The sequence below is a fragment of the Aphis gossypii genome, chromosome 1, assembly GCF_020184175.1.
Source record: "Aphis gossypii isolate Hap1 chromosome 1, ASM2018417v2, whole genome shotgun sequence".
Classification (NCBI taxonomy): domain Eukaryota; kingdom Metazoa; phylum Arthropoda; class Insecta; order Hemiptera; family Aphididae; genus Aphis; species Aphis gossypii.
Genome location: NC_065530.1, coordinates 78718661 through 78779608, shown reverse-complemented (window position 1 = coordinate 78779608; position 60948 = coordinate 78718661). Strand labels below are relative to the sequence as shown.

General features: G+C 29.3%; 1 protein-coding gene across 1 annotated transcript; it reads right to left on the bottom strand.

The window, feature by feature from the left end:
- Positions 1 to 21599: 21599 nt before the first annotated feature.
- LOC114125371 (uncharacterized) lies at positions 21600 to 31928 on the bottom strand. The gene is made up of 3 exons (XM_027988987.2): positions 31488 to 31928; positions 23052 to 23293; positions 21600 to 22296 (listed from the first exon to the last, which is right to left on the bottom strand). Exons 1-3 carry the CDS (start codon positions 31586 to 31588, stop codon positions 21947 to 21949), a joined length of 693 nt encoding a protein of 230 aa, XP_027844788.2. The 5' UTR covers positions 31589 to 31928; the 3' UTR covers positions 21600 to 21946.
- Positions 31929 to 60948: the final 29020 nt, after the last annotated feature.

Below are 60948 nucleotides of genomic sequence, written 5' to 3'. Positions count from 1 at the left end.
GTACGAATCAACCGATCTGCAAATTATTATTGTCTACACGTTGATTAATGTGCTCGTTTTTTATTTTGTCGACGCTAGTCTCCTGGGCTTACCGATGCCGTATACATAACATTATTGTGTAGGTACCTATTATATGTGTAGTATACTGACGTATGACTATTATATTACATTTTTTTACGCCACCCGTTATGGGCGTGCTTGTGGGTATTGCATATTTTTATTACTATACACAAGGCCCGTTCCCCGCGAACGTCATCAACCACTCACCGGCGATATATTCGCCAAAAGCACCGTTGACATTTCGATTTCGACGACGAACGCAGTCGGCACATGTCGTCACGGTCATTGGATTGCATAATAGATATGAGAAAAATTCATGGATGAACAAATAAATTCAATGCTCGTTTTGTTGTTATTATATACGAAAACCGCGTGCTGCACACGTGAGACGGAACCCTTTTCTTGACGCCAACGCCACCTCCTCTGCCGCCGCCGCCGTGACCGCACCGCCGGTTGCGCGCGTGCAGTACTCGAAAAGGTTCCTCTATATTACTATTATATACGCACGTAAACGGCATTTTGCCCCTTCAGTACCAAAAAAAAGACAACCGATTCGTGGAAAATATTAACGATCCGGAAAATAAAATCCAGACTTTATTATTTTTAGGAAACGGAAATAGTTGGCGTTTTTTCCATTCCTCTCTTCGGAGAGAGAGGCGGCATGATGTTTTAAGCGTTGTGAAATATGTGTTCGACGACAACGCATACAATATATTATAATGTAGACACAGCAACAGCAGAAATACATACTAGTGTAATAATATTATTATGATTATTTCGAGCGTGAAATCATTTTGAGACATTAAATTCGTAGTCGACACGATACCTATCCAATATTTAATCGTTATTTAAAAAAATTCTTAAAATACGCATAACAGCCATTGTCATAATATCATATGATCACAACGGCACCTCATTGTAGTCGTTGACGTGCGATTGCAGTTGACTTGGTTTATTAGTTTTTCCTCGAACGATTTTATTGCAAGTCGTGTTTTCACACATTGTTACGTGCGCATATCCCGTGTATAAATAAAACCGTGGCGTGTGTCATAATAAATTATCACAGCGGTGGCGACGTGTTTTATCGGCCGTCTGCTCTCGTGCATGTAAGTGCACACAACACGTAGTCGGAACTTGCGATATTATCGTGTAGTATCCCGGAAGCGCAGAAAATAAAAAACAAATCTCCGTCGTTTCCACAACCCCGCTGCGGCCAAAGACGTTTGCCAAGTATGTTTAACTAACTCGCAGTGTTTCTTTAATTGCTCGCTGTTTCCTCCCGGTCTCAGGAAATGCGCGACGTCGAGGCGATCGTCGCGTATATCATTGTATTATTATGTGCATGTACGTCATACCATACGCGTAAGACCACATAAACTTGGTGATTAATTCGCGAAGTCGGCGTCTTGGAAATCCGAATACTATAATGCTGTCGGGTCGGTGGTCCGGGTATAATCGCCGTTATTGCCGTGAGTTATATAAGCCCATAAACCCGCGGCGGACAACGGTGGTTGTCGTGTGTTTTATACAACAATATAATGTTAATAATAACAATCCGGCGACGCGCAATAACTCTGGAATAACGCGCACAGGAACCAAATACTATGTATTATTATTTATATACAACGTCTACTGAATTATTTACCAAGCATGATGCTAATTTTCGTTTTTACGTATTACAATACATTTATTCAACTTCAAATTTTTTGAATTTTTAACAATGTAGTTATATTTAAAGATCAAGTTTACAAATTTTTGGAAATTTTTCGTATAACTTACGAAGTGTCCTGTACCAGTACACATTTTTGTTTTTAAAATGAAAACTCCATACTTTTTTAAAATATTTAGTGGATTATTTTATTAAACATTTTGATGTACTTAACTTTCTCAGTCATTAATGTTTTTATTGTAAGAATAAGAATACTTAAAAATTGATTAAAAAAAAATATTAAATATATATAATATATAATGTTGGATCTTATATTTATTAGTGTTGGCCAATGATATATTTTTAATTATCGATATCGATATCAATTTGCGTATATTTATAATATTTAGTTCCGTCTTTACCCTATGGGCACGTGGGGCACGTGCCCAGGGCTCCGAATAGTCGAAATTACAATTTTAAATTGTGAACTGTAACGTATTAATATTTAATACGACCATCTATAAAAAAATAATTCTAAATTCTGTAAAATATAATTTGATTAATAAAGTAATTATATTAAATAACTTTTGATGTTTTTATTCAACTTGTGTAGGCCTACTAAAAGGGCCCTTTAAGCTCCGGGTGCCCATGTGCCTTTGCAAAACTTAAGACGGCCTTGATAATATATTTATTTATATGTATATTAATTACTACTACTATTTATTAATAATAATTTATTATGTATTATAGTGTAAATACATAAATATAAATAAATGTAAATATAATTGTAAAAAATTAGGTTATAATAAAAATGTTCGCTCATTTTGTTAAACACAAATATAAATTTAATAACAAAATAAAATGATTATGACGTATCACAACGAGCAAACAATCAAAATTGAATTTTTAATTTAGATTAAATTGCTTGGTATGATGAACTATTTTTTTGAAATTTATCACAATATGCTATCATAATTTATTATTTAGAAGATAAAAGTAATAAAAGTGAGCCCCGATGAACCATCTCGATATCGCGATATTTTCAATAATTATTTTTAGATATCGATATCGAAATTATTAAGAAAATTCCCACGATATCGGTATCGTATCGAATTATCGATATCTTTGGCCAACACTAATATTTATTATATTTAAACTTTTGAAAATTATAAGTGTTAATAATGTATGATACAATTTACAAATATTCATAGTCAAAATAGGGTTATTTCTAATAAACCCATTATCATGGACCTATTATCCTCAGACCTTATTACGAAAATTAAATAACTAAAAATACAATTAGGTAGTTCAAATTTTTATTGCGTCAATATTTTCAGAAAAATTATCTGATAAATAATTTATAGTGTACAAGAGGGGTTCTCATATAAGAATGAAGACATTTGAATCTCCATAGGATGCTTTTTAAGTAGGTAGTTTAAAGTATCTTAAGAATTATAAAATACGGTTTTCATTATATTGTATTATATGTCTATAATAGTATAATATCTAAATGTAGCAGCACATTATAGTGTATTTCATACCTATGCCTATATTTTCCGTTCATCCCATCCTTAAATTTCGTGATTTCATTACTTTTAGAATAATCGATTGAAATTTATGATTTTACTTTTAACATATTTATAAACTGTGGATCGGAGTTTGCATAATATAAGAATCAATCAAGTCTGTAGTCTGTTATAAGTTATAAGTTATAATCTAATTAATTATTATCACATTATACACATTTGGTAATCAAACATTTTACAATTTATTAATATATAAAATTATTAATTAGAAGTTTAGTTAATGTACAAACAAAAAAAAAAATGAAACTTGCAAACAACTTTGGTCTCTTGAATATATTCTTGTATGTGAGTGCTCTGTGTTACAATGTGTTATTCGTTTAGTTATTTTTTTGTCGTCGACGTTTGACTCCGCGGTATTAAATCTTCGGTACGGTAATAAACCGTAATCGTTCCCTTGTTTCATTACGGTATTATTTCTCGAGCAAACTAAGCATACTTTATTGCCATCGTTCTTTATTATACCTCGGAATAGAATAGAAATTAGGCGAAAGCACACGTAGATGCAGTAATCTTTTTTTCGTATTTTTTAAACATCGTGTGCAATAAAAGTCTCTTTTTAACAGCACCGGGTAATTTTTTTATTTATTTTTTTTTTCATTAAGTTTATCACTGAGAATGTCAATAAATTTGCGTGGACTTAATTTTTCCCTTTCGTTTGTGCCGATGATACTCTACGCAAAAAAAAGAAGAAAGGCACACTTTTAGTACATGCATTTCGTGTTTTCGTTTTTTATTAGTCTGTTTTTTTTTTCAAATAAAAGCTCACGAAGTATTAAACCCTTTTTTCGTTCATTATTAAAATTTGTGCCAGCGTTAAAAAGTCTCGGGGCTCTTCACTCCCTTACTATCCACCCTTCAAATTAAAACGAAAGCAATAAAAATATCCAATGCGTTTATATTACATCCGTTTTTAAGTTTTTTTTTGTTTTAATGAAAACAGAACGATTGTTTATTTTATCACTAATCGGTTTGAAGTTGGATCACATTGACACAATATTAACTTTATTGAATTTATTTCACTATTCGTGATTAAGTACTGGTGTAGTCGTGTGTACATATATATATATTGCATATTTGTATATAAGATAATGTAGATATTATTTCTTTTTACCCAAAAGTTGATAAATGGTAAAAAACCTATAGAAAATATCATTATATATTATTTAGGCTGAAATTATGTTAACGCATACAAATTAATAATAGTGTTTCATACAACAATCGTAAATCGCAAATAAAAAAAGGCTTTTAATATTACTTTTATATATTTACATATTCGTATTGTTAAATAATTATACATGTGTTTTTATTTGATCAATTAACTTTAGAATTTCAGTCATTTTTAAAATAATATATTTTTAAAATTTTTATAAAATAAGTGGAGCTTTTATTGTAAATTAAAAAAAGAAGCTATTTTTAAGATTATTGTATATGTTTTACTAAATTCATATTGTGAAACAGTTCACTATGGTCGTTCTGAGTTGGTTAAATCTTAAAAAAAATGTGAGTTTTTTTTTTTTACTTATTTTACTTATTGTAAGCCTATCATAAACATGTCTTCAACAGGACTGAGTTTTTTTTTTCATTTCCAGAGTATTAACCGCCTTAATCCTGAATTTTAATTACGTCGCATCTACCCTAAGACTTGGGTTATTAGTGTTAATTAATTCGACTTGAGCTTGTTGGGAAGATTGGGGCGGGGGAAGGGTCGACTAATAGTCGAACTACTGGAATTACCGGGCACGTCACTCGTCTTCCCATGGGAGTTTTCCAAACATACCGGAGTGCGGGTAACCCTTTCGTTGCGTACCACTATATATACGTATATTATATAGTTGATACAAAAGCTTATTAATTGGGAATTGGCCCCCCGTAGTTCACATGTCGGCGTTTCTAAAGCTCACGATCAGACCTCGTTATGACCGTGTTCCACACACACATAATATATATATATATAAATATTATACACTACGAGTATTTAAACATGTGTGTATAATATTATGCGCATTATCGTATACATACGCGTGTTATACATATATATTTGATTTTTTTATCATTACGCTGCTAATACTGTACTGTATTTATATGAGAGAATCGTGCTGTGCGTATTTTAACCATTGTCATAATTTGTTTTGAACGCATCAACAGCTGCAACGAATCAATAATGTATCATTTTGTGTTATATATTTTATTGCACGTTTAATGTGAATATCATTTTTATATGTTTTGTGTAATAATATGTAAGTTGTTAAGTTACCTTGCAGACCATGGCTACAGAAAATACCTAGACGATTTATTAAAAAAATCTTGAATACAATTCAGCAAACGCTCATAATGTTAAATAAACGAGTTCTTCATATTTACTAGAGAATAATTTTTTCTATCTTGTTATGTAGTGACGATGAAAACGAAAAATAAACTATTATATTTTAATTTGTGTTTGAAAAGTTATAAATACGAATTGATCGAACAAAATAAACGAACCATAGTTTTTGCAGTAACAATATGTTTTTATGTTTAAAAAAATTTGAATTAAAATAATTACCATTCATCTTTATGTATACTACATAGTGGGTATAATTTTAATATTATTAAATTAAACTATACTATTTTATAATCTTCAGTCCAGACGTTTTTTTTTGTATAAAAACAAAACGCAATGTCATGCTGAAGCGTGTGTGAATAAAAAAAAAATGATATAAAATTTATCGAGCACTAACGATGTAAAACGGTGTAAAAAAAAGGGCGTATAAAATGTACATGGATGTCCATTAGCAACTATATATACACATCCACGTGACGACGACGTGACCGGAATGCGTTCTAATCGTTTCCCTCGTATCATCATTTTTCACACATATCATATTATTCAAACTGATTTTTAAAAAGCTCGTCATCCGTTGGCATCGGACGCAAAAACGCATGCAAAGTTTAAGGTGAGTCGGTGTGGGGACGTAAAGGGGTGTACAGTATGTCATGCAATGTGTATAATGTATAATATGTTATATGTTCATATAATATATATATTATGTGTATGTGTGTGTGTGTGTGTGATATGTGACGGGACGACGAGCCGGTCATGTATACAAACCATTAACCGACCGATAAAAAACGAATTTAACTTTTGAACCCGGAATTACATTGGGGAATTTCTGGGCGATGACGGAAAAAACTGTTATAAATGAAGATTGATCGTGGGGCGCCGAAAGGATGACCGCTAAGGCGTGTGCTGACCAAAATTTTCCCCCATAAACAATATATACATATATATATATATATATAGATAATATACGACGAGAGCGTTGTGGTAAAGGGTCTTGCAGTGACAGTTTAGCAATGACCTGAACTTGTTGGACCACGGTAATAAAACTGAAGAAAAGAAAAAAATAACGTCTGACCCTCCTAAGATTGTATAACATATATGTATAATATTATTATAACGGACGAGTGTTTTTCTTCAACCGTATTACATTTATATTATATTACCATATAATCCCCAGACGTTGGTCTTCTGCAGTCGTGACCTGAGATGTATGGTATAGGATAAAATATGTCTTTTATTCTATAAAACACGGAGTATACTATACACTCTAGGTTGGTCTTCTTTAAGGGTTTCAGGCCTCAGGGACAGCGATAGTTGTACCGATATCGACCTGTCCATAAATTTAATGATTGTAAATTAGATTAAGGTATTTGTAAGCATTATTTTTTAATTCGTTCAAGTATAAAAAGAAATCGATTGACTGAAAACGAATAATGGATATTATTACGATTTAAAACGTTTCCATTGCGTAAAAGAGACGTACGTTTAAATTATTTGCTTGCTAAACTCTTCATGTATTTTTGATTCACCCAAACTCGTGCTGAATAAAACATAAAATCGTCGGAGGAACGGTTCTAAACGAAGTAGAAATAAATTACAATTTATCGCCTCAACTCAACAATAAATTTATGTGTAGTATTATTAATAAGCTTTCAAATTGAAAATTTAGAAACAGTTTAATTTTAGTTCGCATAAAACGTTGAAATAATGTATGTGTATACCTAAGTGTAATAAATATGTAAATTGTTTTTAATTTCCAGACAAAACGAATAAATTATGATCGCCGTCTACCAAAATGTTACATTGTGTAAACTGTTAAGAAAATATACATCAAATAAAATGAAACAATAGTTATATGTCAGTTGTAAACTTGCAAATCTAGTTAACAAATTAATTACGATAATTCAAATAGTTATCGATGAAACGTGAACGACAGCGAATAAATTTCTGTTGGCGTGCAAATATTCATGTTATTGTTATTATTTTTTTTGAAAACCTACTCAGGACGACGGAGAAAAAATGATTGAAAAGATAACTTCGTTATACGAAACTATGGCTTCCTTTAATTCGACGTCAATATGTTTGCATATTTTATGTACGGATCCCGAGCAGGATACTCCCAGCGTGTGTGTGCTTGCTCCGAGTTTTTCGTTCTGAAACAATCATTCGAGCGATGTTTCAACGCGGCAATAAAAAAAAAAATAAATAAAAGCTCGTACGCGCGGGCGTTCAATCCTCCGGGCGATGTGTTGTGGTACGGTAGCTGCAGCAGGTATGTAAATTTTCATTTCACATTATTACATCTAATATACCATCGGGTCGCATATGAAGCGCGGAAACCTTATAACAAAAATATCATCGTATTATATTATATTATATTTTTTTTTGTCGGATGCGAGGGGGGGGGTTGGTTGTGGAACAAAAACAGAAAAATGAAAAATATGGGGGAATACGAAATTACTTGGGCAAATGAAGTCGGTGTGCGGTAGAGCTTATCTGCGCACGGCATGTATGTGTGTGTGTGTGTGTATAATACGTATAATATTATATTGTACCGCGTATGTGTGTTTTCTCGTTTTTTATTTGCGTTTCTTGCTGTATATGGCCCCCGCGCATAATAATATATAGTAAGTCCAGAACGGTTTAACTCGGACGGGAGCGATTTCGGATCCACCGTTTGACAAATGATAAACATTTATCAAATCGAATATTCCGTTGTTTATTAAAATAAAATAGCTATTTGGACCGCACCATCTCCGTTGGCGTCATCACCACCACCACCACCGCCACCATAATAACCATCATCATCATCATCATCAATCCGGTCGTATGTTATGGTATCGTCTTTGGGTATTTTTCATTTTTATGATTCAATTCGTTTTCGTTTTTCACCAACCCGTATCACTATATTATAATATTGTCTTGGATATTATATAATATTATACAGTTATACGAGAATTTCAAAACTCTTTCCGAATAATTCAAACCTACATATTATTATGCACACACTATACATAATACTATATACATTTATTTGAAAATTGCGACAACATCCATTTCAATATAGATAGGTTTTATTATAATATATATATAAACTATATTTATACACTGCAACTAGAATATTATACTGTATTATAATTTATAGGTATATGAATAATAATAATAATATTTCTAGTGAAACAATTATTGAAATAGGTATAAATGCCTATTGCACATACGCATGTTACAAAAAAAGATTCTTTTTTCGCCCACGTCCTGATTTCACGTTTTATTATACTAAAAAAAATGTTTTACAGGCGTGAATAAAATCAGAAAAATGCATTACGTGTTCGATTTGTACCTATATACGCTACGACACACGTGACATTGTTCATATTCCAATTCATCAGATTCTAAAACCTGTAAAAGTATTTAATACGTTCATATCACACACCTGTATCTGATCAAATATAATATTTATATGTATATTTTTTTAACGTTTTCTATTTCTTTTTTTTTTTTTGTATTTAATTCACAAAAATCTTTAGTAAGTAGGTAAGTATATTATATACAATTATTTAATCTTATAATAAAAAAAATATATTATTCTAACCGTCAATAGTTATTATATTTTATTACTGTTTAAGCAATACGCTCTCCGCTTAATAATAAAAACATACAATATATATTTATTCGGGATAATGATCTTGTATACATTTTTTTTTCTTGTTTTACTCAAATTACATAAACATAATATTATTATTATATTTATAGTGTGGGGGATATAATTTTAATCGTAGTACTTAAATCATTAGTAAATTACATTTTAAACGTTATATTGACAGAGTATAAAATATGTATTATTATATGCATTTGTATACGGTGGTAAAACTCACTGTTGAAATGCTCGTTTATTAAAAATAAATTATTTCGAAAAATCGTTTTTAATTTTTCATTAAATCCCAGCGATTCCATTGAATAAATTAATTAAGCGTTGACTCCACATTGAAAAATATAATCGGTTGACGAAAATAACTACCGTATTAGTATAACAAATTCAATTTTTGTTACCCTGGGTTTATATTATTATATAATTTATATGTATTGGCTAATACCCACTGAATTTTAATGCATGTATATTCACTATTTTAATTATTAAAGAGTATTTTCATGTTATTTTATATATGATAAATAAGTTACTATTTGTACATATACCTACATTGTTATTTAGAAATTTCAATAAAGCGGTTTCAAAAGTTAAACATAATATACAGTGACGTGATTTTGTAGAAATATTGTTTCGATAAATAATATAATTATTACCTATATGATTAAGATAGGTAGTACTATAGTAATATGTTTGTCTCTCGTTCGTCCATTTCTACAAACCTAGATAAGTACTTATTATTTAGTCGATAATTTTACTTTGATTTTATATACAGCTGTTGTCATATTAATTCGTGGGGGGCATAAAACAATAATTGTATTATACACCCATGTCACTGGTACAACAGTGATACTATAGGTACTGTACAGAAGATGATCTATTTAAGTCTCTACATCTATTATTTTAAAAATATACGTTTTTTATAATTTGATGACATGACAGTTTTTCTTTTTTGAATGACTACATATATTTGTCATATTTTATTTCCAAAACAATATTTTTGAATATTTTTTGAAGAGTTTTTATACCAAAACATGTTGACGAGTATGTATTAATAAAAATGCCTATTTTATGAGATGTGTAGAATATGGATAGGTACATCGCTAAATATTTGTCCACTACTTCGCTTATCCATAAGCTTTTAATTTTTAAATAATTATTATAACTTCTAAAATTACTATAGAATTTAGTATTGAAGAGCTCTGAAAAATATTTTGCTCCTAGATTAAAAATTAATATTGTTATTCAAAACACTTATTAAATGATAATGATTACAAATGTAAATATATATCACTATGTATTATGAAATGATAAACAAATAATAATTATATAAAACAAACAATATTTAAAAATAAGTTAAGACTTTTCGAAATAATGAGTGAAGACACTTGAATGGATCACCTTTTACTATAGTCATTGTATTTAATAACACGTAATAATAAGCTAAAAACGTCGGTAATAATTATCACATATTGGTCGTTGGCAGGTTTCCCGATGACTTGAGTAGCGAGAAGCTAAAATGGATTGACACTCTCCTCGCCGTCTTGTACTATGTGTATAATAATATTATGTTGCGTTAAGTGTGCATAATATCATATAGTCCGTATAGATATACATTATACCTAATACTTAATAGGTACAAGGTATTATGTACACACTAAAACACGTGTTCACTGTTTTACTAATAACAAAACACACATGCACCTTATGTAATACTTAATATTCTGTATCGTTTATCTGTGCAAATTATATATGTTCACGGATTTTCGATGTACTATAATCAATAGGAGCCGTACGGATTTAAACCTTAATTATCAATACAATTTATAAAATCTCAGGGTTCGGAATTTATAGGTTTTAAAGTAGACATAATGTGTAAACTAAAACCTTAGTTATGCAACATTTATTTTTGAAAATTTCAAAAAAAAAATTTAAATTAACATGTCTGTGTTTTTATTATCTACACTCATATTTTTCTATATTAAAAATAGTTATAATTAATAAATGCAAAATTAAAAAGAAAGATCTGAATATTTGATGCATGGAGAACTTCTACCAGCGATGAAAAATTATAATACTGTAAAATAATTTTAAGTGCCTAAAATAGTATTAACAAAAATATATTTTTTACATTTGTGAAAAATACCCAAGTCATAACATAAAATCATCAATTTTTTTTTTTAGAAAACATTTAATATGTATACAAATATTTGTTTTTCCATGATAACATAATTATTAATTATATTAAATTATATTATTTTTGATAATGCTTCAAAATTGTTTTCCATGTTTCAAAAATAAAATAAATCAAGAACATAGAGATATTAATATATGTAACATTATACTATGCATTATTATTATACGATTCGCGATAGTCTATACTATCATTATTTTAATCACAAAAAAAAATTATTTATGATTATTTTAGATTCAATATTTTTATTTATCATTTGAATTAATCGATTATCTATTCTAGTGAATTATCCACTCTGACACATTTACATGATGGTAATGTACATTATTATTATTATTTATATTTTATTATACATATATATAATTATGTTGCCAATCGGCAATCGAAATAATACACAAGTTTATAACGATGACGATGTACTATTTGCAAAAAAATCTTCTCGATTAATATGTATCACACTACTGTGTTATATAATAATAAATATGTGATACGATAATTTGACAACATTCGATGTTTTTTTCCTTTTGTTATACTAACTGCGGAACCACAGTTTTCACCCCAAATGATACATTTTCATATCGTTTTAGTTGATATTCGACCATGCGAAATGGTTACAAGCGAAAACGGTTTCACAGCCAATCTGTTTCCTTTTTTTACAATAAATATGGGGATCCTGTCCATAGACAAATCGAATAACGACCCCAGAGTATTTTTTTTTCGTACCAAAACAGATAATGACGTTCCATAGTCGTTCCTGGAGATTATATTTTATTATACTGATGGAATCGAACGATGACTCGAACGTTTTCTTTATATTTTTCCGTAAACTTTTTTGATCTCACCAATAGGGCGTGCTTGATGAACCGAGTACAAACAACCGCCCGCCTACTAATGGTGATTTGTCAAAGTCTTCGTAGACTCAGTAAACTTCCGGGTGTAATATTTAGCAGCATGATGTAATATAATATATTTTCGATGAAAATGTGACATCTTTATGTTTTCAATCTGTATGATTGTGCAAATTCTATTATTGAATTTGTGTAGATATAGTTGAATCATCGTGGAGGTTTTACAATACAGTTAATTATAATGAATATTAGAAAAATTAAATACCTACATTTCGAATAGACAAAAAACTATATTAATTAATTTTAAATTGCTAAATATTTCTAATTTATGATGCAAATTTATATAATAACATCTGTGTATAGATTATATGTATACCTATTTATGATAAAAAATATTAACATAGCGATATATTTATTGTTTAATATTTTGTATATGCATATAATTGGTTATAGCCGTTATAGGTAGACTGTGTATAATGATAATGTATTTTTTATTACATATATGTAGATACTCAAATACTTAATATTGTTTTGTTGTTATTTAATACAGTTGTTGATATTATAATATAAAATCTGCATAATATATGCCATATAATTATATAAATATATAACATATACCACTTGCCGATATTATACCAGTATAGAACGATAAGTGATAACTATTGAACATGCTACGAATGGTTTATGTCTAAGAGCGTTGAATGTATGATGAATAAGTATATAACTATTAATAATGAAGATCAAACAGTTAGAATACATAATATGAATAAAATATTTTAAAACGGGAAACCATTATGTATAACATAAAAATTAGCGTAGTGACGCTCTGAACAAATTTTAAGTTAGATGGAAGACAAAAAATTACTTTACCAAAACATGGATGTTTATGTTATCATTATTTTGCAGTAAAAACAATGATGTTATATTTATTGACATTTATCACATACCTACTCACCTAATTAAGAATTAAGGCAATTACTTAAAAAAAAAAAAATGCTTTGACACATTTGTGGCACGAGTCCAATTTGTTATAGATAATATTATTTTAAAATTCTTTTTACCTGATGGTAATATTATAATATTTAAGTTTTGTAAAATATCTATCGAAAATGTATTGAGCATAAAATGTTGACTCTCTCTCTTCGTAAACATCAAATTAAGCAACTGCAGCATAGATAAAGATAACTCACTCTGTGTTATAGGTAAAAGTTCTGAATAGTACAAGTATATAAGGTTATAAGATAGACAGACAGACAGTGTAACGTGGAGAGAGGCGGTTCACCACGACGTGCATAAAATACGTTAATATGTAGAAACGGCATGCGCGTAATAATTTAATAATAACTAATGGGATGTAATTTTTATCCGATGCGTTTTCATGTGCTCGTATATATACCAGCTATTATAGCTAATGGTTATGGATTTATGCGTGCGGTTCACGGAGAAACGCGATTTTTTCAAACGCGTTGGGAAAAAAATAACATTATTGTTGTTATTAATAATAATCGGTCGGATGACTGCACGCGGGAGGGTAGGTAATGATTATATACGGCGCGTATGTATAAAAATATATAAATGTGCTCATGATAATAATAATAATAATATATTATAATACGAGTAGACCGCCAGCCGGCTGCCGCTGCAGTGTCCGAGAACAGATTGATACGTTACGCCGCTGGTATACGCTCCGTCATCATTAACTTTATGATAATGCCCGCGGGCCGGTCCCGAAATTCGCCGCGAGACGTGTACAAAGCGCCGGGGCAAATCGAATCAATGGCTCGGAGTGGAGCAATGTAGTGCGACCGTACACATAAATATAATAATAATATATGCAGTACTCTCGTATATATATAGATGTTCGCGACGGAATAAAATATATATATATATTATACAAGTATAGTGTGTAGCCGACCGCCGCCCGTGATGGATGCGCGACTCGGAGTCCCGTCGACGGCCAGGACTGATGAAACGTGAACTGATAAATGACCTCTTCCTCTTCCTCATCCGACGTCGTTTCCCCTATATAGCTATATAATGTGCGGCTGCTCGCGCGTGTACATATACCCGAGAACAGTGATAACGGATGAACGTCGACGGCCATGTGGACATTTGTAAAAACCTAAAAAAAGTGGAAAAAAAAGAGAGTAAAAAATTGATACGGAGGGAAAAAAAGCGCATCGCGCTAACCCTCGTCCGGTCATTAACGGTACACGTGTTTATATCGCCCCCCTACCCCTAACCTAACCCCGCCGACTCTGACGTTCGCGTCTGCGAGGAGAGGGAGACATTCGTAGTCGTCGTCCGAATTGTCCTGCACCAGTTCGGAAACGACTGTCAATTTGTCTCTCTGCTGATGTTTCCCCCAGCAAACAACAACAAATTCGGACCTTTCTAATTTTTCCGATTCAGAGGACCAAATGTTTTGAGGACTTAACGACCCACGTTTACCATATACAATATACATATATATATGTTATATACATTGTATTTATCATGACACGTTTGGACATTTATCTCTCCCTTTTGAATGTCAGGACATCACTATTTTTAGTTAAATAAATAATAAATTAACATATTTAAAATGTTAAAAACTATTTTAACGTTGTTAGCGGCTTTCCATAAAAATATACTATTAGCTTTACAGTCGCTATTGCACGGTCTTATTAATCAACACGTTTAGTCATTATACGTGAACGCGTTTTAGTATAGTGCAAAAAGGACATAAATCTAAAAAATAATATATTTTACATTTTATTTCCATCCAAAGATACGAGACTATAAGTATTAAAACTTGAATTATGTTAACGAGCTATGCATAAAAATATGTAAAACATAAAATGATAAAACCTTAATTATATAGATAACTTTAATTAATTACTATAAATTGTGTCTTTTTCTATCGACGTTTCGTAACGACGTGTTGATAAAAAAACGTTACGTCTCCTTTTTATTTCTAAACGCATTTAAAATCTCATTAATATGAATAGAAATTATAGTTTTAAGTGTTACTACATCAAAAAACATTCACAAGTAAGTCAAATCCTTACAGTGATGAGTGTTACTTGTGTTTTTTTAATGTGTTTTCAGCATTCATCGTTTTTTTTTACGTGACGACAAAAAAATATCAAAGCACATCAAAATGTAATGGGAACAAAGAAAAAAATATCATGAATAATAGTATTATGATCTTATACCAGCAGATTTACATGTAGGTATACATAAAAAATTTACAGTTTTTGAATTCCAATTGTTAAATCCCGTGTTTTATCATTTTGACGATCCCGAATCACCGAGATCTCCTTTCACTAATAATCGATGATGGGGGTTAGCGAAAGATGCTTTTTAACTTTGTTAAGTTAAATAAATTATGTTTAAGTATTACAGTAAAGTACGATTGAGCACATTGATACACCTTTTGAACAACGCGATTAAGAATAGAATATTTTATGCGACATTGCTACATTCACGTTGCCGAAATTTTGTTATTCATTATTTTTACTCATTAAAATACTAATTATTATGAGCTGAGCACAGGTTTGTTGACAATGTAATCGATTAATATGGACGTTATATATTGTTATCGATGTAATATAAGGACAAATATAAGATATACGATTTCAAAATTATTAAAGAAGTAATATCAGTGTTTTATATTTTCATTTCGTATAGTTTCTATTTTTTATATGCATCTAGAGTTTAAACAATAAAACAATTATTTTATCAGAAAGAACAATCATTGGCCTTAGTGAATTTATACAAGTATAAATTATTTGGAAAATGAAAAAAATATAATCTTTTAGACGGAGGTGTACTATTAATAAATGTTCAGCAATAATTTTTCTCATATTCAGATAAACGTGGACATCATATTTTGGTTATATTATTTTCATAACTAGGTATTATCATTATTAAAATTATTTAAATAAATATTTTTGTGTAATATAGTTTAAATTGAAAATGGCAACATTGCAGAATTTTTTATTCTCAATCGTATAGGTTCTTAATCATGTTTTCTTTTGTATTTTTATTTCATTTAATACATCGACAAAATTTCCCAATTGTGTCGCAAAAAGGAATTTTATCAATCGTGTCGTTGCCAAATATTAAAAGGTTTTTACAGTGAAATTTAAGTTTGAAAAATAAAAAATGTGTAATGTACTGATGTTTTTATTATTGTTTTTTAGTTTATTTGAACAGCATTCCGTTCAGCTAAACTATGCAGCTGTTACACTAAATAACAATTATTATAAATTAATTTGCTAACGATTACTTTTTTTTTGATGTTCAAAGAAAAACTATAACCTATATACGTATTGCTATTAATATTGTATTATCCTGCATATTGTTTGTTGATATGATGAGAATCATTTCAAAAAAATCTTAATAGTTAGTTAGATTAGATATGCAAAACATATATTATTTAATATCAATGTATGTACCTATAACAGTTTATTTGTAAATTTGTAATAGGACTATTATTTCAAAAATGTACTGTACAATAGTAAAAACAATAATGATAATATAACAAACAAAATTACTCAATATTAAATTTATCGCACTTTAGCTACAGAATTCAATAGAAAACATTTTAATCGCAAACAATCAACCGTAAAGATTTCGATACCCAATAAAAAACGACCACTGGGTCGTCAGCGACGAGGGTCGAAAGTTTTTCACTTGATCGACGTGTTTGCTAAGCGAATTAAATGTGTGAACGATTAGGGAAACTATGGTTTGTGACGCGAGGCCCTCATCGACGCGTTGCGAAATCGAAAAATAATTATTAATGGCTATTACCACGCCATTCGACTAGATAATTAATATTGTTGATCGATAATGCATTTTGAAAAACAATCCGATTCCCTGTAGATTTATTCAGTGCAGTCGTCAGATAAAAACCACCGTAATATTATAATCATGAAGATAAGAGATAACATGTCTCTAATTTTCATGATTAAAACAATAAAATATGTAAAAGTATAGTTCAATTTCCATCTATGGAAGCAAGTTTTGTTATATTCTGTGGTTTTACTGTATATTTTCTAGTATTCAATCTACATAATATAGAAGATCGAACGCACAAGTACTGTCGATAAATGCAATTTGGTATGCATTAATGAGACTTGATTCGACTTCAAAATGTTTATAAAATATATTAAGTTGTATATTTTAATTTTTAGTTAATAATTTCTTTTCATACTTGTATAGCACTAAACATTTATCCTCTCCGTTAAAAAATAAAAAAATTGAAATTGCTCCTATAGCCACAATTTTATTGTAGTTTTTTCGATGAACTCTCTGCATATTACAATAATAATATTGTCGTCATCATCATTGTGTCCAAACAAGAGGTAATCGAATTAGTTCCCATTTGGTCGAATTGGTTCCTATTTGAAAAAAGTAATAATGAGTTGAGCCGAATTGGTTCCCGGTTGTGTTCAGGTCAAATAGTTACAATTTTTATTTTGTTTTTAATAATAAATTAGTTAAAAATATAAATTAAATAGTACCTACCTATAAAATATAAATCTACCGACACTCTATAATAGCAATAGATTGTTAGAGGGTTAGCAAATTATTGCTGATAACCCCGATCGATTAAGTTAACCAGTGAGATATACGTACTTATTCTCTATGGCTCTATATGGGTAAATCGTATAGATCCTATGTATTTATGACGATAATGTTAGTGAGCACTGCAGTACAGTCTCACATAACACATCGTCATTTATACTCATACCCATATAAATTTATTTTCACTTATACATCGATCTTTATTTAATTATTCTTTATTATGGAGTTTATGTTTAGTGAAAAGGGAACTAAGTTGTTGATGATTATTTTTTACAGGACTACTTTAAAGTTGATAGTCCAAAGCATATAAAACTGAGAAGAGAAATGTGCGTAATAAAACGGTAACTAATACAGCTTACTTTGATAGAATACCTTTTTCAAACGGGAACCAATTCGGCACCAGCCATCCAATTGCGTGAGCCTGAATACAGATAGACATCACTCTCTGTACATTATATATTTTATTGTTTCTCGGTAACCCAACAGAGATAGGTATAAGTCAAATGTCGCCACTGCCATTTTCATCGTTATAGTACAAGTAGGTACATACTATTATAATATTATGTATATAGTATACTTCCATAATAAATAGTATTTTCGATCACTCACAGAGTAATAACAACGCGAGCCCGAAGCGTACATTATATTATGTATATGTAGCTGTAGCGTGTGTTCTACATAATAATATTGTGTATATATGTATAATAATTTTACCGGTGGCCCTCGCACGTATTCAAATTCGTGTTTGGAGTGCCCTCCCCGTCCTACTGTTCAACAGATGACGACCGTCACCCTATTGAGGCGGTATAGCGGACAAACACACACATCTACATGTATACAGGGTGTTACTTTTATCGAACAACAACAATCATTATTTCAAAATCTATAAACATTTTTAAAAATATATTTTTTAATAATTTCCATAGTCAAAATAAAACGATATTTTTTCAATATTTTTGATCGTTATAATTTTTTGAAGTATTTTAATTTTTTTGAATGACAAAATTAATTTTTAATCTCATATCCTGCAAAAAAATATGAAGTGGAGTATTTTGATACATAACCGAAATTCGGACAAGTAGTTTTTGAGTTATAAGTATTTAAATTTTAGGTAAGTTTAGTGGATTGGTCCGGGAATATCCCGCAAAATATTTTCAACTACATCGCTCACTTAAGCTTTAAATACTTATAAATCACAAGCTATTCGCCGCTCGTCCGAATTTCGATTTTTATGTATCGGAATACTTCAAAAAATACTCTGCTTCAGAATATAAAATTAAAAATGTACGATGTTATTCAAAAAAGTAAAAATGTCAAAAATTATAACTAAAAAAAAAAAAATATTAAAATATATACCTACTTAATTTAAAAAAATATACATTTTATTTCGACTAGAAATTATTTAAGAAAAAATATTTTCAAATACGTTATTTATATAATTTGAAATAATGAGTGTTGTTTGATAAAATGATCACCCGGTGTATATAAATATAAATAGCATTTCTAAGTACACGCATATATATATATATAATATAATATATAGACCATAGAGTCAATTTATCTGTATATCGTATATTATATACACTCTCACAAACAATAAGCGAGTCGTTTCGGTGGCTGGGGCGAACGGTATGCATATCGGTGTATATAGCGTAGTAATATATATGTATACGTATTATGTATATAAATATAACATAATATGCCTTATTGACGTGACACATCGCGGAATTGAGAGGCACGACAAGAGCAGCTGTCAGTTGCCGACGGGCTGTAGCGTGTGTGCATCGCGTTTGTATATCCGCGAGTCTCGACTCTATATCGATTATAAATAATATTATATTATATACTTATTGCACAGCCTACCTAATAATATATACGATAAAATATGTATACGATGAAATTTCTGAAAATGCAAGAAAACTAAATATAATGTTCAGAATATCAAGATTTTACAGTGAAGACTGAATTTGAAAAATAAATCCTTGTTTTAATATATATTAGTATTAAAATGTCACGTATTTCTTTAAATATATATACCTATGAGTTTATTAATAAAAAAAAAAACAATTAAAACATTAATGTTTTAAAAAAAAAATTGATATAATATGTCTCATACGTGGACAATGTAGACATAAAAGCACTTAAGAACTTAATAGTCTCCATCATAATTTTACTTTGTCTATTTCGTATGTTTTTCAAATGAAATAAAAATATCCATCTGTCTAAAATATTATAAATATTACCTAATATTTCACAAAATATTAAATATTACATATTGCAATATTTTGTGCGTACGTTTTCGTAGCTGTAGTGCTTGTATACTGTATACCTGTATAATATTACTCGCAAACAATAATTATATTGATGAAAACGGGAACTTGCGTCCAAACAATTCGTCAGACGTTACAATAAGTTAATAATAGGGTTATGCGTTTGGGTTGACCCTTTCAGTCAGCTCGTGCGTACGAGTGGAATTATCAAAAATTATTTTAATTACCTATTGCATCTAAAACGAAAATTATTTTCATCATAGCAATGAGCGACCTAAATAATTTGTAAAAATAATAATAAAATGAAACGGAAACCCAATTCAAAATTCTTAACACTAATCGATAATTTAACATTACATCTTGTAAAATATATTATCAGTTAACGACTTCAGCACTGAATTTAATGCTGTAGGTAAGTGCCTGCATGTTATACTTACTCGTATTTTTATTATTATATATACAGGTAAATTATTTTTAATAAATTACATTTTTTCCGAGATTTGTTCTTATTGTTTACTTCTATATAACGTTGTTTCTGTAATTTTATACCATTTACAAAAATCTGTTGACTACTCGTTCGGTGTGTTTGATTGATGACAAATTAGTACCTAATTACAAATATTTATTTTTTTGTTCTTGACATGTAATACTGGTAACATATCTTACTTGTAGATGTAATATTGAATTTAAATTCATCTGGGACATAGAATTTCAATAGTATCATGTGCAACCGATTTTGAGGAATGCCGTAAAGTGCGTCATTCAGGGTTAACTCGAGATGCTAAAAATATTGTACCTACTAACGCTCGCAACATCGTCGTGAACATAGCGCGTGACGCGCCAGAGGTTTAAAAGTACTCTGAGAAGATGTCAACTATATTATTATATTCTTGAATTATAATCAAAAGCTATCTTCTTTAAAGCTAATCAAGAGGACGCCAAATCCACACGATGTAGCTGTTTCGCGTCTTAAAAGAGAACAAAATGAGAAATTTGTGTTCAGCAGTTTAACACGTTTTTAGGCAAGTTATGAGTAACTACTCGCATGGTAAAATATTACAATTTAATAACGCTCGTAATTCGTTTATAAATAAGAATATCATAAAATATCCAACAAGAAAACACACTTCCATAGTGTTCTTACTTCTATTACCTTTGATCAATTAATTCGAATATATTTACGTTTACAGCACAAAATTGGACGTGCTAAACACAAATTGTCTTTATGTCATACGTTTGTAAGTCAAGCAACACGTGTGGGCGTGGTCTTGTAATTTTAGTCGCTGCAGCATCGGACCGAGAATTTAGAATTTTATGACACTGTTATCGCCGCCCGCGTGTCATGGGTCGTGACGTTTATGTTTCGTAAGACGATACGACAACGTCGCGTTTATTTCTCATTTTTTCATGCATTACTTACAAATGAGGCACATAATAATAATAATATATATTATTTATGATACGAATAATTTTTTTTTATTTATCTTAGTGTCAATGAGTATTATATATATATACATATACCGAGAAAAGTGTCCCGTCCTAAAATTATTATTACGACATAATATTATAATATAGTTTTAAATTTAGTACAATAACGTATATTTACACATGCTAAACATTAACGTGAAATACCTACATACATTTTTGTAACCGAGTATTACAAACATAGGTATGCATCAGTTATAATATAATAAAATAATAATAATAATAATAATATGTTCTTTGAGGTACAAAGAATCGCGTTACGAACATAATCGATGCAGCTGCAGAGTTCTGCGACGCACCAGAACGCGAACTTCAGTCTTTATTTTTGGTTTTCAATAAATGCGATTTGGTTTTTGCAAAGAAATTGTCCATCAGCGTTTTCTGGTGCTCCAACAACTTTCTCGTGTGTTTTTCCATCAGTATGTTTTGCATTTCCCGATCTCTCCGCCAATCTTCTCTCAGGACGTTGATGGTGTTTTCCAACGCGTGCAACTTTTGCAATACGTGCTGTTCCGGCGTACCTTCCGTCTGCGTTTCTACGTCGCACGTCTGAATGATGTCGACTTGCGGTTCGGCCACTCTGTAGAAGTCTGAGTCCATTTTCATGTCATCCATGTATTCAGTCTTAATACCCTCTACGGTGTCGAGTCGTGGAGGAGAATCTACGACAAAACACACGACATATCGTGAACTCAATATTATAATAAGTATGTTATAGTTTAATACCTATAAATGATACATCACTTATAATGGCAGTTAATTTAATATGCAAAACTCGATTTAGATTATGCGATGAGATTCAACTCTTTTCGAGAAACTATACCCGAATATATTAAATTATGATTCATATCTTCCTAACAAAAAACATACTATACGCATTATTTAAAGATTGCAAAACAATTTAAAATATTAAAATATTTAATTATAAAAATAATTGAATAACACATATTATAATATACTGCAGTATAATGATAATATTTTAGTTTTTAAGTATAATTATTTATATAATACTATTTTGTTATAATATAGATAGTTTAAACCTGCAGGGTGTACTAAGGGGGTTTTGGAGATACCCATAAAAAAATTATGTTTTTATTTAAGTACGCTACTAATTTAAACTAGTATTACTTACAAACACCGTCTTAGACGAAAAACATATCTTTATGTTTTAGAAATAACAGATTAGGTAATTTATTTCAAAGAAATTGATACATTATGTTGTATTTTTTGTTAAAACTCCGGCAGTTAAATTCATTGTAGAGAGCAATATATTCTTTAAACTCGTTACATTTAAGTTTACGAAGATAAAGTGACGGTCTGTGGTTACTGTCATGGGGAGTGAAACTTAATTCATGGAATTATTTTACAAGATGTCGTAAAATTAAATAATACAGGCATATTAATTTATTAAACTTACTCGAAACAACTTCACAAAGGTAAGTCATAGCATTGCTTGGTTTGCAGCTCAATACTTCGTGAAGCAAATGAAAGTACGACATTCTTGAACTCGCAGCACCGTTTTTATCAATTCTCACCAACTCTAATTTGTAATCTTGTTTCAAGTGTTTCCATTTGGTTCTCAGTTGCGTCGCATCTCTATTGAAACCCGCAGCTGCCATTGGTTCAACTAGACTGGAATAAAGATCTGAATTTCTTTTTCTAAGCAACAAATAAAATAATAGGTAAATAAATAAATAAATCATAAAAATAATATATTATTTTGATTTAATAATAAATATACTAGGTTTAAAATGTTTGCTGTTAAAGATTTAAAACCATAAAAGATATCAATTACTAAAAATTAATAGTAATATAATTGCCAATGCAGTTAAATACTGTGATTTTTAAAAAAAAAATATTTTATTGGTAATTTTGGAAATTAAATATTTCAGTACATTTACCATGCATTAAATTTTTATTTTGTTATCGGTGCATGGTTTACTACTATGTTATCATTACTTGCATTATAGATATAAATAATTTATAAAACCTATTTATGATTAACTAATAATATGAATTTATTATCAGACATCTTGTTTGATGTATATAATGCAATAAAAAATATAATCATTTAATAAAATATGATTCGCATTTTCATTAATTAAATTGCAATTTAATTCTTAAAATAGTTAATTTGATTAGCAAATGTAGGTATATACATGTATATGATAAAAAAATGATGTAATACACACACTATTCTTATATGCGTATTATATTAGGACGTTATTAGACCTGTTCAATTATTGAATATTAGCATACTTGCATATGAAACATATCTGGAATCATTAAAATACTCTTGATACCATCGTAATATTGTATAATGGTCAGATTTAACCTCGTTTAAGTTAGAAATTATTAAATGTATTTGAGTAGTTATATATATTATTATAAAACATGTTATTTATGCTCTATCAAACAATCAGCTTAAAAATGCAAAAATAAATGGAATTTTTTTTTTTTAATAGGCATATTTTTGTTGGATGACTAAATAAGGAGGTTCAACCGGTTTAGAAGCAAATTTGATTGTGACATTCCATTTATTTATAAAAATCTACTCGTATAATGTTTAAAACAAATTCAAAACCAACTCAATACTTAAAAATTTAAATCAACTTAAAATGAAAAAAAAAATAGAATTTCTATTTTTAATATACAATAGCTTACTCATCTCATTCTAAATTACAATTTTGAATACAAATTTACATACTGTCAAACAACTTTTATAACATAAAATAGTTTTAACAGGCTCAATCATCGGCTTTCCCTTACCAATACCGATAACACTTTCACTTTATATAGGAGTATAATTATTGATTATTGCAATATTGCTTTCACGAGTAAATATTAAAACTGTTGTCTTTAAAAAAACAGTGTTTTTTTTATTATAAAACAATTCAAAAATTATTATTTAATTTTCAAATAAATAATGCAAAAAGTAATGATTAAATCAAGTATTTCGAGTATTCAGTATTAAAAATAAACCCGTCAATATTCGATACAACGAGATTTAGAAATATACAATTTGAGTATACAATATATTATATGTAAATAATCTAGCATATAAATAGAATGAAATAACTGCTGTAGTGCTGTACCAAATCGTTTATGATTAGTGGATATTAATCTTTACAAATCAAATAGGATCAATGTATTCAAAGCAAATTAAATTTGCGGTTTTTTTTAATCAATGAAATAAATAATACGAATCATTGATTATAAATAATAGTACCTATTATTATATTATTATCTATTTAGTATCTATACCTATTAGCTTGTATAATGGTACATCGTACATTTATTTCATTTTATAAGATTATTGGTATGAAGATGGTTTACAAAATTTGATTTAAAACGTGTTTATAACTAGAAATGAGCACATTGTACAGATATACGACAAGTTCTTCCCGGGATGTAGAAAAATGTAGTCCTGTCCAGTCTGAGAACGAGCAAAACGAAAAAAAATATGCCAGTCTTGCTCGAATGAGCGCTCAGATTATAACTGTATATCCGGTCCGGACTCGAAAATAACAAACCATGCAAAACTCACGAGAAATGGAAAGCGCTTACAGTGGCCGAAACAGTAGAACATAAACACAAGGACACTACAGTTTATAAAAATGTTTTGTGCAGCCATATTTTGTCAGGGAAATTCAATAAATAATGCATTGAAAAAATAGTAATATAGATACTAAAAATTTAAGCAGGACAAACATTATACAAATTGTGTGCTAATCGAGTTAATTTATAAAACACAATACGTTGGTAAGCTGAAGTAAAACTCTAAAGATAGGTAACAGTAAATTAATTACCTACTCATAATATAAATTTATTAAATACATTTTTTAATACGTGCATTAAATTAATTGTGGATTGATACATGTATTATTACATATATAGGTATAACAAATTATCTCTATAAATTGAGCTTTTCTAAATTTTTTATAAAAGATTACCTATTATGACCTAACCTTATAGACACATTAAACACTTTAAATACTAGCTATGTATTGGAGTTTTATTACTTTTAGATATTTAAACGTGTGCCTTGAATATTATGCTACCTGTATGGTATTTTTATATTGTTTCTTTTTCAAGTTGGTGTTTAAAAAAATATAATTTATGGGTACATAATATCTACTATAGTATACTACATTAGTCCAATGTATATGTATGTAATATTCACACAAACATGTAAGTATTGTATAAATTATAAATATATTTATTAAATTATTAAAAGCTTGTCAGTAATAATTTCATTTTATTATGTAGGTATTTGTGCAAAGTAAACAATACATATACTTATAGTCTAAAGATAACAATAATAGATTTTTGTTCACACGGGTAAGTAGATATTACCAATAATTTTTTTCTCTATTAGGCAGATCATATTATACTTCATAATTTATAAAAACAACTTTTTGATCTTTAAGTTTCATACAGGTACCTATGCATTTGACATTAGCATAATATGAAATTTGAATTTGCACAATTTAATTGATATAATTACAATTTATTTATTGTTGGATAATTACAGTTATTTATTGTATAAAATTCATTATTAATGTATTCAATAACGTAAATAATAAATTACATTGACTTAACAAGCAAATGGTGTTGAAATTGCACGTTCTTATCGTATCACATAATAATAATAAGTTACGTATTATACTGACTATACAAGCCATAATATTATTATCTTTAAAGTATTTCCTCTTATTAAAAGTAAATAGAACATCATTGTAACATGGCAGTCAAAATCAATTTTATACTGATATAGATATATTTAGTTAAATAATCTTATAGCCATATGGCATAATATATACATTGAGAATAGTATGTATTACCTGATTCAAATCGCTTTAATTGAGTACCTACACATACAAAATATAATATACTAAATATCGAAAAATATTATTATAGTATTATATAAATAATAGGTGTTCCTTATATGTAAATGAGATTACACACTAGGTGATTCGAACGCGTGCTCTGCGTTTTTAGTAAATATGTAATGGTAATTATTGTAAATTTGGTTAAGGATAATTGATTATAAATAATACTATAAGCTCTGTATGCATATGCTCTTGCTCTATATCAATGGTAATATGACTAATATGCAGCTTTATTCAGAGATTAATAATGAAAAACTAATCAATTATTTATGAGTATTACTGTATATTTTCTAAAGTATGTTAAATTTTCGTTCATAGCTTCTAAGTATACAAAAATTAATTTGATGGGTTATAAAGATAAAATATAAATTGTTTGATATAAAAAAAGTACTAAATAGAATTGATATTTTAAATTCTGCAAATACAATTCAAATATACAAAACAAATACCTACGATAAGTTATTATGCCATTTATATTAATATTGTTAAGTGTAATAACCTGATGAAAATTGTGTCAACAACAATCTGTAAGCCAATGCTTATTGCTTAATGTGTAGAGTTAATAAATTAACAGACGTGTACTTGGCGATTTATACATACAGTATATGTTTTGAAAGTGGTATCTTACCACGAATCAAGATACAACTGCAAATTGGTATGATCAGACCTCCTTAGATATTATATTTATCCTTAATCTGATAAAATAGTTAAAGTTTGAATAACGATATAATTATCTCTTTATGTATTTTATTCATATTATTTAGTTTACAATTTACATAATATTTGATGACTTGTAATTCTGTAATCGTTAATTTTAATTTTAAAGCCATAGTCTGTAAAAGCTCTTTAGAAAAGAAAGGTTTCGGTAGATCTTATAATATTATTTAACATTAATTCAATTAATTATCATTAAATTACCCTTTTAAATACAATAAATATTTAAAAATATAATTTGTTATAGGTATGTTTTTCTGTTTATAGCAACTTTTCTTTCATGTAAGTAAATATTACAATTAATTTATACACTATTAAAATTATACGAATTGAAAATGTTAATTAATATAGGTAATAGCAATACAATTTAATTAAATATTTATTCAAATTGACGTGATTATCCTTGGAAAAATTAGTAAGAAATTTAGGACAAATAGATTTAGACAATATAAAATTGCAAATACATTTATACCTGCTCAATAATCGGAGCTTGAATTAACTGAACTACGAAATCTGAATTTAAATATTTTGAAAAAATGTCTCCAGATATAAGATTAAGTGTCAATCGTACATACTCGTATTATAATGTCCGAGTGTTGTTGGATTGTACTTATAAATTGAAATTTTAAAATAATAAACACAATAACTTATCTTTGTAAAACCTAAACAATAAGTAATTATAAAAGTCAATAAATAAAATGAAGTTTTAATGAAACTCTATCAAATAACTATACTAAGAGAATTTATCACAGCTCAACATGTGATACCCTAGCTCCACGGCGAAACCGTAATCGATAAAGTTCGCGTGTGGACTACTGGACTGTGGATAGATGTACAAAATCGGTGTGTTTTCTTGATCGACAGTGCATAATTTATTCAATCTCACACCCGAAATCTAGTAAAAATATGTACTTACCAAATCAGATTCAAGCCCGTTACTTAAAACCCCCCCAAAATAAATTAAATTTCACTTTCTGTAGGATGTAATTACTGATCAACTGCAATATTTCAAAAATAATTGTTACACTATTTGGATTTTATCATGTATATAGGTCATGGTTTATCATATTATATCCATGCGTTATCTTCTTACGGAATTCGATGCAAATTCTTTGGTTAGTAGTTAAGGTACCCATGTGATATTACAGTGCATTAGTGGCATTATAGCAACAGATCTCGTGAATAGTGCTTTTATAGATCATATAACCATTGACCATATCATCATACTCGTATTAACCGAATCATAAATATTGATCTGCCTGTTGATAACATCGCACGCATTTTGTGTACGAAAAATATCTAAGTACCAATTCCTGTTAAACGATCGAATTTATGGTAACACGTGGTCGTAATAATATAAATACCAGCAAGAAAATCTGAAAATCTGATATCAAATACTACCAACGTTCGTGATTGGTTGCTCGTTATTAAATGATTGTCAAAACACTGAGTTAATGCATGATTTTTGTTAATAATCCCGACATAATAATAATATGTTCTTACCATTCTATCGCATTATATTGATTTTTATAAAATACATGTCGTATTGATATCGTAGTTGTATTTTGTTGACTGAAATTATTTCTTGGAATTTCGCAAATCTATGGTCCTAACAATCCAAGATTTCGGTGTTCGATTTGTGTACTACGTATTTATGCCAATATTATAAATTATAATATTATTATTATTATTATTATATTATATTAATATTTATTTTCATCATCATTATATTATAAGCTTATCATCAAATGAACTAATTAGGTATAATTTTTAATTATTTTCATCAATAATCTTATGATTTTTATGTGTACCGTGACAATAATAAATTGTATTCAAACTAAGCTTTATTCTGAAAGTTCTCATTCATCGAATGGACACAAGACGTTAATAACTAATCAGCGGCAAATATTTTAACTATTTTTAATTTTTCGGTTTTTAATCCTACTTGTAAGAAATAACAAGAAATTTAAGGATACAGAATATTTAGATATTATGTAAGACACTTGTGTTATGTTAATTCTGATGTACAAATTATAATTTACAAAAGGGAATGTGAACAGTTAAGTATGCAAGAAGTAATATGTATATTGTAAATTATATTAGACTATTAATACATTAGTTTATAATATATTCATATAATATCACAAACGATAAAGCGCTTAATATTTGCGATTTCAATCAAACCAATATTATATGGTGTACAGGATAATACGTTATTAGTAGTTAGTACGACACAGCCACCTTCACTGTTAGTTCAAGAACGAAAAAGATTTTCATAATAACTGATAAATTCTTGTCGTGTATCTTGAATAAGCATTTTTATTCATAGTCAGAATCGATATATTAATATTTAATTACTCCTTGTTGTGTTTGCTAATTTTTGTTAAATAAGTGATGAGAAAATTATTATAGGTATTTTAATTATTACAGTCAATTTTATAATTAGAGTAAGTAATAAGTATGATAAAATCAATGCCGTCATCGAAAACAATTATAAACTGACGACATGTTTTTTTAAATTCCTTGATTTGTAATAAATTTAAGTCAAAATCTAGTTTTATCCAATAACTTTGCATCATATTTAAGATGTACCTACTATTTAAGATTAATCACCAAACGAATACTTAAGTTTTCAATCGCACGTTAAGTATTTAGTAAAGATATTTAGCGCTATATCGATTAGCGATCAGTGGTATTAATAGTATTGTTTTCATGTCATTTTTCCACCGGCTTGTATTTTAATTATATTTACCCGTGTACTAAAGCGTTACATTAACATTTAACACTGCACCTAATCGGAGTGACGTAAGTATAATTTTACACAATACCTAATAATATTATGATAATGTCATACGCCACTTATTTACGTATTATACATAAGGAACTAAGCAGCTTAGCAGCATATCATATTGGCAAGTGACAAGAGTACATGAATATTCATGTATTTATAGTGCACCATTGCAGCGTACCTATATTATTATAATAATTGGTATACATTACGACTATATAATGACATACGTGTGTGTTGTTACAACTCGTATGTTTTCTATAATCTGTATTATAGTATACAATTAAATTCAAGAAACTATATTGATTATTGAACGTTAAAATCCGACTGCGCTTATCTGTAGCAAACGTATCGACTGCAGTGCGGTTCTGTGATATCTACATATGTACAAAAATATATTTATAAATAAAATTGCGGATATACATTATAATATTTACAAACGGTTTATTGCAAAACCCGTAAACATAATATTATTATGAATGAAAACGATACTTTAACACGCGGGAACAACGTTTCATTTCCTACAACACGTAACTATATCGTTTGATTCAATCGCACAGTAGCCAAACAATTTTATGTTTTATAACAATTAATACTTTAAAATGTTCAAGTATCCGGATGTGACACATTATTTTTTGTTTTTGGTGGAAAAATAATCTGATATTTCTTTTACGTCTATACAAACGATTACGGTGCATGATTTTATGGTTTTCTATCATCAAGAAAATTATTGTTTAGAAAAATAAAAACGATTGAAAACGAACTGTGCCTACTCTACGCCAATAAGTGTCAATAATAATATACTCTATACCAGTAGTAGGTTAGGTGAAACTTTCGAAAATTTTGGGGGACCCGATCGCTGCTGTACAATTAACACCGCGGCCTTCCGGCATAATCGTTTTTAAGTATTCGCTTGCACAGTGTGCGTGTAATAACAAATTATGACCGATAAACATCGACGCATAACGATCGCGTAGGAATGGGAATAATATTATACGATTACACGACATCGTTGCGAAACGCCGACGATCTACCCAAACGTCGGTTTCGTCATCCACAGCGCCACCGGATCATAATATTATAATAAGTAGGTGCCTACCTACCGACATCGTTTACCTACTGTGCGATCGAAAATTTCGTTTTTTTTTTCCCCCCCGTGTCCCGAAGTCCCGTCTACCCCGCGTCGATAACCCCGCCGTGCCAGCACCCCAATCGCCGTCCGGTGGTAACTATACCACCGCCGTTACGTTCGAATTTCCGATCCGGTGCTCGGGACGCGTTTTGCGCGTGCGCAACACGAACTGCAACGCAAATAATAACAATAACAACAACAACGACGACGACGTCGACTTACTGCAAAAACGATATAGTACGATTGCGTATTGTCGTCGTATCGTTAACGATATAATATCATATTATACAGGTACCTAAATTAAGTATAGACGTATAGTTAAGTTACCTCTTGCTGTCCAACATGTTGGTCATGCCCATGTCGATGATGAGCCTGATAAAGTGTTCGGTCTCCCGGTCGGACCATATGTACCGTTTCTTGACTTCCATGGCGGCGGCGGCGGCGGCGGGGGGTCTGCTTTTTGGCGGGCTTTTTCACCGGCCCCGGCTGGGTCCGGGGGGCTCGACGCTCAAGGAAAAACGCACGCGCTAAATAAAGAACCGCGCGGTACGTAACGCGACGCGGCGGCGGTCGTCCTCGCACTGGTTCACGCGCGTGGGGCCCACACCGACGGGCGACGGCGCGCGGTATCGAGCTGGCCGGCTCGGTCCCGGCCCCGGTCGTGTGCACGCGGAACAGCTGCCGTTCGGCGGCGGACGGTACGGGCGCGCATGCGCGAGCTCTGGTCCCGCCGCGTACGTACGACCGCCACTGCCGGCCCGCGCGCGTGCGTGCGTCGCCGTGTGCGTGTGTGTGTGCGTACCGGACGGCCGCTCGTGTCGGCCCAGTTTCGGGACAGCCACCGCCGCCGGTCCCCCCTCCACCCACCCTCTCTCTCTCATACCGCCCGTCCGGCGGCCGTCGACGACCACTCGGTTTTTTTTTTTTTAATGCTTCGGGTCACACCGTCCCCACCGCCCGTCTCCCAGCTCGCCGGCGTAGAGGTACGCAGTGACAGCGGCGGCGGTAACCGGAATCGGGACCCCAACGGACTAGGATGACGGCGGCGGCGACGGTGCGCGCGCACGAGCGTGTGTGTGAAAACGAATTCTTTCCACGCGATATTTTAAAATAATACGTTTTGTAACGAGTCGTAGCCCGTAGGTAGGCAGTGTTGTTGTTGTTGTCGTCGTCGTCGATAATTTTCGGCACAAATCCGTATCGACGATAATAATTAATCACTGACCACTGTATTGTGTAATAATTATTTTTAACGAAATTCGTACGTCGCCCGCGAGTACGATAAGTTTTGACATAATAATATTAATGTTATGCCACATGTGTGTGTGTGTGACTGCCAAGTCCACGCGGTGTCGTTTGGTATTTTTATTAGTGTTGTTCTGGTCACGAGGGGAATCGGCGACGAGGGGAGGGCTGGGGAGGTTACACCTCGCGTGTCGCCGCGGCGATTATCTGCGACGACGTGCGCGCCGCAATATCAAAATCTTTATGACGTTGTCGCAATTATTATTTTTGCATAAAACGTCAGTCGAGTATTTCACGATTAGGCGCTTCTGCCGAGGATGGCGATCGTCCAATCGACCATAGACTACACGTGTGCTGTGTAAATTCGAGTAATAATACATAATATTATTATCATTATGTTTCGTGTAGGTAACGTCGTGCAATCGGATAAAACCCGAATTCGGAATCATCAATTCAGATCAGATGATGAATCAGTCGAATCAGGACGAGGCGATACATGCGTTTTTACAAAAAAATGTATAAATAATCGACTTGAAATTTTAAAACACGTAACAACTAACAAGTACATTTAGGTATACTCGTATAAAAATTGTATCATATATTATTTAGGTTATTGGGTATAATATTAAATAAACATTTCGCGAATTCGCCTATAAAATAAAATTATAAAAAACAACGGTCTATAATGGTAGCAGTGTGATAACTATTAGAAGCTTATAGAGCCACAGTTATCAGTTATGATTTTTTTTTTTAAATCACATTCATTTTATTAATCAAAATAATCAGTAAGTTAAATCACGATATTTCGTGCATTTCAAAAGAGATCCACTTAAAGGTCTAATCTAAAATGTTTGAAAAAAAATGGTGAAAGCTGTTCCCTTGAGTCCCTCTCAAATCGATCACCGAATCTATACGTCATACATGCTTATAGTATTATAGTAGTATAATAACCTGCATTAACATGTATAGACACGATGTAGGTATTCGTATTCGTGTAATATCGCCATAAAGTATAAAACCGTCAAAATATTGTTATAGAAATAGCGCGAATAAAAAAAAATAAAATAAAATTCAGTAAACGATTTAATTGATTGTTAGGCGAAAGTTCAAATCTCTAAATACATTGTACCTACATCCTAACATATTTTAATTATTTTTCTTAATTATGTTACCTATATTTTTATATTTGATTATAGAAAATTAAATTAAATTTATCAATACTCTTATCGCCACTAACAATGTGGTCAATAACCAGCATAATACAATATGCGAACTTCTTACAAATCTAGCAACTTTAAAAAGAAGATTCATTAATTTGTGTCGATTGCTTGAATGTAATATTATTAAGTTGGTTCAAAAAAAATTGTGTAAACTAGAAGAATTTCGACCTTGAATTTAATAATAATAATAATTAATATGCTATTTTAAGACTGAAAAATTCTTCATTTTCCTTACTCGAGTATTTGCCATTTGGAATACTGTATAATAATAAAGAGTTTCAAACTTTAATGTATTTTATTCATAATAAATTGTAATAATATAATAAAATACAAATGCATAAATATAGGTAAATGTTTTTCGAGCTGTTTAAATTTTTGTGGTAAAATTGATATTATAATAAATATTTCGGAAACATTAACATAATACCGTGACTTAATAAAGTGTTTCTATTCTCTATATTAAATGATTATATTATGACTAATATGATTGTAAAATGTAGACTCATAAGTTTTAATTAGACATGTAGCTATGAGCAGATAAAATATTAGTACCTATATTACCAATAACAACAATACTATACTCAAGTGAAGCGAAAGTGCGAATAAAAATATCTACCTATATAGTGGATAGATTATTTAAATTTTTTAAATATTGCAGACTATTTACTTTATAATAACTTAATACTTACCTACTGTTGTAATTTATTGCATATTTGCAGATTTTTTTGAAACTGTTCAATATATTATGTATATTTCAACATACCGCTATAGTACAAACTGATGTTTATGATGTCATAACGCAATATTTAAACCAATTAACGTGCATTTTGTGTGGCATATATACTGTATGTAATGTGTGTATAATTTAATATTTATTATACATTTTATTGACAGAATACTGTTATAACTGGACTTAATATAAATAATATTACAATGACTCGATAAAAGTAATAGTAGGTAAACAAATAAAATTGATGATTGTTACTTTGCATTTATACTCGATCGTAATAAGCATAATAATCTCTGGTTTATAATTCATGTGCATTACCTATAGGTAAATAACATTTAAAAAATAAATATACTCGCATATTTATATAATTATGCAGTGTTAACAAAACGTGTTAAAAAGAAATGTAAGTATATGTATATATATTATGTATTTGTTCAGTGGTTACTTAAATAAATGTGGTTGAAAATTGATTATTTTGAGCAAAACATAATATTTTAATATATAGATAATAACCAATTGATATTTAAAATTTAAAATAAAACAAAATAATATATACTTATTAATTATACCTATATATTATTATAAATTTTTTATAAGTAGTTAAGAGTTAAAAATGTTATACAAGATTCTTCATAAATTTGGCTCACAATATTTATAAAAGAAATTGAAAGTTGGCTAATTTAAAATGTTATCTAAAGTTAAAATTTTTATGAAATCAAAATCTCATGCGTAAAATAATGGTATTTATTATTATCAAATAATTTTAGATTTTTGTTATAGTTAAAAATTGCTGGTCATAGAAACTTGAAACGTACACCAGTGTTTAAATTTCCATTTTCTGTACATGATTTATTTTTGGGTATTCAGATCATTAAAACATAAACCATTTTTTCACTACCCAATGAAAAATATATCCTTGACTGAGAAATCATCTTCGTTCAGAATCTCTTTTGTATACCACGATATCTATCATTGCAATCAAATTTCACACATCCATTATAGTGATCTACTCAGTGTTCAAGGTCCACTCAACAACTACTCTACAGCAGAGCGTTACCCACTTGACCACCCTTTATTAAAAAATATTATTACGATCGATTATCATTAAATATGAAGTTAAAACTGATTGTTCAGGCTCGGCCCCTCCTCGTAGGTTTTTTTTTAATAAATTTAAATATTAAATCAATTTTCGAAGTATAATTGATACAGTTTAAGTAATACATATTACATATTGTACCTACATATTTTGAACTATTGTAATAGGTATAGTGTCTGTGATTTATTTTGTGGAGACTTTTATGAAAACTCAATTGAATCAATCGTAATTCTGAGGGGCTGTCGAACTAGACCGTGTCAAATATAATGTTGCGGCAAGGAGAGCAATAATGAGAATAAGGGACGGCGTGGGGTCGTTTAAAAACGACAAAGTGGAAGCTCTGTCGATAACAATGATACGGAATACCTTCCGTCAACCCGAACAGAAAATCGGCACAATGAAAAGTCCACGAACCGTACAAGTTTAATTACATTGTTGGTACCGGTTATTAATATTTCACGTATATATATTGCAAGAGATATTTTAATATAACGCATGTATTTGGCAGTGGCAATAAAAGACCCAGTTTTATTAACCCTATACTCTGTCGACTGTCACGCCACGCCATCCGGTCCAACGACCGTCATCCGTTTCGATTCACACCGAAAGTCATGTAATCTTATTACCCTATTGAATTTCCGCCGAACGAAGAACCTCAAACGCGTACACATATTAAACATCAGAACCATTATTGTTCGTTAATAGTTATATTGTCATAATTTGTAATTAAAATTGCATACATTTTTCAAACATGATGAAATATGTCACAAGAAATGAGAAAACTTTTTGATAAAGTAGGTAATTTGTAATTATCATAATATAAATGTCATCAAAAAAATAACTTTGTACTTCAAATGTGTAGTGGTGAGCCCAGGATTTTAGTACTGTGATTCTGCCTCACACATGAGAAGCCACTGTGTAGAAGCTTCAACTAATTATGCGCATAAAAAGGCTAATCTCTACGCTCTCGATTTTCTTTATTTTAATATTGATATCAACAATTAATATAACTATCAAGGATTAGTGTTTTATAAAGAATAAAGACTAAGGAAACTGCACGTAGAGTACGTTACATTATAATTGTGTTTTTCAATTTAGGTACATAATTTTTTGATACGTGTACAATTTCGAACGCGTTATTTATACGAGTACTTCAATACGAGTCTTTACGTATTTATAATATTTATATTTATAAATTATAATTATGTTTTTATAAAAATATTCTTGAGAATTTGTATATTTTATAAATTATTATTTAATATGATTTCGTTTTTAATTATTGTAGTATTGTACATTTAGTTATGTAGTTTGTCATTTTGAGGGACTACATTTTTTACTGAGAAAATAGCTATGGATTAGCTTAAACCGGGGGGGGGGGGGGGGCTGTCCATTTATAAGTTTATAGATATAAAGTCATTTTGTTTTGTTTATTTTTATGAAGATTTGTTTATTTTTGCAAAATATTGATTATACTCTATAGGTTTATAATCAATTGATGAAATAATATAGTTAAATATAAGTAATATAGCCATAATTTCGATATCAATTTTATATAGTTCAAAACGCCAAATAATAACTAATATATTATATATTTATATAATATAAAATTATATTTTTCTATACACTTAAAAAGTTCTAAGTAGACTTATCTATTTATCTGAAATTGGTACTCTTAATATTTTAATATTAAATATAAAAAAATATTATAGTATTTTTATTATTATGGACCTAAAATACTAAAAAATATCTGTCTATGTGTTGGTTTTGTATTAGAATTTCAGAATGTTATACCATGACATATTAGATACCTAAGATTTAAATTCTACATTTTTAAAATAGTGAATAATGAATAATGAATAATTAAATTATTAGCATCTATACAATTGAGTTGTACTAATATTATTTAAGTCATAACATAGGTAAAACTCTTTTAAATATGAAAGTTAATGCTAATGACTTGTGACAGAAGTTATTTATACATACATAAGTACTTTGTACAATATGACATAATATTATGGAAACAATGGAAACAAATTATATTTCCAAAAACATAGTACCTACTTTGCTTCTGTTTTTTTTTTTTAATACATTATTAATTATTAACATTATTAATATTAAGTATATCATTAAGCAGACGTTAACTATACATAGTTTGTTTAAATGCATAGATGCATATTTTTTTTCAAAGAATAATAAATTACACTTCTATTTTCGAATATTATACCTATTATAGGCTTATTATTAGAACCTTTAGAAAATATACATAAGTTAAATTAATTAATTAAAACTATTATATAATATTTTTTTAAGATAAAAAATCAGATATAATACGAATTATGACATATTGTACGGTTGAAATCTAAGGGTAATACTAATTATCTTTCAACTTTTGATAATTCCGACGATTATATTTGAACTAAACTTTATTATAATATTATAGTAAATAAAAAAAAAAAAATATACTTGTATTGACTTTTAAACCTACAGGTTTAACTGGGAAAAATAAGACGAGGTCGATGTAATTTAGTTGAGCATACGGATTTTATGGGTCAATATTGAATGTATATATATGTATAATATTTTTCATGGCACTCTCGGATAAAAAGGTAATTTTTGGCACATAGTGTTCATAAGGTTTGCCACCCCTGTCCTATATAATATGACTACTTATTTCTATGATATTATGTCTTATTAAAGAATAAATTATGTATTGTAAATTATTATTAGTAAGTTATAAAGTGTTGTAATAAATTATGTTAAGTTATAGTATTATGTATTCAATAATAAAAGTTTGATTTCGACAAAAATGATCTACAAGTAAAACATATTTGTAATCATTAATCTATGATTTATTATTTTATTAATTTACTCAAAATTTTAAATCATAATTTATATTTTTACGTAAACATCGTAATTATTAATGTATGATTTCAACCAAAAAATTATTATGAGCAGCTCAAACACGTTAAAAACAACAGTTTTGATTTGTCTTTAATGAAATATATACTATTATTATTATACGTATTTAAGCATAATATTTTTAACGCATGTTCATACATTTTATAAAATTTTAAAGTTTAGTTAATTATTAAAGTTTCATGTGTAATTATAATTTTAAGAAATAGCTAAAAGAATTAAATTATTTAAATTTAAAGGTAGGTAATTTTTGAAACCTAATCATAGTGTTTAATAATATTGTATGTTTTATAAAAATAAAAAAAACTATTGAAATCTTATAAAGTGTGTTGCAAAATTATGCTTTTCACTGTTAAGTGATTTATATTCGTTGGTTGAGTTTTGGTAATCTAATTATTCTTAATAAGTAAAATTTTAATACTAATAATTATAAAAACTAAATACATATATGTATTATGTACCTACTCGCATTAATTGCGTAATTATGTTGGTTTTTTATTAAAATGGACTATCCACATAAAAAAAAAAAAGAAACGTATTACTCTATGTGCTTTACTTGTATATCCATGCTATTATAACGTACTAATCATGGTAATGCGAATATGTATATTTGGATATTATTTCCGGAACACGCGACTGATGACAACGAATTACATCCAATATCTTTGATAAATTCTCGGCAGAAGAAAAACTGGAATAAGTCTATTGTGAAACGTCTAAAGATATACTTCGAATTTGGCCCCGCATATAATAGCTTTTGAATTCTCTGTCACCGGTTCGTATATTAAAAAATATTCTTTTCTGAAACGAAAAGACTGACATTTACATCTTTTATACTTTCATATTACACATATATATTTATATTTTGCGTGCAATATTCTTTATTGTCGTGTACAATTTTTCATTGTCAGACGATGGAAAAATATACCGAATGATTCCGTCTCTCTATTGAGCGCGTAACTCGAGGCATTTTCTCTCCCCGTTCGTCGTTTCTAATTGTTTCTCGGACCGTAAAAAAAAAAAAAAAATAGGAATAATTACAATAGTTATAATAATAATAATAATGCAAATACTGAGTGACCACTTGACGTAATAACAGTAATGGATACAACCCTTTTTACTCGACCACAAAATAATGGACCCTTAAAAAATGCATGCAAACGTTATACCCCATTAGATTCCATTTTTTGTGCTTTGGCACCCCCGAAAAAGTGGACATCGGCCATCGGCGATCTGAACGCCTTCCACCCTATATACACACAAAATTCGATATTTATGGCCCGAAAGACCACGAAACGATGCAACCCTCTCAGTAAAATTCGATTCATGGTGTTAACACATATATTTCATGTGTAATTATTGCCAGCTAAATTATGTGCCCGATCCACCGTAACTACTCTCTGGACAGATATTTATCTTCGCGGCACTGCAGTGTCCAGTATATTATTATAGTTGTTTTATTCAGCAGCCTATACTTTAATGCGTTGACTAATTCAATCTATTTAAATTGAATAAGAGAGTGGTAAAAAGAGGGGTTCTCTCTAGTACGCAAACATTCTATAGAACAATGCGTAATGTCATTTCTCGAATCTACGATATACGTGCATTTATAAATATTTTTATGTGCATAATTTTTGTTACGAACATTAATTAAATTTTGAATTGTTGTCGCATTTGAAACGTCATCGTAAATTATGTACGCGTGTGTTCAGAGAACAACACATGTGCCAAATTTGAATCGAAATCAAATATGATTAACACGATGAAATATTGCTCGCAGTTAAAGCTAATACACACCACATAATATACACACATATATATTTATACATATTAATAATATATGGAGTAAAAACACAAACGTGGGAAAAATTTGGATTTTTATAGTAAATTTGTACCTTCAAAAAATAAAATATTACAATATTTATATATTCATCAACTCATTAGTAATATTACATCAAGCGATAAATATTGTGGCTATCAAGAAATAAAAAACTTATATAATTTATTATTTTTTATTAAAATTAAATAATATTATAAAACTTGCTTACTTTCTTATTAGGTAAAAGTATACATTTTTTATTCAACATGTCTTTTTTTTTGTTTTATCTTTTGGGAAGCATTTGTGGTAAATTATATGTAAATTTATGACCAGCCTAAGTAACTATCTTATCTGTTATTTATTTGTACATAGTAGAAGTTGTTTTCAGGTCAACGAAAATTAACTTTACATTATCAATTTCTTAAATTCGATACAGAAAACCCCAAGAGACTTCAGACTTGGACACTAATTTGAAGTAATAATTTAGTACATTGAACTTTTCATTCTTTTAATACTTTAAGTTACTGAATCCTATTTCAACGACTACATTCTATCAGTACCATTTAAACTATTAAAATACTATAATATAATACGTTGTCGTTGTGTAAAATTGTTTTGTTTATTTTTTTTTTTTTGAATTATTATAAATCTATTTAATACTTATTATGATGTGATTTATCCAAGTAGGTCGTTATTTAAGAAAATTAATTTTTAAAAAACCTCATTTCATATTATATTATCCCGTCATCGCTATAGTGTATGGGTAATATTTTTTTACGATCCTGAAAAAATAGAACGACAGCATTAAAATATCCCCGGGTTATTGTCTACTTTCATTCTCTGGGGTCGGATATTTTTATGATATAATTTTATTTGAAAAAATCGGGAAAAAAATATTCAGTAATTTCGCATGCAGAAATGTATCGAGAGATTTGTACGTAGGTTAAGTTACGGATCAGAGCCAACGGATATTTTCTCGTTCATCCCCTTTACTTAGACTCCGATATTTATTATTCAGATGGTCGTAAAATCGACTTACTCAAACTGAGTAGAGGGAGTTCAAAGTAAGAGTTACGATCACCCCTGTACGTTTTACTACTTCAGGAAGCTAAACAATAGTTAAATAATAAAAAAAAGGAAGAAAAATAGATGTAAGTATATAAGAAACTGTTCGATGGACAACGAGTGGACATTATCTGGTTCAATTTGACGGTTGGGTGGTATATATGAGTGTATATAAAACCCCTCGGAGGAGTTTCGCTATAAAATCGAGGTTAACAGCGCTTTTACATAGACCACCACTTCGGATGGACCTCTTAAACTTCCTGAATAACTGTAACGGAGCACAGGCGCCATTGGAGACGAGGTCTTTCTTTTTATTATCTATTCAAAATAGGAAAAAAAAACCACGTATGCATATATAATATAATACGCACACACAAAAACATGTCTATATACGGAAGTCGCGATAATGAATCCGTCGTAAAAAAAAGGCCACAAACAATAGACTTTTACCTAAAAAAATATATAACCAACCAGGGTTTTTACGACAAAAAACCCCATTTCGGTTTTTATATACGAATATTTACGAAACCGAATCCTTTGAGATTTGGACGGATAAAGTGCAACAGTTCCGGTTCAGATATGGGGAATTTACTAACATATTATACCAAGGGGTTATATCACAAAGGAACTTGATCAAGTGCCTTTTATTGTGGGACGTATTATAATATATTTATACGTCGTATAAAGTATATGAACAAATTTTGTATGATATAAGAATGTTATAGGATTCATTTTTAATTCACTTATATTTAATTTACGTTGTATCTTAAAATTACATTGGTTTATTGAAGAATAAAACTTTATGGTTGTTATTTAATAATAAATTATAATATTTTGATAGACTTTATTTTGTTATCATTTTAGTTTTTTTTCTTATGAGGATATTTTGTTTATTATTTATTAAAATACCTATGAAGTTTGTACTGATAATAAATTGTGGTTTTAAAAAATGATGATGAATTTAATGCATATTATTATATTATATAATACATAAATCATAATTTTTCCAAACACCATTCGATATAATAATGTTTATACAATAAAAACAAATTATTTTTAATTTAATTAGAATGTTATAAAAAATAACTAAAAAGAGTAATATAGTTAATGTTTTCTAATAATAAATAAATATTGAAACTACTTGGACTAATTTGGAGTTTTAAGTTTAAGGATATCTAGTTTACGTTATAAGCACAAATTGGCTCGTTGGTTATAGTAAAATAATTAAACTAACATAATGGATATATAAGGATGTGTAATGTGTATTCTAAAATGTTAATGGCTCTTATAATATTGAGTGGTTTGTAATAAAAGAGAATTGCCTCATATAATATTATATTATACTTCTTGATACTTGTATACAATAATAAGAAGAAAATATAAAAAAATATAATGCTTCTGGACGTCAAAATTAATTGTCTTCTTAAGTATATTACTTTTAATACTTTGTTAATTTAATCATAATATTTTTTATAATATTAAACCAATGTATTTTGTTATGTTGTTATTAATATTGATTAGTATTATTATACTCATTTATATATTTAAAAATTTAATACTGTATCTGAATACCAGTTTTTAATGTCCTTAATGTTTGTTTGGTTATTTATGCAAAGTCTAAGACCTTATTATACAAATGTCTGTGTTTTTTTTTTTTTTAGCTATTAATTATTATACAGATAATTTCGTATATAATAATATACATTTTATTATTACTTATGGATGATTTTATTGTTATGATTTTGCTAAGAGAAGCAACCAATTAAAAGTTATAATGTTTTATGTTATGTTAATAAAATATTGTCTTAAATTAATTTTTTTCAGGAAATAGGACCAGATATTCTTGGATTTATTGATGCAAATAAACTTAATATCCATTATGAGAAATTTGACGATTTTCATTAACTTTGCAATTTTATTCACCCAATACATGTATGTTAGAAAAAAAGTTTAATAACATACTTACTTACCTAAGATTATTATTTCTTTGGTGGCTATTAATGATCAATGGATGTTTTATCTACCCATATCACGTGTATAGTGTAAAATTTACTTTGACTACTAGTATACTACACATTTTATACAGGTAAACATCATAGGTAATCAATCTGTATAGGTACATAATAAAAATTTACTGTAAACTTTACTTATACTTATAATGTACACTTAATACTTTCCGCAGATCATTGTACTTGTGGAAAGTGTGTAGTGTAATATACATACAGTGTAATTATTTCAATTATACTGTGTACTTTTGAAATGTGTACACGTACAGCGTAGAATATATGGTAGTGTATACTATACAGTGGCAAGAGTTAAATGTACCTAAATGAAAAATGTCTATAAAATGAAAACGATTCATTCTCAATACAATATTTTTATTTTATTATAAGTATAAAGTCAACAATTTTTAGATGACGTAATTCATTATAATTTAATGAATATTTATTTTATAAATTTAAATAAATATTTTAAAAACCAGAAAAAAAATTCAGTTTGAATATTAACATATAATACGATTGAACACATATTATATTAAATTACAACATCTCAGAATATACTCGTATGTTTTAAAATTTACATTGTTTTATTTTTTTTTTAAAATAATTTGTTCCTATATTACTAAATTGTAATATTGTTCGAAATTTCTATTTAAAACCTTGGATTTGAAATTAACATTAAATTTACAATTAACTCTTAGAATAAGTGCTTACGATAAAAGTTTTATGTTTTTAATTAAATTTTTTAATTATTGTTCTTTCTCATTGATATTTGGTGGGTATTGCATGTACAGCATTTGTTAAAATAGACACGACACGCCATTACGTTTTATATGACGAGAAATACGTGAAAACTCAACGGCGAACTGTTAAAGAAACAGATTTTGGATGGTGGAGTATTGTCGGAAGTGAACCGCAAAGGCGACAACCATTACAACGGGACTTTACGAATAGAAACGAATCACGTACGGAATAGGATTTAATGTATATACATACATACATACATGTATTCTTTTTCCAGCAAAACAACACTCATATGCGTTTTATCAAAACCTTGTTTGTCCCCTCAAAACTCCGTTTCCGCGCATTATATATACTTGTATATCGTATACATTTTGGCGACACTGCGGTGTTGCAGTCAATTTGCCGCCAGATTGAACGGGGCCGCCGTTTGATAAATGAAGTCGGCATCGTTCCGTTCGTCCCCCGCGTCACCCCGTGTGTACCCACCCCGACCCACTGCCATCGTCGTCTGGGCCCATGGTTGAAACCCTCGTGTCTCGTGATATCAAAAAAAATAAAAATAAAGAGAGAAAAAGGTTACGGTTTTTCGGGGTGTGTTTTTCTCGGGGACGACATAAGGCCGCGCGCGCGTATCATTAATTCGCGTCGGCCGGTATATACGCCACGTTTTTATACCGAACTTATATAGTTTGTACGCGCGCACCGCACCCATCACCGCCGCAATGCCCCCGCACGGACCATCGTGCGGACTGGAGGGCGGATGACGGTTTAGCGGAATATATATATATTCGACAAACGTATATACATGATCGATGAACAATTTCTTCAGACGGTTAAAAACAATTTGTCACCGTTGAGCAACGCTAACCGAATTACTCTTCCCGGGCAATGGGGACGACGAACGCGCAACACACGACACTATTATATACACTGCTACACAGCTATATCGTACGATAAGTTTATTTTCTCCGCCGCCGCCGCCGCACGATCCCAAGAGGGTTTTTAATTCGTATCGCTTTGTATTGTCCAATTAAACGACACAGCAGACGACTTTATACGCGCCCTCCGCACCCGCACAGTACCGTAGGACCCGGTCGACTGTTATACAGAGTAGTATAGCACGTAATATATATATATAATATGTATACAGTTGTGATTCTGCGACAGTGGCGACGGCGGCGGTAAGGTTAATTTTTCAAAAGCAGCGACTTTATCCAGAGCCTGCAGTTCCGTCCGTAATTGACGTAAAATATATTATCGTCGAGTCTTGGCGCACGATAATATTAATGAATGCCAAACATCCACTGTCGCGTTATCTATTGCTGTCAATTTAGAATTCTTATTAATGCACAGCGTCACTCGATGAATATATGGTGAGCACTTAGCGTATCATATTGAACTTGAGCAATCTGGTGTATTGTGTACACCAGTTTTATTTTCATTTCCTGTCTTGCGTGAATAATTATTATTATTGGATACAAGTCTAGTTTTTTTCATTTCCAAGTGGTTAGCGTAGTAATTTAGTTTATGAATATCATTGTATTATCAATTTAGACGTTTCATAAAAAAACTAATTCGATTATAATCGGTTGAGTATTCTATTAACTATTAAGTGATTGTACGTCGATTACCGACCGTATTTATTTATTAAGATAAATATATTTTTAATTTATAAATTATGATATCAATTTGGTTATTCTGTTTTAACAGTATTGATTCATGGAAAACTTATCAATTTATTAACATAATAAACAATATAGTATAATTAATTGATATAATTAGGTAACAATTACAATTAAAACAATATTTAACATAATTATAAAAACCTTTAAATTTCAATTTTAAGCCGAATAATAGAAAATATATTAATAACACATAAATTATTATAATAATATGAAAAGAAATTTCTTGTACAATAATATAATATTATTCAACGTTTACTCGACTTAGCTATACGCAGGCGCGTTGCTTATGCAATACAATTTACAACCTTGCTACGCTTAATGTTTTACACCCCGTGAATATTTTCAAATCATTTCATAACATCTTAAAAAAAACTTGTTTTTTTCGTTTACCCCCTGGTCTCTAAGGAACGATGCCAATAATATTGTCTAATCGGGTTATCAAGTTCAAAAGGGGACTACTACTTGCACTGTGCTAATTAGCCCTCAGGGTATTAATTGGAGTAAATAAGGTTTGGAGAAAACAATCGACGCGAATGAAAGAATACTGTGAAAAAAAATGTCTCGGAGAATAGTCCATTGTTTTTTATTATTTTTTCGGGACCTACTCCCCTCCCATTGGAGAGAAAGAAAAAACATTCATTACAAAAGACTCATCAAAATTAGAGGTTAATGAGTGGGATGAGCTTTTGTTTTATACTTGTAGTAAAATATATACGCCGAAAAAGGGAAAAGAACGTATTTTTTCCCTTAAATTAAAAGCAAGAGGGGACTTTAATCTTTCGGTTGTAAAACGTTAATTGGAACTTCTTAATAGTCACTGGTGAACCTATTTTGATGGGTTGGTAAAAACGAACGTTATAGATATATTACCATACCATAAGAAATAGTTTTTATTTAAATTTTTTATCTACCGTATTTTAATTTTGAGTTATAAACTTAATAATTAAAAAATAAGTGAATATATGTGTATAATAAATAAATATACATGTATATATGAACTGAAAATATAAGTAATAATTATTGCATTATGTGATGAAGAAAAATATCAAACTACAATGCAATTAAAAAATAATAAAAAATAATAATAATTGCATTTTTAAGAATGGTCTTCGCAGCCGAAGTATATTTTAGATCAATAAAATAATATAAAAATGGATTAAAAATTTGTATGGATATTCTGGATATTTAAACAGTATTTTATTATTATTATACTATTAGTTGTGTTGATAAATAATGTATATAATTTTTTTTATAGGTAGAGGTAACTATATTATAGTTAATTATTATTTATATAATTTATTATAAATAAATAATTATAATATATAGGTATTATTGCCACCTTTACAATTTGATATTTTGTTTTACACTTCAATGTTTTATCATGCAAATGTATATTTATGTAAATATTAAATATATTTAATGTGTGGTATGGTTTCTGATATTATTTTTTCATTTGACAATAAATAAATAAATAAAAAGCCAAACTATGAAGGTCGATAAAAAACAATTAAGTAAAGTACTTAAATGGTAAAATACCTACCATTATTAATTATGAATAATAATGATGCACATTTTAACAATAGCTTATAAATTTTAAATATAAATTTATTTTTGGGCTATTAGTTGTTACATAGTTAATTAGTAATGAAGATGGAATTTCACGTATTTTCACCATAATAGCTTGTGTATAAAGAAAATTCAATTTATCTAATTTTTTGACTGTTATAATTTAGAGGAACTTTCATTTTACGTTTGACGTAATATACTCGTAATATGATACTTCATAGTTATCAGTCTCATGCATATAGGTAGTAGTATAAGGTATTTATATTGAATTGATGTTCAACGAAGGGTCATAAACAACTAACGACATATACCTTTGTTTTTCTATTAATAAAAGAATATTGTTTTATTTTACTCTTATTGTCCAATGAACGGCCGGTATATCATTAATTATTTGCGAATAAAATTCTATCAGGATATCAGGAGATGGGGTCAGGACAAGACCATAATAAAGTGGGAATGTTTACAGTGTAAGTAGTATGCGTGTACAGAGCCCTCGACCGGCAGTAGTGACGTTGGAAAAAAAAGTATCTCTCATCGCTTTGACCGTCCTCCACTATAAAGGGAACAACAATAGGACCGTCCGCGTGTTTGTCCGCAAACGTCAGTGGGCTTTTAAGGTCCACTTTTATATTTTATACTCTACGACACCGCTATATATTCAATTCTATAGTATACCACCTGCAGAGTCTTGTTCGTGAAATAAAAAAAAAAAGAAAAAAATCTCTTATGGAAAACATCACCACAAGCTTGGACGACGACAGATCGGTAATTTCGTTGAGTGCCCGAATTTCCATTTTCCCCGAAAACATTAATGGACGGACTACTTCACGGTTGTAAATGCGGGTTTTTCAAGAGCGACCAATTTCTTCAGTCTCCCCCATTTTTTTTTTCATTTTTTATTCCGGAAACGCGTCAAGTTTGATATTTACTGGTTATTGACGAGTTCACAGCGGGAAATCTAGGAAACGGCACAAGGAAAGTCACTCGTCTTATTTTGATAATAATCTGATTTTCATATTGCATATTTTGTGATGTTATCCAAAACTTAGGGTGTTTTGGTTCTTCACTTAAATTGAATAAAGAACGCATAAATGGAAACGAATTTTACGATTTGGAACAGAAATGTCATAATAATACTTATATGGTTATACTTAAAACAAAGTTACCGATTTATTTATTATTGGATTTTTAAACAGTATCTGAATAATTAGTTACACTTCTTGAATACTTAGGTGTATACATTATTTAAACAATTATTAAAAAAACAAACATTAATAATAAAGTTAAGTATTAAACCAATATACAATTTGTTTATAATCACTTGATTATTAAATAATTTTAGTTTTTGTTAAAACTAAGTGATTTTTATTGATTAATTATAATTTATTTAATATACTTAAATGTTTAAATTATATATTAACACGATACAATTATTATAGTTACTGAATGTATAATGTAGGCTATCACTATCATATATTATTATAAGGTTAATTAGTATTTTCGAAAGGGTAAACAAATTATTCTAACTATTTATTATTAAATAAAATATAAATCAAAGACTTAATAGATATTCTTTGAAGTTGTTTAATGTATTTTTTTGTAAGTAAATACAATTTTTTAATCAATATTATATTATATTTCAGAAAAAATTTCAGACTTTATATTTGTTTTATATTGTTGCTAAATAAATTTTAAATTTTAAAATTGAAAGTTAAATAAATAAGCAAAATTCAATATAATTGTGAAGTAATTAAATTAATCATAGATATATAGATATTAACTATATGGATAAATAATTTTATATAGTTACAAATCCTTAAGAAATTATTAATAAAAAAAGATTTATTTTTATATTGATTTATTTAATTTATTTGTTTATATGTATTTTAAATGTTGTATTAATATATCGTTTAATTGTTGACGGATTTGTACACTATATTTTCGTTAAATATACTCATATTTATAGAATTTAACTAATAAGAAAAGTGGTAGTGGCTGTCGACGTCGACGGGAGATATTTTCGTTGCGGTGACAAGGTATCAGTAAATATGCTGTAGAATTTAATGATATTGTTAATATATTTTTTTATAATTCAATATAAGCTTAAATATATTGTGATAGTATGACTATAATATATATAATATATAAAAAAATGTACAAATATTTAAGTATATTAAATATTAATACAGAAAAAAAGAAAGCCCGTAGTATTAATTGTATAAATGCGAGTATTTGATGTAAGTTCTTCTATAACATAAAAAAGTATATAAATTTGAATTGCTAATACGTGTTTGACGAGAAAGAGTGGGTAATTTTAAAATATTTTGGTTTAGTTTTACATAAAAGTTTTTTCTATAATTGTTATATTGTTATTGTTATTATTATCATATTTTTTATGATACTTTTGTAATAATAATTTAAAAATATTTTGTTAACAAACGGAAATATAGTTTTTCAATCATCCGTTACAAATGTTCACTTATACATATAGGTACATAAAAATCAGTTTTCTGTCATTTCACCTTTAAGTACAATATTGTTTGTTATATACGTTCAATGGTGTGAATTTTTTTTTAACCGTCAATCCTTTCAACAACAAAAAATTAATATAGAAGATGGGCCCTTCAATGATACGGCTCGCCACACAGCGTGAAGAATCACAGTCGTCATTTGTGAGTTAATGAAAGGGGTTTTTCCACAGTTCAAACGCCACAATATTGAAAATATACGAAACCACATTCAAAAAACAAACGATTAGAAATCTGTAAGCATTTTAACAGGAAACGTAGCAATAACAATAAATGTTTTTTTTCGCAGTTGTCTGTCGAACCGGAAATAATAGGGAGAGTGAAAAATCACAACCTTTTCAAATGTATAGTCAGTACGTTTGTTTTGCGAGGACCTATATGCGGACACATTACATTTTATTATTATTGTTATTGGTTTTTTTTTCTATTGGGGGCTATTCAATGTGTTAGAGGTTCACTGACATCAGGGCAACTAATAGCGATCAGGTGTCATTGGATGATGTGTGACTTGTACAACTGCCTCAACTCTTTTTTTGCCAACCAATAAATAATTGACTTCCGCATATTTGAACCCATTGATTGTATTATAGTTATTACTGTTGTACAACACTTGGATAATTTTGCCCGACCGCAAGTCGATTAGAAATTATCCGTTGACAACATCTGGCGCCTTGGGTTTAGAACACGCAAAGGGAATTTAAGTAAAGGGTTGAATACAACAGTAATAGTATACTTATATATTGTACATTAAATTCATTTTTTTTTTAATCAATGGACATATAAAAATTCAAATATTTAACATATATAAATAAAAAAAAAATACATATATTTCACGATTCCATGTTATGTAGTATGTCGTATACAAATAATATAATTATTATCTAGGTTTTATATAATTATCATATTGTATATTGTATTGTTATGTATGATATATTATGGATACATTTATTGTAGTTTTGAATCAGATCAATTTTGTGCGAATAAGATTTTTTATTATTTAAAAAATGCATAACATCTTTTCATTTCACAAAATCACATAGACAATATAATAAAATTATTTAAAAAAAATAATTTAATTTAGTTTAAATCAAATTGAAAATTGTATACAAATTTTAACATGAACTTATATGCCAATTCATGTATTTTAATTTTTAAGGTTTTCAAATAATTTGGATTTTGTTTTGATATTAAATATTTAAATCATTTATATTTATTATAGCACAAATTGAATAATAAATATAATATATTTTATTTTTTATATTAGTATATTGTATGGTTGGTTTATCAAAATCGAATGATTTAAATTAGTTCTAATATTTAAATGTATACATAAAATATAAATACATTGTAGACTCATCTATAAAGCTGGTGTTATTTTTAATATAACAAAGTAACAAATAATTCAAGTCAAATTTATTTTATTTTGTTTTGTTTAATAGGATATTTCAATATCATAAAAAAATATCCTGAATAGTATTTAGTATGTTTAATACCATATAAAAGTATTCATTATGAACTATTTAAGCAGTACAAATAAACATGAGTTAATCTAATGGAATAACAACAGGACCCTTTTATAATTGAAATTGGTTCTTTTGGGGTCCTATTCAATCATTATACGAACACAATTTCAAATAAATTATCATCATTGTCTATTAGTGACAATAGTTAACTAATTTTCAATATTTTTATTATGAAATTATTTTGTTTTATCATCCCCAAATTTCCATATTTCATAAAAAAAATGTATAATTCTTTCTAACCAGTAACCGGTACAATTTTCATTGTAAAATATTTTTCATGTCTCAACTCTTAATATATTATGGATATAAATGTAAAGAAATGATGTGGTACATTATCACTAGGTATCATAATATTATTTACATCTTTTATCACACGTTTTATTATTTGTTGTTTTACTGTCACAAACATTGAATGCTTCTTGTCATCTAAAATCTTCAGGTCTTTTTTTAGTGTGGTGTATTATGTTATTGTTAGAAAAATAAAGTTACATTCTTATACTGTAAAATGTAAACCATTATTGTGAGGTTTACATCCTCGTAAAAAATGTTATATCATGTGCTGAATAATCTCACTGAAACACCACTCTAATATTCACGTTTTGTGAATTCGATTTTACTAACTTTAATAATTGTTTGATTAATTACGTACTAAAAATAATAACTTGGCTCTTATTTGTATTTATACAAGTATTGTTATGTTTGCAGGAAGTTTCATATAATTTAAGAAACACTTAATTTCTTATTTATTTTGTTTTGCAGATTACTCTGAACTAATGATGATATTACCATATTGATAAATTATGCTAGTTAACGTATAAATACTCAAATATTATGAAATATAAGTTATTAGTTATTACACATAATTTATATTTTGATAAGAATTCATATTATTTATTGTTTGATAAACCATTTAATTAAATATAGGCATATTATAATCAGTTGTCTACCAAACCATCGACCATAAACCTCCACATGACCGTGGGAATGAAATTTGCACGCCCAAAACAGAATGGCCATCGGCTGTGGTTGTCCGTGTCAAAAGTCTACGTGCGTGAAATCGGTTTGACGGGACAAACAAATGGCCAACGTGAAATCAATAGGCGATTACTTCACGCCCTGCACTACCGGCAAAATTCGGCGCACACACGATTCCTCGGGGCAAGTTATGCACGTGTGCTTGACAGAACTCATCGTCGTGGTTATATCTGCACTAAGACTTAGTTGTTTATATGGTAGTATGTTATGTAACATACATTTTGTTTTTATTATACTGCAGTGCCTGCAGTCTATTGTGATTAAACTCCATCCATTGGATTCGGTCAGTTTAATTGTTGAATTTCAATAATCATTCGACCAAAATCGGGTTAACTACTATATTGTACGATAATTATATATTTTTATAAATTATTAATACCTCCCCAACTGTCTTATTTTAATGCTTCAGATAATAAATACAATATAGTGGCTAAAGAATAAAAATCATTTTCTTTGAAACGTAATTCTAACTATACCCTACACTAAAATTATAAATATTGTTTGTATATATTTTGAATTGATATGATGGGCGTTAGCAGTGTAACCATTGTTGAGTATGATTAGTGATACAAACTGAAACTTTCTTTTATCATTAATAAACGAATGGTGTAATACTGCACTTATCAACCGTTCAGGTCCCGCCCGAGGTCTTGTCCTTCAATTACCAGGCTATTGTGCGGCATCCCTTTCTGTAAGCTGGAAATACAATACGGGTACGAAGACGTCGAGTGCTGCTTTCTGAGGGATTTTATGTCTTTATTTTCACTTTCACCTACCCTCAAACCTGCTCCAAGCTCGTTTCCCTATCCATACTTCCTATCCCCCTTTCCTAATTTTTTCTCGGAAATAATATATCGACAAATATAAATCAGATATTTGTGTTCTCTCTCTATAACCATTTTTATTTTTTATTGCGACGTCGACGACGGAATTATTAAATCCAAAAGAGGAAAAAAAGTTCCCTCGTTGGACAAAAGAAAGCAAAATGCTCGGGGGAAAAGGTCTCTTCGATAGGGTTGACGTCTTGCGGTGTGTGTGGGGAGTGAAACAAACACGAGACCACGTACTAGCTACCGTCGAAATGATAATAAATATAAGTGATTTCAATGAGACGAATTTTACAAAAGATGAAAAACTGCTTTGCCTTGTATTCTCAGTTCGCCGAACGGCAAGTAATGTAAAATTCCCTTTATTTTTTTGCATCTTAGTATACGAAATCACAGGGCGAAAAATTAGTGTCGCTTTGTCACGAGAAAAGATGAAAGGCAATTTCTATAAGAAAATGAAATTGAAAATATCTAACAGGTGAACCATCATGTTAATATTTACATTTGTAAATTTGATTTGGTAATCTTTGCAGTAAAACCAATAACATCTACGATAATTGAATAATTTTTTATTAAAAGTTTAATATTATTTTGAAAAAAACATGTTAGAAAAATGTTTTCGGTTGAATATTTATAAATTAAAAAACGTTTATGTTTCAATGTTACATTAGAACACAAAAACAATTAAATAAATTTCTTATTATAACAACGACTATTTAAATACGTATAATTTAATTAAAACTTCTTAAAATCAGATTAAATAATACTTAGATAAATATCATTATATCTTTATTTGGTATATTAGAATATATGTCTTGTATTTTAAATAGGATTATATCAATTTCTAAAATTCTTTTAGTTACAGAAACCTTAATTTGAATTACCTACGCGTTATGTGATTGGAAATTTTGCTATAAATTCTTAAGATTAAATTATTTAAGACAATTTTAATTCGCATGGTTCAGTGGTCGTTAATGGGTGATATGAAAATTTGATCTTTATAACGCTTCCGACTGAATGTAAAATTTAATTTATTATTTTTGTGCCATATCCCATCGTAAAACTTGCATACCACCGACAGTGCCGCTATTGGATATTAAAATTTAGCCATATTCGCGAGTATTTTGAATGGTTACTGTTATCAAAGTAAATGTAGCCATAAAACACGAATAACGGGATTCCTTTACGATATACATGGCTTCTATATAAATACGGTTCTGAGGTATTGCATTTTTATTACGTTGTGTCATCTCTTGGAGGGTAGTAGAAAATTTGAAAGGAGGAAAAAGCGAACCATACACATACAAAAACTAACTATCATATACTATACTCCATTGTCAAGATGATTTAAGAAAGAAGTTCAAACGTGTTATAATATAAAACTACATAAAAGAACATTTTATTTTACATTGTATTATATCTGCAAGCATATTATAACAAATGTAATTTCAAATTTTCATTATCATTTTCATTCTTACACTTTATTACTTTTAAGTTGAGTATAAGTTATCTTAATAACAATTATAAAATACGTTGCAAAAAAAATATATAGGTATTGTTAACACGGTTTACCGTCATATAAGTAGAATCGAAATTTTTCTAGAGTAAACTGAACTAAATAAATAAGAATAGTAATAATTCTGATAATTATATCTATATGTAATATATAATTATAATTTTATTATATTCATGTAAATTAATAATTTCAGGTTCTTAGTAAAAATAACCTTAATCCTTGTAAACGCATTAATATTATAATATGTCATTTTTAAGGTATTTTCTCTATAACATAATAATATTATTAAAAAACTTAATTTTGCTGAATTCAGTGTTTTGTTATGTAAATATATTTTTTAATATAAAATTAATTGTTATTCTTGTATAACTTCTGTCTTTAACATTCTTTTATTTACGTCGCGCGTCGTGCGCAGGGCTTTAGATACAAAGTTTTTAAATAATGAATTTTAGATTTGTATCAAAAGAACTGTTGTTAAATTAAAAATACCAAAGTTAAAATTATAAAGAATTGCGATTTAATTTCATTATAATATAATATAAATATTATTTTGTATTATTTTTCCATCTTAAGTTATACATAATCTATATATTGTGTATTTGTCATGTTCTTTAGCAATGATCATTCGAATTTCACTACTCCGACGTTTTGCAATAGTAGCCCGGTGGGAATGCAATCGACTTTTTTTTTGAATCGAATTTCCCCTTTCCCCCTCCTGTCATTGAGGGTGGAACTCACTAGTAGATTATATAAATACGCAAAAATACCTCTTCCCCGTGGACTAACAGAAAACGGTTAAAATATAAGTGTTCTTAATACATTATATTCAAATAATACACATACTATACGGTAATAATATTGATAACGCGATAACTCACCAAAATAAAAACTCAGTTAATAGTGCTGTTATATATTTTTATTGCGCTATCTTACTAAGAAAAGATAATAATATATTCCACGAAAGTGTGATTAAAATACAAATTATTTTATGTTATATATCTATACATATTTTAATATTTTTCAATTTTTGGATCTTATTTTACAACTTTAACTACGTCATATATCAGTCATTTTATGACTTACTGCACTATTTCATAACTTAAAAAAACCTTTACGTGAAATTTTGATGGCATATATCTAAATAATTTAATAAAGACTACATTTTTGGCACACAGGTACATATTTTCAAGAATTTATTTGTATTTTTTATAAAGCATATAAATCCGAGTCCCCAATTTCTTATATTTTATAATATTATAATATATTATGTTATACCACAATATATAAAATATATAAATTCAAATACAAATTTGAATTCCAGTGAATAGTATTTAAGATTATTAAAAAATACAAACAATAAGCATATTATATACATAATTGTATTCCAATAACTATGAATTTAAAATCATAATGTGTTGGAATTGTACAGTGTTATGTTATTTAACGACGAAATACCGAATAAGTTGGGAAAGGTCATATTTTGATTGTGAAACACAATCAAACGGTTGAATAGGGATTCTAGTATGTCCTTGTATAACCATTGGTTGTTATATTAGTATATTATAATAAGGAAGGTTTTGTTTGTGTTGGCACACGCATAGTAAATATTATATTATGCACAAATGGGGGACATGTTAAAGAAAGAACAAAAAATTAGTAAAGTGAAAAAAAGAAAAAAGGCCTACTATAGTCGCATAATAATATAATAATATATTATATGACGTCATCGTGGCGGTTGCAGCTGCATCCAAGAGAATATTGCATTCTGCGCTTGCATAATAATAATAATAATAATAATATCATCTGCATGTGCATCCGGCGGTGTCAACGAACTCTGATAGAAAACTCGTGGTGCTCGCACGAGCACACACACACACACAAACATATATATATATATATAATCGTATTCGTATTATGTATATGGATAGGCACGGTGGAGATTGCACTGGCTCCCTTTTCTTCACGCCCGGCGGTGACACGGCATGGCCACGAGGATTATAGTAATAATTGTATGGCGGCAGCGAAAGGGTTGCGCCGTCGGCCGCGAAGAAACCCGGACAGGATGGGATGGGGTGCGCTCTGTCACGCGGACACTCACCCAGCTCTTTCGAATATGTTTATTTATTTAATATATATATATAGTGTGCTCATCGTATATTATGTTGTATGCGTATATGCAAGTATACGGGTTGATAAATTTAACGTGCGACATTATTTATATCAGAACACTCTAAAGTTTTTGAAAATATTTTTATGTTACATAGTTTTAAGTCGTCTTAAGATTTTTACTATTTTGAATGATAGTATACGTTTTTTAATCTTGTACTAGTCCGAAGCAGAATTTATTCGGTCGGAGCATTTCGGTCTATAAAAATCGAATTTTGAACGAGTACTTATGTATCAGGGGTGGCCAACAAAAACGTGTTTGCGAGCCATATGCACAAATACAACTTTTATGCCAAAAGCCAAAATGTTTTTAAACAAATTTTATACAATTTGATAAATTTTAATAAACACGTATTAAAAAATTAAAATGTATAACAATAGTAAGTAAATTTTGATTCTATAAAAAAGACGCGAACCACATCTAACTATGACGAGGGTCATATACGGCTCGCGAGGCGCAATTTAGCCATTACCGTTATATAACTAATATATAGTATATTATAATATACAACTAATTTGATCGAAACTTGATTATTATAACTCAAAATACTCTAAATAGTATCCTGCTTCGGAATATCAAATAAAAAACGTGCGCTATCACGCAAAAGAGTCTTATAATAAAATATAATTATTTTCCAAAAACAAAATATATTGCGTTAGTGTTTCCTAAAACAATGAGTGTCTTAATATTATGTTCTAAGGATATCTCCGTATAAATATATATATGTCATATCGTGTTTTTTTTATTTTTTATTATATATACGCATGTGCATATCATAATAATTATTTTTGTATATATATTATGGGCATAATAATAATAATAAAATAAAACCTACGTACACATATTATTGTTATACATGTCGTGCGCCATGCCGTTCGTATTTATAAAATATTTGTATAATGACGATAAACCGGTAAGTGTGAATAATGAACGTTGTTAAGGCGCGTCGCGTATGTAGTTATATATATACACACACATACAGTGACTGGGTAAGTGCGGAAGGAAAGAAAATAGAAGCTAAAGATTTTTTTTTTTTATCAGGCAAAACGGTTAGTGGGGGAACAGTAATAATGATAGTAGTAAGCACGCGGGGCGCAGAACTCGGTTGGTCTAGGGGGGAAGCATCCATTTTGTGGTGTCGTTGAACCTCAGCACTACCGGCTAAACGGTAGAATAATATTGCTGTGTGAAATTTTTTTCGCCTAGGAATGGAAAAAAAAAATTTTCCCCTTTGCCTATAATAGTGGTAGTAATAGCCGAGAGCGTGTACCAGCTGCCGCGCGGAAAGCTATATAATACAGCGCACCGCCTACTGGGACACCGAAGTTCTATGCACGTGCAACAACTTAGAAATAACAACTATAAAATAGTGTGTGTGTAATATATTATGCGTTTTTAACGTGATGGATGATTTCTAATGAATATTTTACTTAAATGTAAAGAATGTCTTATCCGATAATTATATCGTTATTAAATAAATTGATCAATAGACCAAAATGTACATCCAATCGACGCAAAATTGTTGAGACCCATAACTTATCACATAGCTTTGTTCTATAGTATAAAATACGGAGAATCACTCATATAATATATTATATATATATTTAGAGAGAGAGAGAGAGAGAGAATTCAAAGTATAAAATTATTATATCATACGGCACTATACAAAAATCATATTTTATTCGAGAGAATTCATCATTCGAATCATAATAACGGTTATGCAGTATTCTCTTTACAGATTTATACTCATAAAATACGTTAAATAATACATTTCACAGAGCGTTACGAGCTAAATAATAAAATTTGCCATTCAGACTTAAATAATCATTTTTATACAGTCAATTAAGTTTTGTATTGCTCAGTCAAAATTGTCACAAGCTACTAAAAATTTGACCCCAAGTAAAACGGAAAAGTTCATAAAATAACATAATAAAGTTAATTCATACAATTTGTATGGGACCTCGAGATTACTTATTTCACCCAACTGGTGGTGTCTAACTAATGATATGTCTAATGCTAACAGTTGCCCCTCCTCGCTACTCGTTTCTCTCGATCTCCACAGAAGTCACGGATTTACTTTTTATTATAGTATTTTATTTGTTTATAATAAAAGCAAACACGCGACGGTGGTCGGCCGCCGTTGGTTGGTCGTCAGCACAAAGTCATCTCGAAATATAACTGTGTATAGTATATTACACCCTCTATGAGTGTAGCGATAATTTTACGACCTTATCGAATATAATTTGCATCGTGAAAAATGTCAAAATGTATTGCGACCGTAGACTTTATTTTTATTGTTCTTCCATAATATACAATGTTCTGTCGGAGAATATTCTTGCACTATTCAAACTGCAATGTGTGTGTAACGAAATTATTACTCTCCCCTCTTGCCCCCTCCCCCCATTTGAGTGGGAACGAGGAGGTGGGTGGATGATAATAAAATAAATTGAATATTTTTAACGTGTTCGCATTTTTGACAATAAAACAGAAAAATCCAATTGCTAGCGATTTTTATTTTAACGCGCCATAAACCGTTAGTGTAGTAGAAATAATTCATTTTTACACCTACAGAGCGATTGTAGACGTTGTTAAGTACTATACTATGTGAAAAAATAAAGTTTGTTCAGTAAATCCATAAAATGTAAGTGATACAAATATATTTATATATTATGCACTTATATAAAAAAACACTATAATGTTATACCTTTTTAAACAATGATGATCATATTCAGAATAATGTTTTAATTTCAATTATTATAAATGTGAAATTAATATTACGTATATAAAAAATATATTTTAATTAAGACAAATAGCACTTATACGAAATATAATAAGAATCTATCATCTTCTGTGGACACTTATTAATACTAAATAAAAACATTGAATAGATATATTATCTGATCAAAATAAAACTTTTAAGAAGATACTTTCATTCTGCAGTAGCTCCACGCTTTCACCTCGCTGATGGGCGTAATTTGTTCTCGTTGATGTGAGGTAAAATATTTCAAGCAAACAAAATATTTTCATAAAATATATCAATTAAAAATAATTTACCCGAATTTATTAGTTATTATATTTGTTCACAAAATCTATAAAGTATGAGTTTAATAATTGCAGAATTTTATATTTTTATTTTCATCTTATGTTTATATAAAATATTAAAGAAAGCAATGCATCAATAACAAACTTGTAATCTCAAAATGTCATAATATGATTGCTCAAATAATAGAGAATAATTAATTATTATTTATAGTGAACATAAAAATTAGTGATGAGTGTTTTAATATTTTATATACAATACTCTTCCCTATCAAGGAAATCTGCACGTGACACTCAATATTATAATATAGTGGACCCGGTCTCTATCACTGCGTGTCGCACAGAGACGTACAGAAACATAAATTCAGATTGTTGTTGGATCAGGGCACGCGTGTTTTCACTGGATAGAGTATATAAAATATAATAATTTATTACGATTTTGATTTATATTAATTTTTATTATAGGTAGGTACAGGTGTTGAATGGTAGATGTCATTTATATTAGTGCAAGGAAAATCGTAACTAGTAAGTAATCAAATAACCCATCTCATACCTAAAACTATACTCCATAATACATTTTTCCGGATGTACCTACAGTGTATTTTTTATAATTTCCTGGTGTCCATCAGCATCACTCTGTAAACCGTGGTCAGTAGATATGATACCATTATAGGCACGTAGGATACCCGGGAGAAAAGTGAAGTGGAATTAAATGTCTCCTACCCCTCGTACACTGTAAAACCGTCAACACATTATATACATTAATAACATTGTCACGGGTCTATCGTGCTGAATATGTAGCACAAATAAGGTTTATTACCGTTTTATGATCAGGCTCGAGCTTGGGCTGCCGCCGTAATGATTGGTTTGACGAAAATCGACGATAATTCCGTGTTTTATCGCCGATCTCGGCGCCCTCCTAAATATTATCGTTTCCCATAAATAACGCTTTTATTTATAGCTTTTAATTTTTCAAATGGACCTATCGGCTTTCGCGTCGCTCGCTCCGCCGGTAAATTATAGTATACAATATCACATCATTATCGTTGTGTATTTTTTTATTTTCT

Coding starts and splice junctions, on each gene's coding strand:
- LOC114125371 (XM_027988987.2), bottom strand. CDS start 31,588: ATGGAAGTCAAGAAACGGTACATATGGTCCGACCGGGAGACCGAACAC. Junction 23,294..31,487: donor AACATGTTGGACAGCAAGAG/GTAACTTAACTA, acceptor TTTGTTGCTTAG/AAAAAGAAATTCAGATCTTT. Junction 22,297..23,051: donor CCTTTGTGAAGTTGTTTCGA/GTAAGTTTAATA, acceptor GTTTTGTCGTAG/ATTCTCCTCCACGACTCGAC.